Genomic DNA, 56,125 nt, shown 5'->3' on the forward strand with positions numbered 1-56,125 from the left:
TGTTTTTTTTTAAACCTCATACAGTTCGTGATTCATACATTTGCGCTATTCACCGTTTACGGTAAGGCTATTAGGTATTGACCGCAAAGTTTTCCATTCGAAGACACCACGACACCCTCAGCCTCCATGATGCTTGTCTGTAGAGGGCCACAGGTAATATAATTGCAGTGTGCCTGGCTAATTTGCTATACACTCGCCTAACAACGCCTGACGTTCTGAAACCATCATTTAGAAGTAACCGCGAAGGCACGGCGACAACTTGGCTTCATTGAATAGATGATGAAAGAGTTTCAAGATCTCTACACAATCAAATCATCTGAAATCCGTTTTACCTTACCGTAAGCGATCGTAAATTCATGACACTTGCGCTTCGCGATTTGCCATAGAATGGCCCGAACAATTTGCCGCCCTACCAGGACAGATGTTTTGTTAACTACGGCTTGAGCCGTCCTGCCCGGCTTAGCTCACCTCTTTGTTTAGTCTCTCGGGGTCGGCCTTGGGCCTTCGGGAAGGCTGTTTCGACTTTGTTTAAACACCTGTGAAACAATCAGCGGAAAACGAACACAAGAAGCTATCAGTGCATATGAACTGGCTTTGGCGATAGAGGAAAATAGAGAGGGTAGTTAGTTTTGATCTTCGGCGTCGTCGTTGTCGCACTGTGGATCACCGTTGATGCTGGGAGGAAGGAACTGGTTCTTCGGAATCTCTTTGGTCCGAGAAGCGTCGAGTGTGAACGTGGTGGTAGGTGGCCGGAGTCTCTCCGCAGGACACCCGAGAATGGTGTAACGTGATTCAGGGTCCGCTTGACGAGATCAGTAGGAGGTCTTTTCTCTCTTTACTTCTTTCACTTCACTCTACCACTCACTTTTTACTCTCACAACGCTTTTCTTTTCTTCATTTTCAAGTTTCCACAGCTTGTCTTTTAATCTCTTTACAATAAATTTTCTCCAACTTTTCCGCTTGCTTGTTCTTTCCTGGCTCCGGACTAAGCGACCGAGTCAACCCAATATCTCCTTTTAGGTCACCTACTTTCCTCTCCTCAAGTCAATCCTGACAGATGTCTCGTTTTTGTTTCATGTAATCCCATATAACTTTAGTGGCACCTATTCTAAAATACTGTTATGAGAAGAAGAAAAAATTCTCATATAGTTACCGACAATATTTTTACATCATAACTAAATAAAAATGTTAATTTTTCCCATAGAAGAGCATTTTTCAACTTGATTTCAATAATAAAAATAATAATAATTTAGGTGCTCCCGTGGCCGAGTGGTTGGCGTCACACCTAACATGCCGGGAGTTCGGGTTCAATTCCCGTTCTGGTCGGGGGAATTTTTCATCAAAGAAACTCTGACTTGCACTGTGGTCACGCGTATTCTAGAGCTTGCCACTCAGAATGCATTTAAGGCGTATTATCTGGCATAGAAATCTCAACTAAGTACTAATAAAAAATGACGCAAGTATACTACTTTGCGACGGTGAAGTTCCTCTAGGAACGTAGTGCCATTCAAGAAGAAGAAGAATCATAATGGTCGATGGATACATTTTTCGCGATAAAACCCGCAGCTGGAAACGACGTAACCGGAATAAACACTCAATGAAAACATCAACCAAAGAGCACATTTTAGCTAATGACGAGATTTGCTAATATCGCTCTAAAACATCGAGCTGGGTATTGAGCCCGTCTATGATCCTCAGCGCGCATTTCTATCTCGCTATAGCGAAACGCGAAATCTCTGAGCTGAGGTGTGTAGGCAAGGAAATTTGGTTTGAAGAAAATCTTCCAAAACGAAGCGAGCGATAGAATTGATCGAACAAAAGAGAAGCAGAAAAGAAAGCTCGAGACATGGGGTAAGGCATTCACGAGTAATGTTAAGTAACTTTATTGTAGAGTTGACTTCGGGCCAGTTCGGACGTGGACGGTTGGAAAAAAAACCTGTGGATCTTTTCGTATCGTGTTCTCATTTCTTCTGAACGTTAGCATATTGGAAAACGATATGATTTTGGACTACGACGAAAAGGCAAGGTGTGTACTCTTTGCTATGTAACACGCATAGTTCTGAACAATTTCACTCTTCATACAGCGACAAGTCCACTGCTAATAGCTGTGAATTAAATTTGAAAGTTTTGAGTGTGAGTTGTGAGGTTTTGGTGCATAACGTTGTATAAATATGCCGACTATACGAACATCGAAAACTTTTACTTTGATTTAAATGACTTATCATGAAAGAAATTGGCGCTTTTTTATATTTGGTTGGCTGTTTGAAGTTGCCACACAGGAAGAATCTCGTGAGGAGAAAAGTAACAATTGTCTGTGCGTCGTTTCTTCATTAATAAGTGTTAAAGTGTTGGGCTAAAAAAAATGGTTTCGTGGCGGATTTTTGCCTAAGTTATGCGAGCGAATGCTTATTTATTGGCGACCACAAGTTGGCTAGAGAAAGAGAAAAGCAAAAGACAATTGAAGTCTGAACAAACGTGTGTATTCATTGGGGTATCGGTATGTTTCCAGTAGTATCGGTAGTCAATTCGACCCATTAGATTTGCGGAGATTGCACTCGTGCCAAATGCATCAGTGAACACACACTTCGAAACTGGGTCTTGGAGGCAGAACTTGTTTTGAAACCAACGGAGTGCAGAGCAACCACCAGAAATATATGTTAAGTTACAGTTATTATAACACCGTAGAAAGCAAACCGCCAGTGTAACCAGGATAATCATAATGAGTCATGGAAGATGCTTTTACTGAAGTTTCTGACCTTAATGTGCTTATTGTGAATCATTTTTAGTGGAATAAAATGAATCACGGTTATATGTTGCATGAAAGATGACAAATTTCTCAAATCATCAAGCGTGAATTGATAATGGATTAATGAAAATCGAATAATTTAAAATATCACCAATGTGTATCCAATGGATAGTTCAGTTGTCGTAAACATTGCATATTGACAGCATTCATTGAAACTATCTCCCTTTTTTTCGAACCGACGCTTTCATTTACATTTCAATCAAATGCACCCTGTTAACGGTAACAATGAATCAGCGGCTCGGAGCGGCTCGAACGAAACGAAGGAAAAATTCCAAAAATTCTAATCACTGTAACCGGTCTTTCCCACACGATCCGATGAAGAAAGGGAAGTAGGTAACTATCGTTCAGGTTTGTCTCAATCTGTGGGTCAAGGTTATAAAATAACACATTTTTACAACCCAGAAGAAGTCGTTGTATGGAAATCGAAACCCAACCTATTTTTATCAAAAAGACAGGCGGCTCATAGTCAATAGGTAGTCTTATTTTGAAAAACTGCATCTGAGACATACCACGGCTGTGTTTTGTTCAAATTTGACGGTTTAGAATCAAAAATAATGTCTCTATATCACATGTGTCTACTGTAATGAAAATTGTGCCATTTCTGATTTCGCCATCGTTGTCGTGCCGTGTTGACAACGAACACAAGAAGTTGAAGAGTTAATTGTATACATGTGTAGAGCTTTCACCTGCCTGCTACTAAACAAGTTGTTGCTTCTCTCTCGATAAAATGGGAGAAAATGAGCGCTGCAAGCGTTAGTATAATAAATTGAACAAACATAATTGTGAAATTATGAAAATCGATCATTGTGAACCCTTTATGACAAATAAAAAACCGAACTTTGGATTAAAAAACCTATAGTGGTATCTATCGAAAAACGTTTGCATTCCACAAAAAATACCAGCCCAGCCTTGGAATGTAAACAGTTTTAGTTATAGTGTCATCTTTTGTGGTATATCTTGCACTTTTTCGAGAAGAATCCACTTTGTGGAAGGCCTGCTGGTGGAAGGCATGTTTGTCACTAATCGTTTGTGTCTTTCGCGATTTGTGCAACTTATGTATAACTTATGTTATGAGATTAATGAGCATCGCCATAGATTATTGTAATGCTTTGGAGCGATTCTACGACCGATTTTGATTCGATCCTCTCCGCATTGCATTGAATCGTGCTGACATGAAGGAATTGGGTCACGTAAAACGTAGTTCTCAAATCGGAACCCAAGACGAGGAAAACTTTTTGAGCGAAGGACTCTCTCAAGCCGGATTCAGACGTTGTGAGTTACTCGGTTGCGAGTAAACGTTAATCGATCCGAAGATTTACGAACGCACCCATACCACGAAATTTGACATTTGAATTGCATGCATGGAGTTTTGTTTATCAAATTAAAGCCTATCACCTGGTCTTTTTTGAAAAAATACTACATCTGCAGAGAATTCGAATTCTGTTCTCGTTATTATTGATTGTATTTATTGTTTTCATTGTCTCAGACCAAGGGCGCCATATCTTTTTATATTTTGTTCTGAAAAGCTGAGGATTTTTCACATAACATATGTCAGAGGCGTTTTTTCGTTTTTGAGTTGTGATTTTTCAAAATTAACCGATGGTTCGAAGAATCAAATTTTTACTCTTTTTTCCAACACAAAAATTCACAACTTTTGATCTACTGGACCGATTCAGTTAATCGACACATAAAACTAAAGTCAATTAGATAGTCTTTTTTGGAAGATATTAGATTTGCGAAAAAAAAAAGAATTTTGATTTCGTTTCGGGACCAAGGATGCTATATTTTTTACATTTTTTCTTGAAAGCTGAGTTTTTTTTACATAGCATATCCAAAAATCAGAGATATATTATTTTTCATTTTTAAGTTATGATTCAAAGTTCAAAGTTATCAAAGTTAACATGTTTTCAGTCTTTGTTCAATATTTCTATGCGAATTCAAGACTAGATGTATGCGATTAGAATTCAATTAATTGGCAAAAGTGTCATTTTTTTCAAAAAAGGCTAGCTAGTTGGCTTTAATTTGATATATCGATCATCTGAACCGGTCCAGTAGTTCAAAAGTAATAAATTTTTCAACAAAGTAGCTTTTGGAAAAAAAGTGAAAAATGATTTTCCATACCATCGGTGAATTTTGAAAAATAATAACTCAAAAACGAAAAAAGCCTCTCTGCTTTCGACATATGTTATGTGAAAAATCCTCAGCTATTCAGAAATTTTTTTAAACATATAGCGCCTTTGGTAATAACGAGAGCAGAATTCAGATTTTCTGCAGGTATGGAATTTTTTTAAAAAGGCCTTTAATTTGATATGTCGATCATTTGAATCGGTTTAGTAGTTCAAAAGTTATGAAACAGTTTCCAAAAAGTAATTTTCGGAAAAAAAAAAGGAAAAAGTTGATTTTTTGGACAACCCTAAAATAGAAATGGGCACCCTAATAAAAAATAAAAAATAAATAAGGGTCTAATGTTTTGCGATAAAGAACGAAATTAATACTTTTGACGAAAATCTGAGAACCACTATATCGGTTTGGCATGGAATGGCTGAAATTACACAGTAGACATTTAAGGGTATTCTAGCTGTTCCATTGTTCAGTTAGACCGGACTGCAGAGACAGTCGGTATGAACATTGTTGTATTATCAATAGCACAACAGCCCGATGTTTTTTTGTTGCAGAGTTTGTATGGATGGAGAGAGACCAGAGACCATCGAAATCAATTCTGCCAAGTCGAGCTCATGTACATCAGTGGTGTTGTTGAAGCGAACGGGCATCGATCAATTAACACGTTCGTCGCCCAACGCGACGTTTCTGAGTTTCTCGTGGAGCCCAACTTGTGGATAAATTATTGAATGAAGTTCAAATTTAGTTTGTAGTCAACTTTTACATGATTTAGCAATATTATTTTCAATTTGAAGACGAATTGATAACAATAACACATGCCAAAGTCATATTATATGGGTTTCGCAAAAAACTGCAGTACAAACCATCCGTACTATAAACTAATAAAAAATATAGTATAAACATTATAATAGCATGGTTATAATTTTATTATTTTTCTACATATCCTATAGTTACACTTAGGTGCCTATTCAATCAAATTCCTTTCAAAAATCCTATTTAATTTGAACGAGGAAAATGTCACCAATATCTGGGTGACGAGGCGACTAAAATGTTAGTAGGTATTTACAATGCAGGATGGTGATTTTCGAGACCGATTAAGAATTTAAAAGCTTCAATGACAGAACATTCTAGGATTGCAGCTACATTCACAAGCACAAAATAAATTATCCGAGAGTTAATATTCATAATTTCGATAGTTTGCCAAAAGTGTACATACTAAGTGGAAAGTTCGAATGAAGAACATCAATAGGTGAAGTGGGGGTGAGACGGACATGTTAAGAATTTAATTATATCTTTAGAAACTCATGTTTTCCAAAACTTAAAAGCAGTTTCTTACAGTTTAATATACTGGTTTTCGAAACAATTGGTCAAATGTTCTATAAAAATGTATTTTCCATGTTTTTTCTGTAATTAAAACAAACCGAAAAGTAGAACATTTTTATCGATGCGGGTATAATGGACATGTAGTTGGGGTAATATGGAAGCGTAGAGTTTTATCGATCGTTGTATTTTGGTTTGTGAGTTAACAGAGAAGCGATATTAGGTATGTACGGAAAAGTAAATTCATTTTTGGGTGGAAAAATTTAAATTATTGAAATAATTGTACTGGTGGGGTAAAACGGACAGTTGCCAGTGGGAGTGAGATCGACTGAAAAAAGTCTGTTTAATCTATTTTTAAGGAGTACCCTGCGTCTATAAACGGAAATCAAACCGCCAAATGTGGACTGTTTAGAAGCTGACTGGAACCAAAAGCAAAATTGTTGAGGGCCTGTCCGTTTATACTGCTGAATAGCACGATTGCCCTTCTAGGTGAATTAATTCGTTTTTTCATCATTTAACGGACATTCGTGATGAGTTCAGACCTTGGTTGAATAAAATTATTCCTCTTGCGATCGATAAAACTCTACGCTTCCATATTACCCCCACTACATGTTCATTATACCCGCATCGAAAAAAAAGTTGTAGTTTTCGGTCTGTTTTAATTTTAGTAAAAAACATTGAAAAACACATTTTTTTGTAAAATATTTGACCAATTAGGTTAAAAACAGTATATTGAATTGCAAGAAACTGCATCAAAGTTTTGGGAAACAAGAGTTTCCAAAGATATAATTGAAAGTCTTCTTAACATGTCCGTTTTACCCCCACCTTCCCTATCAGGTTTTGTGTGAAAAACAAAATTAAGTGCGCGAACACATTCCACCTGTGGGGGTATACCACTGTCCGTCTTACCCGCACCTCCCCTAAGATCTATGACTGGTAACCGTAACGATTATTTATTTAATTTTCTTGTCTTATGCTCCAAGCATGGTGAACCTGTTAATTTATTATCCGAATATCCGAAACTATTTACTTTGCAATATTCCAAGATTATTCAGGACACTTAATTATATCTTTTTTTCAAAGCAGAGTACACCCATACCTTGCTTTACGGCCTAGATACGTTCCACGAAACTCGGCCGCAATGCGAAAAGCCGTATAAGGCATCAATTAGTTTTCAAAAAACTATTTTTTTCGATTTACAAAAAACTCAAACTTTGACGGCTGTGCGATACAAGTAAATGAAGTCCGATTGAGCTGATATTTTGCATAGGGTAGTTTTTCGTGGGAACCAAAATGTTTTAAGAAAGTGCCGTTTGAAAATTCGAGATGTCATTTTTCATTGGCCCTCGAATATAAACCTACCTAGATATATCGACATCGAAAAGCATTTTTTTTGCCGTTATAACGAAACATTTTAAGCCGTAAATCGAAAACGTGCCTTAATTGAAGAGGGCCGTTGTAGTGAAATGCCGTATAAAAACCGGCTGTATAGCGAGGTATGGTTGTATATGAAAAATATAACCAATCTGAACAACGTACAGTTCTATCAGAAAAATGTTTGTATAATGTTCATGTAGGTGGCGCGACTAGATATTGATCAATGAATATTTGTCCATATGTATGTAAAATTTCAGACAACGCCGCATCCTAATTGGAGACCGATTCGATAAGTTTTTACATTGCACTCTACAAACAAGTTCTAAATCAACAAAGTCACCGATCCTACTTAATTTCGATGACCCTTTGATCAATTAATCCAACTAATGTCATAGAAAGGAAGCATATGTAAATTGTTCCCCTTCTTCAAAGTCTTCCAAATGTTTGTGATCGAAATTATACCTTGGATATCGATAATGTATTTATGGAGATCCAAAACCTGGATTTTACTGACTTCCCTGTAAACGAACGCAAGAATGCTCCTTTCTCTTGGAGTGAAATTTTTGAACTAAAAAGAAATGACAACAATTTTCCTTTTTAAATTTAAGAAACAAATATACCAACATTTCTGATTCTGCTGCTTTCCTCATCAACAACCGTTGAACGATTGTTTTCAGAATACAATTAAGAAATAGAACAAGAACAAAAACTATGCAAGGAATTTTAGCCTTCAAGAATTATGTAGACATGCATAAAAAACAGTCAGAATCAATCAGAAAGACACAAAATGTAGAACAAAAATGAAATGTTAAAATGTATTATCACAAACAGGAGAGGAAAATTGAAAATGCTACCTTACTTACGTATTAACGACCGGTAATCTTAGATAATTTTCATTATGAAATAATTTTTTTCGCAATAAAATTTATTCTGAAGTGATGTAATGGAGACGAAACCCCATCTAACGAGGATAAGCAACCGAGGCGGTCCCAAGTCGCCGAGGTGACGCAATCCGAGTTGGCCGCCGACCCGCCGTCGAAAGCAGCGGTCTCTGGCAGTCAAGCCTATTGCCACCGATTGCCCGGTTAGTTTGAAACATAGGAGACAATACTTCAGTTCAACAAGGTTCAACCGAGCGTTAGTAAGCGTCGGACGGCATACGTTTTCTTGGTTAATTTTTCTTTGAAATATGAATGATATATTTCGAAGCAAAAGTGAATTAAAACTAACCGGGCTATAGTTTTAAAACAGGTTTGTTTACAAGGAGTCCTCACTTCCGATTGCCAACTCGGATTGCACCACGTCGGTGGCTTGAACCGCCTCGGTTTCATATCCTCGTTAGATGAGGATTTCGCCCTCATTACCTTAGATTGACTTCATGCTAAATTTAATTACGAAAAATTAATTGATAATGAAAATTATGCTCCGGTAGCGTTAATACAGTGGCGGACAAAACATAAAGACCACTGCTCAAACATAAAAAGTGAGTGACAAAACTTTGAACAAAAATAATCCAATCCAGTGATTCAAACCATTTATAATAATTTATTTGCATTGTTCGATGAAATTTATACAATCTGTAGTTGAAACAATAGTCATTCATTAAAAAATACTTAGCATACTTAACAACTAAAATAGCGCGACAAAAATTCAGAAATGGTAAAAATGGTAAAAAAAAATAAAAACAAGAATATTCATACCGTGAAATGTTTAGAGGGTTAGTACTTGGTCTTGTAACCATTGTTAAGCATCACTTTACGCACCCGGTTCGGCATGCATTCCACCAGCTTCTGGCACATGGTGACCACAGTGGCTACTCATTCAGTTCAGTTCGTCCCGGATCTTTTTCGAAGTCTTGAAGGGATCTTTCTGAGAGGCTCGCCAGAGGCATAAGCCAGAGTCATCCTTCGAGGTCGTTTTTCTTGGGCGTCCTTTTTTGAATGGCGTTAACGTACCCTGTGCAACTCTTGCCGTCTCAACGTACGCATTAACTAGCGTCATTTATTAATACTTAGTTGAGATTTCTTAAGCCAAATAACACGCCTTGAATGTATTCCGAAGGGCAAGCTTTAGAATACGCGTGACCACAGTGCAAGTCGAAGGAAATTTCTTTGACGAAAAAATCCCCCGGCCAGAACGGGAATCGAATCCGAACACCCGGCATGATAATGTGAGACGCTAACTACTAGGCCACGGGTGCACTTCTTGGGCGTCCAGTCGTTTCGGATTGCTTGCGATCGTGGAGGGCATTGAACATGAAGGTTTTGGATCGCCCCAAGTACTCTGCGATTTCGCGTTGGCTGCTGCTATTTTGCGGATGACCATCCGCTGTGTTTTCGTCCAATTATGCGCGCTACATATTTTTCGTTGACTGCAATCAGAATTCGAGAATTAAAACCTTACATACTTCCTGTTTACATGATAAATACTTACAAGGATCCGAAAAACACAAAATACCACCGAGAAACAATCATTTTTATTCAAAAATTCAGCCGAAACGAGTAACTGGTCCTAAATTTTGTCGCCTCATATTAGGCTGTCAAAAAAGTCCTGCGGTATTTTTTTTTGAATTTTCATTTGTTCATAAAATTAGTTACAATCATCTGTTTTAAGTCAAATATGCGCCGTTTTGTTCGATGACTTGTTCCCAACGAGATGCCAACTTCATAATACCACTGTTATAGGAGCTCGCTTCCTTATTGGCAAAAAAGCTCGGATAGCCAATTTTCACAGGCCTCTTTTGTAGCTAACTTCTGACTACCTAGCTCGTTCGCCATGGACAAAAACAGGTGGTAGTCACTTGGTGCAAGGTCCGGACTATACGGTGGATGCAAAAGAACCTCCCATCCGAGCTCCCGGAGCTTCTGGCGCGTCACCAAAGAAGTGTGCGCCCTGGCGTTGTCCTGATGGAAGACAATGCGGCCTCTGTTTATCAAAGATGGCCTCTTCTTCATGAGTGCTACCTTCAAGCGGTCCAGTTTTTGGCAGTACAGGTCCGAATTGAGCGTTTGGCCATAGGGAAGCAGCTCATAATAAATTATTCCTTGACAATCCCACCAAACACACAGCAGAACCTTCCTGGCCGTTAATGAGGGCTTGGCCACCGTCTGAGTCGCTTCAGCGGGCTTCGACCACGACCGTTTGCGCTTCACGTTGTCGTAAGTGACCCACTTTTCATCGCCAGTCACCATCCGCTTCAGAAACGGGTCGATTTTGTTGCGATTCAGCAGCGATTCACATGCGTCGATACGGTCAAAGATGTTTTTTTGCGTCAACGTGTGTGGCACCCATACATCGAGCTTCTTTGTGAATCCAAGCTTCTTCAAATGGTTAATAACGGTTTGATGACTTATCCCCAGCTCTTGGCCGATGTTACGGCTGCTACTATGCCGGTTTTTCTCGGCTAATTCAGCGATTTTGTCGCAATTTTCGACGACAGGCCTTCCGGAGCGTGGCGCATCTTCGACGACCTCTACACCAGAACGAAAACGTTGAAACCATCGTTGTGCGGTGGAAATGGAAACTGTATCGGGTCCATTAACTGCACAAATTTTATTGGCAGCTTGAGATGCATTTTTGCCTTTGTCATAGTGGTACTGTAAAATATGTCGGATTTTCTCTTCATTTTGCTCCATATTAGCGACACTATAACTCACGAACGACTTAACCAAAAAAACACTGTCAATGACTATATTATAGCGGGCAAAATATTTTTCCAACAAGCTATATTATGACTCGATACAATGAATACAACTAGAACTACGCGCTTACAACGACACCTCGCGGAAATACCGCAGGACTTTGTTGACAGCCTAATATTAGTTGATAGGCATGCTCAAAACTCATTTTTAATGAACGACTATTGTTTTAATTACAAAAGTTATAAATTTTTCGAACAACGCAAATAAATTATAATAAATAGATTGAGGCACTGGATTGAATTATTTTTTCTCAATGTTTTGTCACTTTCTTTTTTTTGCTTGAGCAGTGGTCTTAATGTTTTGTCCGACACTGTATGTGAATGAAAGCTATTCAATCAGTAACCAGTAAATCAGTAATCCCTTCCACTATGGAAGAACCATAGCTACACAAAAATAGGTTACATTTTTCATCTACCTCATAAATAATATTACAATAAAACGTGTTGAATTACCGTTGATTTTCTGAGCTCTACTCACTAACACGGCACCAACTCTGGAGACAAGACAAAATAAATACGAAACTCGTAATCGGTTGTCAATCGGAAGGTTTCAACTTCTTTTCACTTCCGCTCCCACAGCTTCGAACTGGACGAGGCTCACCCTGCTTATATAGGTCATCACGACAACATCAAATTTGTTTTTGGATGAAGAATTCGCATAAATATTCGGCGTTACAAGAGGTTACAAATTCGGCTGATATAAAGTATTTATATGAGTGTCGGAGTGAAACGAGTCATCAGAAACGCACGCAGAAAAGAAACACCAATGGAGCGTTTAACACTCAGCAAGAAAACACAAACCTTTTTCTGAAATTACAGTGATTACTTTTTCGCAGCATTTAACAGTTAATAAGATACTCATATATTTTATATTTAAATATTCAAAATAATGTTAAAATTAAACTCAACTAAAACATCTGAAACAGTACAATAACTATATATTATCTATTCGTTTATCTTTCAGAAACATACTTCGCAAGTATCGGTCGCACCGTTAGTGAACTCGATTTGGCAGACAGTGAAATGAGCAATTTAGAAATAACAGCACCGTGGAAAATGGTTCAATGAAAGAGGATCATCCGGGAAACCAAACTGTTGTTCATGAAAAAAAAAACACAGAGAAAACAGTGTTAAAGCGGAGGAGTATCAGCAGAGAGAAGTTAGCATCTGTACCGGAGAGAAAATATTTGCGAAATGATGCACGTTTAACTACGCCAACCAGTATGATTGAAGAAGTCTCAGAATCAGTACCAACAAAGTGAGATTTTGTTTTACATTGACTAGTGAATATCAATGAATGTGAAGTGATTGATGTGCTAAGCTGCACAAAGAATTTTCGTTTGGTGTTGCGAAGAAGAAACAAAAGTGAAAATGTTACTCGTAAAAATTCTAACAATATCGGTTCTGGTAATTGGACAAAGTTTCGCTCAGGATGACAGTTTGGCTGGAAGTTTTTTATCAGGTAAGTTCTGATCAATAGTTGAGTGTTACTTTTAAATTTAACATAAACAGAACCGTAGGGTAGTAAGTGTGTCACATCGTAACTTTTTTCCTTACTATTACATTTAATATTTGGTGACATTTTCCTATTCTGTTAAAATGCTTAACGCATATCTTAGACAACCTCTTGTACGCGTTATCATAATACATTCATATGTTTTAACAATTTAGGGGTGTCACGGTAAAAAAAGAATGCGTGTAAATTGATTTTCCGGTTTCAACCAATGGTTCAGATAGCGAACTTTGTCAGTTTCACATGTTTGAAAATGTCTGCCACCTTCCCCATTCCGGTTGCCATATAAAACTTCTGCTTAGATTCTCGACCGTCACTGTCGCTTATACACTTGGTATAGCGTAGTTTCGATTCCCTTTCTGCAGTACGAAACGTCTAAGTCTTCGAAATATGCCTCAGTGCCACTCTGCAGACTGCCTGTTGAACTCAGGAGTGTGGTAATGGATGCACGTTTCATCCATTGTCACAAAACGTCGAAAGAAGTCCACTCGATTACGCTCCAACAACGGCAAACCGACTGTTGAATCATCAACGCGCCGCTGTTTTTGGTCAGCAAACGCGGCACCCATCGCGCGGATAGCTTTTTTATGTCCAAAATGTCGTGCAAAATGTATCCCACTCGTTTTTTGACGTAGAACTACGTCTTTCAGGAAGGGTGCCAAATCGAAAAACCAGGTCCCGTTAACGTGAACTTGAAGGTCGAAGTTATCGTTACGTTTTTGATGCGGTACCTTCAACAATGTGCAAAATGCAACATGTCAACGGACACAGTGAAGAGGAAATTGAAATTGAAACAGGATTTGCATATTCTAATAGGAGTCCTGGTATTTTTTTCGTTTGTTTTCTTTCAAAAATTAATGCTTTATTCTGCAAAAATGGTTACAAATTTAATATTCAAAGTATTGCACATCGCTAGTCACAACTTTTTCCCATCTTTCTGGCAATTCACGGATCCCTTTGCGGAAATAATAGGTCGGTTTTTCGGCTAACCACGAATTGATCCAATTTCTGACTTCATCAAAATTCGAGAAGTGCAGGTCAACCAGGCCATGCTGCATCGATCGAAAAAGGTAGTAATCGGACGGAGCAATGTCTGGAGAATACGGCGGGTGAGATATGACCGCCCATTTCAGTGTTTCCAAGTATGTTTTGACAGGTTTCGCGGCATGCGGGCGAGCATTGTCGTGCTGCAAAATAACTTTATGGTGTCTTGGCTCGTATTGTGGAAGGAAATTTCAGTGCACGGCTCATACGCATCAATTGTAGTCGGTAGAGGTCCCCGTAATTTCATTCGGGTTTCATTCGGTTTTAGCAGGTCATAGTACACCATACCCAGATGGTCCCACCGAATAGACAGCATAACCTTCTGGCCGTGAATATTCCGCGCGGCTGTCGATGTTGATGCATGGTCGGGGTATCCATACGTTGCCCGACATTTAGGATTGTCGTAATGGACCCACTTTTCATCGCCAGTAACGATCGAATAAAAAAAACCCTTTCTTTTATGCACGTGAAAAAACGGCGTTCGATGTCTCGTGGCTTCAATTCATACGACACCCAATGTCCTATCTTTCGGATCATTCCCATTACTTTTAAAACGTTCGGATATGGTTTGCTGAGCTACCCCAAGTGTATCTGCAAGTTCTCGTTGCGTTTGTGACGGATCTTCATCCAATTCTTCATCTTCAAACTTTTTTGGCGGTCCGGAACGTTCTTCGTCTTCCGAGTCAAAATCTCCACTTTTGAACCGTGCCAACCACGTCTGACACGTTCGCTCAGTTGGAGCATGATCACCATAAACTTCCACCAAAATGCGATGACTTTCCGCAGCTTTTTCTTAATATTGAAGAAATAAAGTAACACTTCCCGCAAAAACACTCTCGTTGATACGAAATTCGACGTATTCGAAGTGGCCAAAAACTATGTTGCTTACGCTTCAACTTTTTGGCATATACTGAAAAAGATGCGCAATGACAGTAGCTTTCCAACGAATGTCTGAAAATTTGATTCACTGGAATAACAATCAAGTTCGGCCATCTGTTATAAAACCGAAGAAACTTACCGATACACCTAAGGCGGCGGTGACACTGGATGCGAAAAAGTGGTCGTACGAATTGTATATAATAGTGAAAGTAAACAACCACATTGAGTTGTATTGGTGTGGTTACATTGCTTCCCCCTTGCTTCGTTCGAATTCGCCAGCTTCTATCGAACAAAATTGTTTGTTTCTCTTCGTTAGTTATCGTACAATCAAATTTTCGTGCGTACTCGGAGCCAATGTCACCTTAGCCTAATATTTCAAGGCGAATAGATGCGACCTGTTCTGGACGAACAGTACATTTTTGACAAAATAAACTGGCGCCATTTGGCTTCTTAAAGCGTTCACACATTTTTCAATAAAATGCTTGCTATGACCAACTTTAAAAGCTTGAACTTGAGCTTGGAAAGACCGTCCCTTCGTAGTTGCTGTCCATGAGTGATCTGACCAGCGAAATTGTCCAAAATACATACTGATTGACAGTAACGATCTGTTCTCATTGTAAAGTTTCGGTGATTCGAGAACCCCTCTTGACACAATTTTCTCTTATTGATTATGTATTTTGTCACTTATGAATCTGATAAATCCGAAGTCGCTACCTATCGCCGAAATCCGAGTTCAATACTTGCAACTGCAATGTTTTGACTTTTCTGTTTACTTCACTGTAGGATTTCAAAATACCATCGCTAATAATTCGGACTTGTTGGGTAAAAAAAAATCACAACTGATCCATGACATTTATGCATTACACCCACGGTTTCAATAACTCTTATAAAAGTGATGTAGGATAAACATTCATATTCCATTCTTAGTTCGCCTTCGTCTCAACCACAGATATATAACCAGCCAACTGAAGCAGAACTTGCGGCTCGAATATACAGAAGGTTTGCTCTATTTAAGTTGATTGATTTGTTTATTTTTTTCTATTATAGAGGCTTAACACTACAAAGTTCTTTTGCCTCTAGCCCTGAACAAGGTCTATTCGAAGATTGATCAATGAAGAGCCTGGGATTGAACCCACGGTCGTTTGCTTAATGAGCAGACGCGAAACCGTTATGGCTACGACGACCCTCACTATTTAAATTGTATTCAGCGATTGTATGGTAAACTAATGCCGGGTTTATACGATTTCAGTTACTATGCTAGGGATTTTGACATTTGATTTGTATGAATGGGGCTACTCGCAACCGAGCTACTTCAAAATTCTTTTTTGTTTTGAAACGGGTGAGTAGCCCCATACCTACAAATCAAATGTCAAATTTTCTGGCACGGGTACGTTCGTTCTGTTTCGGTTCGTTTGACGTTTAACTCGCACCAAGTAACTGGCAACATATAAATGCGGTTTAACCCCTTCACGTCGACCCACACTCGTGGCGATTAGACTATGCCAGAACGTACAACATCGAATCCCACTCGTCGTCTTTCGATGTGAAATGGATACATGCCTCAGGCGTGAGATGATGCGGGACTGCTACGATCGTCAGTAAGACACACACTCAGCAGAGTATCGAAACAACTGACTGTGCTCGTGTTTGGGCCCTGTTGTAGGAAATTAAATCGTACGGCAAGAGGTTAAGTAAACACCTTTTCAGCTCTCAATGGTTCAATTGAAGCGAGCATCGTCAACAGTTCCAATACTACTCGTGGATTATTGGATGCAACCATACAATAGGCTCGATTTCCCAGCTCGCTTATTACTCTATTTATGGCCGTTCGATATGTTAAGTCACGAGCGATGTGCTCACTAAGCAGAAGAACTGTAACAGTTCAAAGCTTCGAAAATAAATATTCACGTCACAGCGATTTGTGTTTCCAGCTATCTCTTTCAAGTAAAACTATTTCCCATAGTTTTGCTGTAGTCAACGCAATCAAAACGCATGACTCTTCGTGATATTTTCGTTGTCACACTATCGAATGTGAGTTACGCTGTAAATTATAATTAAAATTAAATTACAATCATTGCATAATCATTGATTATACATAAAGCGCACATTGATAATGCTTATATATGCTTATGTTTATAATTAGTTTTATTGATAGGCTGACGCATATTACGGCATTTAAGTATTCCTCGCTTGGGGATATACCCTTCATGAATACAACATTATTTACGTGTTACACTACACTCAAGAGACTTTCTAATCGATAATCATTCAAACCTTGCCTCGATTCGATAAAAACTGCATTATTTTTTGTGTTTATTTCTTCGTCAATGTAAATTATTGGTCTCAGTTTCGTCTCTTTTAGGAATAACAAAAATTTCAGCAGTTCTTATTCCAATCTACGAAGCAATTCGGAAAATCATGTTTAAGGTTAATGGGTTTCTGTATTCTCAGCATTTTCATCTTTATGCCATCAACATTTAGAATATCGCAATATCGAGCTAATTTTGTATACCATTGCATTAGTATGTATCATAATGTTGTTTTTTTTTGCACAGAAGTAAGATCAAGTTATAATATTTTCGCAGTGCAATAGGCAGTAAAAAGAACTTACAAGATCGCTTGAACCTATCGATTTTTTCGGGATTTTCTCTCGTTAGGCTTGGCGAACGGATTTTAGAAGTTCTGGATTGTTGTTGTTGCTGAATAAATCTTCGCTACAAAGCTTTTCATGTATGTATTGCACATTAAAAATCACGCTAGGCTACTGTCCGAACCTACTTTTTAACTGTTTTCACTTTACCATTATTAGCAAGCGAGCAGACGAATAGTCTATCATTCTTCACAAACACCTAAGATTTTAAAATGTTAAACAGTGAATAGTGGCACTAAACTTAGCCGTTCCATTCTGTTTGAAATAAATTAAAAATACTTTGCCATGTTATGTTTTCATTTCAATTGTTTATGTAGGGGAACCACGGGAAATACGGACAGTGGGAGTAATAAGGACAGGGGGTTGATTTGTATAGTTACATTTTGGAATTCCGATTTCTGTTAATGAGAACACCTTCTACATGTTATTCTATAATATTTAAGCCACCCTATGACAATGAATACTGATCAAAAGTGGAAAAAGGAAACAAAAATGGAAAATCATACATGATTCCGCGTGAGGATGTAATTTGAGCTGCTTCGATATTAAGCATTTTGAGTGGTTCAATATCAAAATTCAATTCGCTGATGGTTATATTTCGGTTTGTGAGTTAACAGAGAAGCGATATTAGGTATGTACGGAAAAATAAATTCATTTTTGAGTGGAAAATTTGAAATTATTGAAATAATTGTACTGGTAGGGTAAAACGGATAGTTGCCAGTGGGAGTGAAATGAACTGTTTGATCTATTCCTAAGGAATGCTGTGCGTCTATAAATGGAAATCAAATCGCCAAATCTGGACTGTTTAGAAGCTGACTGGAACCAAAAGCAAAATAGTTAAGAGTCTGTCCGTTTATACTGCTGAAAAGCACGATATCACTTCTAGGTGAATTAATTCGATTTTTTCATCATTTAACGGACATTCGTGATGAGTTCAGACTTTCGTTGAATAAAATTATTCCTCTCGCGATCGATAAACCTCTACGCTTCATATATCACAAACCTGTCCATACCACCCCCACTACATGTCCATTATACGGAAAAAATGTACTTTTCGGTCTGTTTTAATTTTAGTAAAATCATTAAAAAACACTTTTTTGTAAAATATTTGGCCAATTATGTAGAAAAACAGTATATTGAATTGCAAGAAACTGCATCAAAGTTTTGGGAAACATGAGTTTCCAAAGATATAATTGAAGTTCTTCTTAACATTTCCGTTTTACCCCCACTTTCCCTACATAACCAATATAGAGTAGAGTAGTAATGAAAAGTAGTAATTTTCAAGGGGAACTTGATTGAAAATGTTGATTCCCACTAAAAACTACCCTATGCAAAATATCAGCTCAATCGGACTTCATTTACTAGTGTCGCACATCCGTCAAAGTTTTAGTTTTTTGAAAATCGAAAAATCACCCAAGGGGAGAATAAAGGAAATCGGGGTTTCCAAAAAAAAATTTCGATCAAAATGTCTTCAAGCTGCATGAAACGTCGAGATCTACTGTTATCTCGAAAATTTTTGTCAAAAATCGACACTCTGGGACCTGGTCGTTTTTTCGGAATACGAAGCAAAACGTATGGTTTAGGGTGCTAATGGAAATCGTCATATTCTTCATACGGGACTTACTGCGAAATGTTCACGATAAAATACCCTATGCAAAATATTAGCTCATTCGGACTTCATTTACTATTGTCGCAGATCTCAAAGTTCAAGTTTTCTGAAAACCGAAAAATTCACCCTTCCCCCTTGGGTCTGGGTTCGAAAAAAAATTATTGATGCCAAACGTCGAGATTAACTGTTATCTGGAATAAAAAGTGTTGGTGAAACCGTATATCAGGCCAATCAAAACGGGACAGTTAGGGCGTTATGATAGCGCTTGACATTTTACAGTTATTCAATTGCTTCTCTCGGGAAAAATAACATTTTATTAATTGTGATAGATGCGTAGAAATATATCAATTGATGTAAACTCTATTATTCTATTAAGAAATGTTCGAGTTATAGCCATTCAAAATTGTGGTTTTGAGCTCTAATACAGGTGTCGCACGAGCTGATACAGCTTTGCGTAAATTCGTCAATTGGTTGACTATTTTTAATTTTTTTTTTATTTTTTTAATACAGAAGAGCGCGTCGAATTATGAATTGTCGACGAAAAACTCTTCGTGTCCTATCCACTGACCGATTTTTTGCATAAAAGCCGCGGATTTCGAAGCCCCGATGCTCACCTACTATATATTTAAAATATTTTCATATTGAGAACGACAATAATGGTGATATTCTCTGCTTCTAGGTCTTCTTGATTCCATAACGAGTACTGAAGATGCCAAAGGGTGTCCTGGAGTTTGCGTGCATACTCTGGCTACGCTAATTTGCTATGAGGTATTGGAAGACATACCTTGCCCGTCTCCAAGTATGAGATGCTGCGTAGAAAGTCAGACCGCGGCGGCAAACATATCCACATCTACGTCCAGGCCGAAACCTACAACTACTACAAGAACAACGACGACGACGCCAAAACCAACAACAGAAGCCAAAATAAAGGAAAAGGATAAAGATAGCAAAACCAATTGTAAGTTATAGAACATTCAAGATGGATAGTATCCATTTTCAGGGCTGATTCTTTGAATTATTCTAGCAACATGCCCAGGAGTGTGTGTCGCTGATCGGATTGCGGAATATTGCGAGGCATATTTGATGACACCAGGACTCTGTAAAAGTGGTACTAAATGTTGTGTCTCAAGAGACATTTATCCCGACAAGCCACCCGCAGACCTATACGTCCCTACGGCACATTATGATCCCAAAATGAATAAAACAACGACACCGAAACCATATTCAAAAAGCACAGAGAAAATTACCTTGACGGAAGAGCCCATCAAATCAAAGATTAACCCAGCTACTAAACCAACAAAACCAATTCCTCCAAAGCAGAAAATAGTCCAAACAGGCAACCCGCAGGGCACCGTTCATAAATCGTGTGAAGGGGAATGTGTCAATGGATTGTTTGCATTGTTTTGCGACGATGTCGACAGTGAGGCTTTTTGTCCTAACGAAGGTTCTTGTTGTGTAACGGGAGCTAACGATGATACGAAACAGGAAATAGCTACAACGACTAGAAGACCTGCAACCCCGGTAAGATCCGTGCTATAGATCTGATTTTGAATGAAATCAAATTATCTTCGCTTATTTATAGCCTCCATTACCACGATGTCCAGGATTCTGCATGTTGAATATCATGGCTGCATTTTGTGAGCGACCATCGGTCCTTATTCAACATACAGCAAATTGTAAGCGTGGATCAGTCTGTTGTGATAACACGAAAGTACCGGTTACACGACCTCCACCCAAGCGGCAACCACCTCCAGCTCCAACTACTACTCCGACCCCGACCACTACTGCAGCACCAGATCCCAGAGAAGAATGTCCAGGATCATGTATCGTGAGCCTGCTAAGCTTTACCTGCTTCCGTAATGCTGAGATGACTGATCTATTCAGATGCAAAAAATCTGGAACACAATGCTGTGCTCCGAAGTCAAGGATACAAGAAGTGCAGCTAGCAGCTGGTAAAATAAAACCTAACGACACCATGAACTATCCACCGGCACCTCAGATTGTTGGACAACATCACACACCTCAAGCGCAACAGATTCATCCTCCACCACAACCACCATCGCAGGCCGGTTACGGACCGCCAGTGCCTAATAGTTATCCAGGACCAGTGAATAACAACATATACGATTTACCACCAACGCAGCAACCTATTAATCAGCTTACACAGGCTGTTTATGAACCACTCACAACTACGACGACGTTGAGACCTCATGTTTATTCTAAATATGTATGTGGTGTGAAAGGTACCAGTCGGGCAGCCCGTTCCTTCATTAGTCGAACAGCGCTAGAAGATGTTTCCTTCGGCAGAAGTCGTACAGGACGCCATATCGAAATGGAGGACATATACAGGACAAAGAGCACCGAACGTTTAGTTCTCGGTCACAGCATTGTACCGATTCCTATCATTTATCACGACCACAACGATACCGTCCCGGAAGATTTGATTCACCATCCCAGCATCGCGAGAGCGAATTCCACTACTGCTAAATACTGGAACAGCCATCATCGGAAAGCTCGGGTGGTTGGTGGTGAAGATGGCGAAAATGGAGAGTGGTGTTGGCAGGTTGCGTTGATTAACTCCCTGAATCAATATCTCTGTGGAGCGGCCCTCATAGGTACGCAGTGGGTGTTAACGGCGGCACATTGTGTAACCAAGTGAGTAATAAGTGTAGAAGTGAAAATTGGTTTGGATTCTAATCTTGAAAAACTTAAAATTCATTCAGCATCGTCCGATCGGGTGACGCAATTTACGTTCGCGTTGGTGATTATGACTTGACGCGCAAGTATGGAAGTCCGGGTGCACAAACGCTGAGAGTGGCCACTACCTATATTCACCATAACCACAACAGTCAAACTCTGGACAATGATATCGCACTTCTCAAGCTGCATGGTCAGGCTGAACTGAGGGACGGCGTTTGCTTGGTGAGTTTCTATATTTGCTTTACAAACATTGGCTGTTAATGAGAATGAGTAGCTATGTAGGCTATATAAGCTATGAGTAACCGCCAACCGACGGTCAACAGCTTTTCGCAAGGATAAACTTAACTTTGAATTCTTCAAACTCAAGAATACAAGGTGATTTTGATAATCTAATTGGCTAATTCAAGGTTGGTTGTGAATGAACTTGAGAATTTATAGCTTCTATAAAAAATGGAAGAAAAATAAGGCAACATTGTTTCTCTGCTTCCGTGTGGATTGAAAAAAGTAATTAACGAACGAAATCAAAAAAATATTTTAGTAGTCCTACGTCAACATTGCCACCGTGCCTTGGACACCATTTACTATGATTCTACATCCCATTGAGGGATTAGATCTTATTCACAACTTTTCGCCAATAAACCCGATCCATGGCTGCACTTCTCCAACTCCCGGTTGCACCAACTCCGTTGTCCTGTACACCACCGTATATTGTTCTGAGCACTCGGCGTTCGAACACACCAAGCGCTTGTGAGTCCTCTTCAAGCATCGTCCATGCTTCGTGCCCATAGAGAACAACCGGTCGATTTAGTGATTGTACACTTCGTACGGTGTCGGAATTTGTTGGACCTCAAGGATTTGTGGAGCCCATAGTAGGCACAACTTCCATTGATTATGCGTCTTCGAATTTCAAGGCTGTTGTTTTTTTTTATCCAAAATATATATTTTTATTAAGGCTCATATGGCGTCAGCCTAACGGGGCCGGGAGTTCAATATTTTGACAATGTTTGCTTACAACTATGTTAGTAATATGTAACCGATTACTCGCGGTTGGCTCGAGGTTAGTATTACAAGTGTTCTCATAATTGGGATGTTGCAGTCTTCAGTGCTCTGTACGTGTGCCCGACATGGGATACTTCCTATTGGGATGCAGCTGACCGTTAATCAGCAACGCCCCCCTAGTCTGCACCCCATATCTAGCGTGGTGCGTCTTTCTCGACTCGAGGAATCCAGGATAGAATGATCGCTAGCCGGCGCAATCATCAGCTCGTGTAGAGTTGTCATGAGCGGTACAACCTTTGGCTCTTTGATTCAACAAGAGCCAAAGGTTGTACCGCTCATGACAACTCTGTGGACTGCACAACCTTCGGCCCGTGTATCTGTAAAGAGTGTGTGTATCTATTGCCGCGACTAAGTAAAAGTTTATAGATCGGATAGGAGGGATATGAAACGGGGACACAACGAAGGAAACATCATTAAACGTTGACATCGGCGTTTCTGAGGAACAGGTATAGATGGAGCAGAAGATCAGGATCACGGCTACCTAAGATATCCCGGACGGGGATATCCGATTGTCTGCCTTGTGCCCTCAATGCTCTGGAGAGCTGAGGGCGGGCAGCATGGAACCGGATACACGACCAGACAACATGCTCGATGTCGTGGTAGCCATCGCCACAATCACATATTAGATTGTTTGCTGCGAGCCCAATGCGATAAAGATGCGCGTTTAGGTTGTAGTGATTGGACATAAGCCGAGATATCACGCGATTGAAATCACGACCTACATTCAATCCCTTGAACCATGCACTCGTCGAGACCTTAGGGATAATCGTGTGTAACCAACGACCGAACTCATCTTCATTCCACATGCGCTGCGAACTTACGAGCGTGTGCTGACGAGGAATGTGGAAAAATTAATTATAAGTAATTTGCCTTTCAAAACGTGTGCCTTCTGAAGCGCCCACCTTAGCTAGCGAGTCCGCTTTCTCATTCCCCGGTATCGAGCAATGAGAGGAAACCCATGCTAAGGTAATCATGAATAATTTTTCGACCAAAACACTCAATAGATGTCTTATCTATTGAGCTGAGACTGTCTGAAAAAATAAAATAATGGTCGATGGGCAATGTTTCAATGATCCCTAGTGCATAGTATATCGCACCCAGTTCAGCGACATACACGGAACAAGGAATAGTTAACACAATCCAGCTTGTCACCTTTTATATATGGGGCAGATTACCCCGTCCTTCCACTCCTCCGGTAGCTGTTCTGTGTCCCAGATCCTGACAATCAACCGGTGCATACACTCTACAAGTTTTTCCGGGCCTCCATTGAAGAGCTCCGCTACGAGGCCATCCTTACCAGCTGCTTTGTGGTTTTTTAGCTAATTAATGGCATCCTTAACATCACCCATCATCGGGGGTGGTATGTCGTCGATGTTCACTGCACCGGTGTAGTCCTCCTCAACGCCGTCTTGGTCTCCTGTCTGCGCGTTGTTCAGGTGTTCATCGTAGTGCTGCCTCCACCTTTCGATCACCTCGCGTTCGTTCGTCAAGATGCCTCCTTCCTTGTTCCTGCACGTTTCGACCCGCGTCACAAAGCCTTTGTGCGAGGCGTTTAGTTTCTTGAAGAACGATAAAGCAGCTCCATCTCCTTATACTCTCTCTCTTCCACGCGGCGCCTTTTTTCCGAAAGAGATTTGTTTGCTGCCTTCGCTTCAGTCTGTATCGTTCCACGTTCTGTCGAGTCGCTCGTTGCAGCATAGCTGCGCGTGCTGCATCCTTCTCGTTCAGGAGCGCTCGGCACTCGTCGTCAAACCATTCGTTCCGTTGTCCTCGTTGTACATACCCGATGACGGTCTCTGCTGTGCTGCTAATTGCTGCTTTTAAGGTGTTCCAGCATTCATCGTGGGGAGCAGCATCCAGCTCGGTGTCCAGCAATTTCTGGATAACACTGTGGCTAGACTCAATACCCTGGTCTAATCGAAAAGATTATTTGGTGGCTCTGACCATTGATTGGCATGACAGATCCTTCGACTGAAGACCTTCGATGCTGATAGCTCAGAAAATGGATAAATCTGGTACATTAATCTGGCCGTTTGAATACAATTTGCACTGGAGAAATAAAACACTTTGGGAAAACAGAACACACAGGAGTATTAACTAATTTCGCGATGCTTCACATACATAAGTTGGATGTGGAACGAATAATAGTATGGGGACTGATTCGTATACACATATTTGTTCATATGCGTGGGACTTCCAAGACACGCTTCCAAATCTTAATGTTAGTTAGTGCTGCGGTTGATAATATCAAACTCAATGTTGGCATTAATATAGTCCTCTTCCGGGGGAACATAACGATCGAGAAAGCAGCACAGGACATCTACGTGTCCGATAACATCCGTTTTCGACCCGAATATAGCGAGCAAAGACTTGTGATCGGTTTCGAACACAAAATACCGTCCGACTATCATTCGGTGGAATTTTATAATGACAAATGTTGCAGCCAAGTCCTCCTTCTCGATCCAGCTGTAGTTAAAGCCGGCTTATGTTAAATGTCCACGCTTCGCACAGTTTTTTCATAAGGACCATGAAGCCAAATACCTACAGTCGTTGCTAAATAGGTTGAGCAGATGTGCTTTCCCATCCGACCACTCACTCGGGAGCCCGGCAAACATCGTTTCCATGAGCTGTTTTGCACCCGGGATAGATTAGATACCGGGTATCAAACGGGTAGATGGAAAATGGTCTTTGTGGGTGTTTATGATGAGCAGTGGTTGACTTTCCAGATCGATCTCGACCTGTAAGTAGGCATCAGAAGGCCAATGTGGCTTAACACTCGACTTGTAATACCATACATTTTGACGAATATATCAACGATAGTGGGTTCTGATTCGAATCGGCACGCTTGCCAGACCGGCCGAGGAATCCGCACAAACTCGGGCACCGTGGATTTCCGGAGCATTACGAGTGGGGGTTGCCCATTCAACGCAATCTACCATTTTCGAAATACCTAGGTTCTCGGAGGGACAAATATCATCGTCTACTACATCTCTCATTCAGTACGCAACCGGACACTTTGGTTTGAAGAATGGTTCTGGATCGTCCTTGAGCTTGACGGGAACCTTTTTTCGCGCCAGGAATACGTTCGAGAACTGGGTTTGGAATGTAACCAGCAACTTACTTGTTTGAGGGCTGATCTGGTTGCCGAACGATATAACTGGCTGGCTCGACAACCCAAAAAAAAATCTATTCAGTCGAATCGAATATCAAGACTGACGATAGAAGCGGAGACGAACCATTTACCGTGGAGGACATGCTGTATCATATCTCGACAACCAGATTAAGTGGTTCTCCGGAACCCGTTCGCGTTATGTAAACCGTAGGTTTCGTCTGGGGCGGACCTATTTTGATCAAAATATCGAACTTCCGGACCCTGTGTCGAACTGTAGGTGAGAGGGTACGTAGGTAACGTAGGAGCTTGACGATTTTCCGATCTTGGCTGACGTTTTGGATCGTCATAATCATCGTCGACAGTTGCTTCTTCTTAGGTGTCGTGTCTTCCGATGCGATGGATGGACATCTCAATTGGAAGCCCAGTTACACATTCGATGCCCATCCTTGCCGCACTCGTTGCATTTTTTGGCCTTGGAATCAGCAGTCCTTGTGGTAGTGCATCCACCCGTATGACCAGCATGGTGTCTAGGGTTGATCACGTTTTTTGCACGTATGCGATGCTGCTAACTGATGCTTCCACTTCTACCGCGTGTCTTAAACAACAGCATTCACCACAGATGACAGATGACGGACTTGCTGTACCGATAAATTGACGTTCTCGTTCAACTTGTCGATGAGTTGCAAGTTCGACATCCTGATTTAACTTCGGACCACATACATAAATAAGGCTGTTTACCTTTCAACGAGTATGCCAGATAATCCCATCGCTCTTCTTATTCGTGAACTGGAGACAGTTGAATCGTCGGTGGACTCGCCGCCGGCTGTGGCTCTGAATAACGACTTCAACCTATCCACGGACTCTCCGACGTAATCCCACGAGCGAGTCTCGACAGAATGAATTTATTGTAGCGCTCGTGACCGGGCAGGCGGACAGAAGCAATCGCATTTTCGCTGCGTCATCGAGCTTCCGGGGGTCCTTATAAAAAGAGGGGTAAGTAATGTCGGGGACATAACCGAAGAAACGTAGGACTTCTTTTGGTCGGAACCATTTGAAGACAAATTTGAACTAATCAAAACGAGGCACATAGTGCGTTTGGACAATGCTTGACATTTCATAATTATTCGATTGTTTATCTCAAGAAAAGTTAATTGTTATTCATCGTTATAGATGCCTAGAAATATTTCCTATCAATTGATGAAAACATCTATGCGATCTATTAAGAAATGCTCGAATGCTTGGAAGCGTTCGAAATCATTAATTTTTCCCACATGTTTGGAGCCTAGAGTTTCATTTTAACGTTTGCATTAAAAAAGGACTTTTTTCGGATGGTGATAAAGAAAACTAAGACAGATAAATTTCCCATCCAGAGTGAGATAGGTCTCGGCGTTCATCACCACCGCCACGTCGCGATGCGCCGAGAAAATCGAGTTGACCATCTTATTAAGTCGCTGCCGCTGCGTCATTGCCTGCAACTCCGAATACATGTCAGGGACTTCCGCTTCCTGACATGTATGTCCATTCACTGTTTACTGTTTGGCCGGTTGCACCTACCTCCCGACCAAGCGCACGCAACGATGTAGCCACTTTTCCCTCGATCTTCCTCTTCAGCATCCTTTGGAACTTCTTGTCGCTCATGGTCCTCGTTCGTCCGAAACCAGGCTTTCTTTCGATGCTCTGACTGTTGTCCAATAGTGTCAAGATGTTGTAGATGCCGGAACAAGCGTATCCAGCATCCACAATGTGCCACACGATTTTCGTTTTCGATGCGGCGGGGTACCGTTCTTTGAACGCGCATACTTCTGAACGGAGTAGCTTCACTGCCGTCACGGTTAGAGTTCGACTGATAGAGCTGTCAATTTTTCTCTGACTCATGGGTTACCATGATTGATGCTACATGAATAGTTTCATCAGTGCGTGTTAAGGTAAACCCATAAAAATCGGCAATTTTTGTCCCTTTTTTAATGCAAACGTTACCCCCTATATCCTCCGGTTAGAAGTAGTCCTACATCAAAAAACGACATTCTTGGCAAACCATACGTCGAACGTATAATTTAATTATCCGTTGTCCTCGTCGTAGATGAACTACGCCATGTTGTTCGAAAAGCAGTCCAACACCGTTTTGTTATTGAAAAAAAAAACAAATTACAAGTTCTCCGACATCGCGGAGTCCTCCAGACCTCCGACTGTCTTGCAATATTTTTTCGGCGAAAACATCCACCTCCTCATTGTCAACTGTTGGGTTATGTCGTGCGTGACCTACGGGCTAGAATTTTTTTTAAAACTGATTACAATAAAAGTGTGTCTAAATCGCGCTATCATAAACTAATATTTAATCATAATCAGTCAAGCCTAACTGCTGTCAGTTGACGAGCCCTTCTGGTATGTGGTATCGGTGGGGTCTACCCAACATTCTGATTTTATTTATTTTCATTGATGCGTAGACATAAGAACTGTATCGAAAAGTAATAAGCAACTTTTATTCCTACTCAAAAATGAGTGAACTTGTTTTAGTGTGCATGCAAGCAAAAATTTGAATTCCTTCCTGTTAAACGTTAAACTTTGAAAACGTGGCTCAACTGGTCCCAACATTTCAAATCACTAATATAACACATCACACAATCCCATTTCTCCATTTCAGGTTTGCCTGCCGGCACGAGGCGTGAATCACGCGGCTGGAAAACGTTGTACCGTTACCGGTTACGGCTACATGGGAGAAGCTGGTCCAATTCCATTGCGAGTCCGGGAGGCAGAAATTCCAATCGTCAGCGACGCGGAATGTATCAGGAAGGTGAACGCTGTCACGGAGAAGATCTTCATTCTACCGGCATCTAGTTTCTGTGCGGGCGGCGAGGAAGGAAACGATGCATGCCAGGGTGACGGTGGAGGGCCGCTGGTCTGCCAAGATGACGGATTCTTCGAGCTAGCTGGACTCGTGTCATGGGGCTTCGGATGCGGCCGAGTTGATGTACCGGGAGTGTATGTTAAGGTGTCTTCGTTCATTGGCTGGATTAACCAAATCATTAGTGTCAATAATTTATGATCGACATAAGAGTAAAACCCTTTTGTCCGTACCGTACTCTTTGTAAATTAAACTAGAATGATGTTAGATTGTAAAGAATACAAGATAAGTTAATTTATTGGTTTGTAGTCAGTAGGCATTAAAAATTTCAAGCTAAATCTAGGATTTCATCATCATTCTGTCAAAGGTACAGAATCTACTATTTATAAACATTCTATTATTTATTAATACTTAACCCTGGACCACGCAATGTGAAATTCACATTATAGAAAAAATCTATTTAAATAAGTGTTCTTGACAGTTGTCAAGGCTTTCACCTACTGTACTAGCTGTTGCTGAAATTCCGAAAATTAAGTACAGTAATTCAGTGTTATCATTCTGTCATCTAAATTATTTCTTCGCACCATTGTATACTGAAGTTGGTTTTGAATTCTTTTAAGATCAATAAAGTCATTGTAATTAGCCATGTAAGTGTTTTGTTATTAAATATTGAACATGGAACGAATTTGAATAGGTAACAAATTGTGTCCCGCCGTATATTTTATTTCCTTTCCTTTCATATTTTGTTTGTGTCCTTACCTTATAATTGTCAGTCCCAGTGATCAATGCACTCCCAACAATATGTTCAAGATCGGTCGGCGGGGTTCAACGTGTTAGCCATGTTTTTTTATCTGTTCTTCAATTGAGAAATCGTCAACAAACACTTGTTAGTTTTTTAATGCTACATTATATTGATGTATGGATCTGAATGTGGTATGATTATAACTTTCCCGGTCAACAATAAAGGATCTATTTTGAAAATGTATTCCTACTGTGGAAACGAAGCTGGGGCTGAATTGTTATATGGGAGGGAACGTAAAATACCGAAAAAAAAAAAAAATCATCAGGTGTAATATACCCAAATCAATAATTTATCCCTACTAACGTTCTACACTAAATAGTAAAAGTTATTTCTTTTGAATTGAATGATATATTTGAACGTTATAAGTCAGCCATTCCATGCCTAACCCATATAATGGTTCTTAGATTTTCTTGAAAATTGACTGCCCCGAAACCCGCAGTTCAATTTCAAAAACACTTGATTCTGCCATTGATAAAATTGACCATCAGATCATGATCGTTAAATTGCATCGCGTTCTCTGAGAACTTTATATCCTCACCTACCGACGATCTGGTGTTCCACAAGAAAGTCATCTAGGGCTATCAATTTTTCTGCTGTACCGCAACAACGTCAATATGAGTCTGGTCTGGTTCTAATAATGATGAAACTATTCATGTGCATGGAAAACTACGAAGATGCCTCATTTACTCAAAGACAGTAGACAATTTTTTTCCGATTGGAGCAAAGCCTGTAATGTGTCACTCAACGCTTTGAATTGCTCTGTTATCTCCTTACCACGGTAACGATCCACAATGGAATTCGAAAACGAGCTTGTCAGATCTGTGCTAAACAGAAGCACTATGGTAAAAGACCTCAAAGTTAATGCTCCGAGAACATACCTCCAAAGCATCCAAAGCTTTCGGTTTTATCTTAGATATCACTAAATATTGGCAGTGTCTCAAAACTATATACTGTTTTCAGATTCGTTCGATCTTGGTGTATCCTTCCGTATTTTGGACTCCATATTACGATTACAGCATCCAAAGAATTGAGTCCGTTAAGTGCAAATTTGTACACTACGCTTTACAGGAGTTATCCTGGAGTGATCCTCCGAGCCCAAGGCAACGAAGATCATAGCAAGATAACTTGACTATTGCTGCCTTGCGAACGACTCTGTTTTCGATCTAATCTTTGCTCCATTGCTCAGAATTGTTTTAACAAATAAAATTCAACGTCGAAAGAATAAATGTGTGTCGAACACTTCGACTTAAATGTAAAAGGCTGGTAACGAAAAGTCGCCTTCTCCGTAACCTACCACAAGCTAGATTAAGATAATAGTTAAAGTTTTGTACCATTAGGGTTTCAATTCAACCTGTTGATTACTCTTAATAAATCGTTCCACTCAGAAGGAGGTTTACGCACCAAACCTTCAAGCAACCTTGGTGGAATGTTGAGATTCGCCATTTACGCAACCGTTTTCGAAAGGCTCGAAAAAAATACGTCAATTGCAAATCAGACGAAAACAAAAGCATCCTACTTGAGATGGAAAGTCATTACGAGGAATGTCAAATGTCATGCTTCCGTGAGTATGTAAATGACCGGGTTTCTGGTCTTTTATGGAAAACCGGAAGAAAGAGGGATCGATTCCGTTAAATGTTCAGTACAACGACTGCACTGCATATACAGCTATCGAAGCAACAGACCTATTTGCTGAGTCTCTGCAAAACGTGTATTCTACGGAACATTCTGTTAACTCTCCTGAAAGTGCATTGAAATGCATTTGTCACCAATGACAGTTGCTCGGCATGACGTTCTCGACGTGCTAAAAGGTCTCGATGCTAGCAAAAAGGGCTAGTGCTAATGGTCTGCCGTCGTCCTTCCTCAAAAATATGCTGATTCTCTAGCTTTTCCTATCGTTATGCTATTCAACCGATCACTACATAGCAACATTCTCCCTGATGCGTGGAAAGTTGCTGCTATAGTTCCGATACACAAATCCGGGTGCATCAACAAAGTTGAGAGCTATCGCGGTATTTCCATTTTGTGCTGCATTGAGAAAATTTTTGAGAGGATTATCCATGGAGTACTGCTGAGAAATTCGCAGATACTTATAAGCGAATACCAGCACGGATTTATCAAGAAGCGCTCCACGACATGTAACCTGATGAGTTATACATATGAAGTGAACAAAGTCATAGAAAAAAGCGGCCAAGTCGATTCCATCTACGTCGACTTCGCTAAAGTCTTCGATAGAGTTCCACATGAACTGATGGTCGTCAAAATGTCTCGAATGGGCTTCCCTTCATGGGTGACTAAATGGTACCGATTATATCTTACTGATCGTAAGGCTTACATTAAACTCGGTTCAACCCATTCGAAGGAATTTGCGATTTCTTCCGGTGTGCCAAAAGGAAATATATTGGGCCTTTTCTCTTTGTTCTGTTCGTGAATGGCTTGTGTCTACGACTGCGATCAAAATTGCTGCTGTTTGCGGATGATCTGAAGATATACCGGACCATCACTTCAGCTCTTGATTGTTGCGCCCTCTAAGCCGACATCAATGAACTACTGCGCTGCTGTTCTGATAATGGCATGGAGATAAATATTGCGAAGACGAAAATAATCTCCTTCACACGTAGACAGTCGTTCATTCGCTTCGACTATAATACAAACTCGGTGTCCCTTGAGCGTGTAAACTCTATTCGTGATCTTAGTGTGATAATCGATAGCAAGCTGCAGTTCAACGAGTACATAGCACGGACCACGGCCAAAGCGTTACAGCAGGGTTTCTCAAAGTGGTGGATATCGATATCGATGTTTTGCGATAAAGGTCAAAATTAGTGCTTTTGACGAAAATCTGAGAACCACTACATCAATTTGGCATGGAATGGCTGTATATGGAGATTGATACCAGAGGAGAATTGATCTTTCAGGCCGTGGAACGGTTTTTTCTTACCGACAAAGCTATTCCATGGTGACTGATGGTGCACCATCCATGGTTGGTCGTCATCGTGGTTTTACAGCTTACTCAAAGTTACAACTGCGTGAGATACTGGTCATTCACTACGTGCTTCAAGGACAGCCCTAAATCGCATCAATCTTTACTATATGTTATAAGTAATCAATAAGCTTCGAAGCAATTCTTTAAACACTCGATTATTTGCTCAGCTATATGGGTAAAACGACGAAATCTTTGCTCGGTTACATCTACACGCTGGAGTTCGTTGACCACCAAGACGCTCTTGATTAACAAGAATTTAGCTTTTTATGAATTTGAGTTTCAGCTGCAGGGTGACGACTTCAACTGGATTCAAACAATATCAAGAATATCTTTCTGACAAATCTTTCAATGACAAATCTGACAAACAAAATTAAAGTAGAAAAGAATATTCACAGTTTTTGCATTTGTCAAAATTATCACAAAAGCTTCAAGACCATATTATACACTGCGTTTCACAACTATAGAACCACCTATTTTTTCAGAGATATGTAAGAAGTCGGTTGAATTGAAATATATAGTGTAGGATATAACAACAGTCTTCATTCAAAAGACTGGGCATTTGAACATTATTGTTGTGTTCAGGCGCGAAACATTCAAAAAAACACAAACATCCAAAGTTTCATAACTATAGAACCAGATGTTAAAACTCTCACTCCTTTCCAAAATTAACGTCAATTCCACATGCATTACAATAAGTTTCTAATTCGTAGGTCATCTTTAGTTCTCAATCAACCCAAATCGGGGATGTTTTGACCAATCTGTGCCATATTGTAGTGTGTATCGCAGAGGATACCGCTCGTTGAGGCTCTTCAAATCACTTATACTGCTTGTGAGCTGCATCTACTATTCGTACGATCACTCCTCATAAGTTCTTGATAAGGTTTTGATCTGACAAACAAGTTGACCAGTCCAGAATCTGAAGCCTGTACTCAATAAACCATGCCTCGACTTTCCGGATGTTACAAATCAATACCAAATTACCCAATTATCACGCATCAAAAACATGCAGAAACAGAAATAAATGATTCTGAAATACTTCATTGCACTTCTGACTGTACATTGGTGTTGATGAAAAGCCACCTGAAAAAGGCCGTTTTGAAAATATTTTCCTCAAACCATCAAACTGCCGCCTGCAAAGTTACGAGTTGAAAAATTACATCACACGTTCCGTAAGTTCTTCCAGCATGAAGAAATTCTATTCATTCTATTTTTTATCAGAGAAGTTCTCCTGAAATAGTAAAACTAATGGGATTAGCTTCCACATTAGTTTTTGGACCCGCAGCTTTGGAGATGAGATTCTTTTGATTTGGGGAGAATTTTATCAAAAAGGCCTGGTTTAGGTAGCTTACCATCAACACGAATGGACAGTCAAAAGTGCAACGAAGTACTTCAGAATCATTTACTGCTGTTTTTGCATCAAAAACAATGTAATAATTGGGTAATTTGACATCAATTAATACAACCCGGAAGGTCATGGCATGGTTTAATGAATAGGGGCTCCATATTCTGAAATGGTCAGTTTGTTTACCAGATCAAAACCCTATCAAGAACTTATGAGGAGTGATCGTACGAATAGTAGATGCAGCTTACAAGCAGTATGAGTGATTTGAAAAGCTTAAACGAGCGGTATTCTCTGCGTAGATCGAGATACGCCCCACAATATGGCGCAGATTAGTCAAAACATCCCCAAATGATTGAGGACTGAAGATGACCTACGAAATAGAAACTTATTGTAATTCATGTGAAATTGACGTTAATTTTGTAAAGTAGTGAGAGTTTTTCTATCTGGTTCTATAGTTATGAAACACTGTATTTTGTTGTTTTTTGAATGTTTCGCGCCTGAACACAACAATAATGTTCAAATGCCCAATCTTTTAAATGAAGGTAGTTGTTATATTCTACACTATATATTTCAATTCAACCGATTTCTTACATATCTCTGCAAACTCAGAAAAATGAGTAGTTCTATAGTTGTGAAACGCAGTATATTATCATATATCACTCACTTGGACTCATATCACAAGGATTTTACTAATATGTTTTAGTGTCTTCAAAATTTTCAAATTCCTCAATGGATAATAAATCCGTACTATATCATAGCCATGGAATGAGCCAAGGTTATCATACAAGAAAAGTTGATTATCATCAGCACAGATGAGGAGCTCAAACAGGAGTACAACCAAGGTTGTCATATGTCTTAGTTACCACGCAATATTGAAACACAGTATCCTGTGTTATGGAACATTGCTGAAAAATATCTTCTAGTCTTTTGATTTTTTTTTGTAGTTGCGGATAGATAAAGAATAAGAGAAAATATGTTTTGCTGTTTTATAGTGACTTTCAATACTTTTGGCTGGTTTGTCACATTACTTTCATTTCTTGGAAGAATGTTGGGAATGAGAATTAAGCTCGTGACCTTTTGCGTGAGAGGTACGCCACTACGCCAGATCGCCTCCATGAGAAAGTTATGTGAAGTTTACTCATTTAACTAACTGCAATATTTCAAATTGATAATTATTCAGTAAGAAGCAAAAACTAAAGGATTCTCAAAGAAATTTGGCTATAGGGGTCAGAGGTATGACTTCATTCTGGAAAAGGGGTCGCTCGCCCAAAATAGTTTGAGAACCCCTGGTTTACAGCATTTACAGATTTTTAAAACGTAGTACGTAGTTCTTCACCGATGTGTATGCTCTAAAGGCCTTGTACTGTTCACTTGTGCGAAGTATACTAGAATATGCTGTCCCGGTGTGGGCTCCGTACCATGCTGCACAGTGTATGAAAATTGAAAGAGTCCGAAAATATTTCCTGCGCTACGCTCTACGCCAGCTACCGTGGAGGGCCGGTTCCAGACTTCCGGAGTATACCGATCGCTGTAAATCGACCTTGAAATACTTGCATCCAGACGGACTAAATTGCTATGACTGTTCGTGTTATCTGCTGACAGCTAACATAGACTGTTCGTCTCTACTTCATAATGTCAACATAACTGTACCCCATCGTCGATTACGTAACCAGCTTTTTCTTCCACACCCTACGATTAGAACGTCGTATGGATACTACAAACCTTTGTATGAATGTTTGAGAGATTTAGTGTTAGTGCCGTGTTCTACTCTAATATATGCTAAGCTGTTTTAAACTTAGACTTAATAATATAGGTTAAGATGTAGTTTGTGTAAAAAAAAATCGAAGACGAAATGAATAAATAAATAATGAAAAAATAGAAGAAAAAAATTGGTCAACACACAAAGATGAGCAATTTAGGGTACCGAGATTTTAATTCTTGATAATTCACATCATTCTAAGCGAATGGCCAGCTTTTCTGTTAAATATATCCTCTTCTTCTTGGATAGCACTCGAAACGTTACCCAAAGGAACTTTTGTCATCTCTACATAGGTATTCATTGCGCTATTTTCATTAGTAATACTTAGTTGAGCTCTCTTATGCCAAATAATTCGGAAAAAAATCTTTGAAGAAAAATCCCCCGACCAGAACGAGAATCGAACTCGAACTCTCGGCATGATAAAACCTGTCCACGTTAAATTTCGGACACTTTTCTTTCAGTGTAGATTGTTATTGAGAAACAATCCAACCTTTCAGTTAGAAATGTGACTCGAAAGGTTGGAAAATCAAAATCATATGTACAAAAAGTGAAGCAGAGGCATGGACTGAAGGCGTAGAAAGTGTAAAAGGTACCCAATCGTGATGATAAGCAAAATTTTACTGCAAAAAGCCGTGCTAAGGTGCTCTAGTTTTTGCAAAAATGTTCATGCACCATAGTGGACGATGAAACTTATGTTCTCGAAGATTTCAAACAGATTCCGGGTCTCGCTTTTTATACTGCAATGCGAAGCAATGCCGTAGCCGAGTGTTTTCGGACCAAGAAGCAGTCTAAATTCTCCAAAAAGTACTTGTTTTGGCAAGCCATATGCAGTTGTGACCGAAAATTCAAATCTTTCGTCTCTACCGGCACTATCAACAAAGATGTCTACGAGAAGGAATGTCTCCAGAAGCGGTTGCTACCATTCATAAGAAGCCACGACTCTCCAGCGTTGTTTTGGCCAGATTTGGCCTCTTGTCACTATGCAAAATCCATCCTGGAATGGTATAATATAAATATGTGCCAAAAACGGCAAATCCACCGAACTGTCCAGAACTTCACCTATTGGAAAAGTACTGGGCTTTGATTAAGCGAAAACTATTCGAAACTAAGAAGAAAGCGAATGGCATTAATGATTTCAAGAGGATGGAAAAGCGCTGCCGCCAGCATATCTGAGGATACTGTACGGAACCTAATGGCAGATGTTACCAAGAAAGTTAGTGAATTTTACAGACAACGTAATTAACATCGAAGTAAGCTTTACTTGTTTTAGATATAAATCTATTTTACTGAAATAAACAATCGGTTTTGTTGTATTACGTGAATTTTTGTTTTACTGGCATCATCTTGGTGTCCGAAATTTAACGTGGACAGGCTTTATTGTGTGACGCTAACCACTCGGACTAGGAAGCACGTGTTACAAATACCCCTTTACTTTGAAAATGGAACACTTTTCCTTCTCTCACATTTTTTCATTTAGTAGAGCACTTCCCAACACCTGCATGTCCTCTTCATGAGAACAGATTAATAATCGAATGAAGACGCATGCAAAAATACTACATGGGCTGAATGGACCGAGTATTTTCCAGGGGTTAGACATCAATTGAATATAGGCTACCCAAAATCAAAATCAATATGGCGTCATTTGTTTATCAACATATCATTTACGAGGATTGAAATCGAAAAATGCGCTGCTTTATTCTAACTGCATGTGCGATTTTCATATTTCGGTTTCACATGGAGGTGTTCACATTTAACATGGAGTTTGAAGTTAACCACTATTCGACTATATAACCGGACCGAGTTGTAAACAACAGTAATTGATAGAACCAAAATGTCAGTGAACCGCAGCAATATTGGGTACACTGGCAATATGAGACATTTGACGTTTTAGTTGTACCCCTGGTATTTTCAACAGATGGCACCACTAAAAATGAACAAGATTCATTTCGAGAGGTTCATCTGTCACTAGCTTAAGTGTGTAAAGTTTCATGACGTTTCATTTATTTGTTCGCAAGTTGTTTGAGTGTCACTATCTGAGCATTCGTATAGAAAATGGAAAAAGCGGAATATCTTATTTCGATCAAACATTGTTTTTTGACGTGAAAAACTCCTGAACAATCAATGAAGTGGTTGACGAGAAGTAATTCCACTCCTGCTCCTTTGAGAACAACAGTTTATCGGTGGTTTTGTGAATTTAAAATGAGCCGTACAAGCACCGCAGATGCACCTTACTCTGGAAGAGGCTACGAATTCAAAGATCGTAAAACAAGTGCATCGACTCGTTTTGAACGATCGTAAAATGATGTTAGCTGAATTAGCTGAGGCCGTAGACATTTCAAAAAAACGAATGAGATACATTTTGCACTACATTTTGGACATGAAAAAGCTATTCGCGCGATGGATGCCACGTTTGCTGACCGTCGACCAAAAGAAGCGGTGCGTTAATGATTTAACAGCCGGTTTAGCATTGCTGAAGCGTAATCGAGTGGACTTCTTTCGACGGTTTGTGACAATGGATGAAACGTTGATCCATTATCACACTCCAGAGTCCAATAGACAGTCTGCTGAGTGGCTTGGTCGACGGTTGACGGTTGGCCGGAAAGGTTTAACCTCCGTTTTGTGGGATGCACTTGGCATAATCTTCATCGATTAACTGCAGAAGAGAGAAACAATTACCGGAGGATATTATGCAACGTTATTAGACAAACCGAACGACGAAATAAAGAAAAAAAAGACGGGTGGTAATGTCAGGGACATAACCGGAGTGACGTAGGACTATACAAAGGGGACAGCTTTTGTTAAATATATATTTTAAATATATTGTTTTATTTTCTTCGCCTACGTAAATACCTACCTATCTACCTGAAAAATGGGTTAGTTCACTGTTTACTCTTTATGAATATGTTGATGGTTCTGAAAAGAACCTTTGTGTTTTTGTTATCACTCGATATTCCCATCTTGTTCGGTTAAACCTTCCTGTTTGGCTATTGCGTTTGCCACTCGCCACAGCTTTCACGGTTGGAAAATTTCTTCCCATCCAGCTTGTGACATGTTGTTCAGTAAATTACAATTTAATGCGACGTGCCGGAGAAACACTTTGCCACTCACTGAAACTAATTGTTGCCTTGATGAGCGCCGAACCGAAGCTGCTCTGTTCTTGATGCGGGTTTTCTGCTTGTCGTGAGCAGCTTTGCAAGCCAACTCGAGCACTCCGAAGGCCGAAACTCTATAATCGCTATTAGGTATACTGGTGCTCCGGCACCAATCCGTTCGGCCTAGTTACCCTTGCGGAGCAATCAGTGAATGCGACCAACAGGAAACTGGAGACCTGCACGGTTCGAGTGAGACTTTGCCTTTCCCTTAACTTGTCCTCCTTTGTTACGTCCACGATGCCGATGCCGTACAACCACACGGGTTTACGGTTTGAAAGAAAATAAGATATTTTTTTGGGGTCCGCGTTTTTTATACTCTAGCGGTACACACTCACAGGATAGAGACAAATCGGCAGACTCAGCCAGAGGGGAGAGTCCAACGAGACGAACGAATGAGCGTTAAAAGGGAGCGATGGCAAAAAAATACATTCTGGTTAGAGGCGAATGAACTGAAAAGTTTAAACCCTCTTAAAGCCAAAAAGAAGAAGAAGAAGAAAATACATTCATTACGATTTGTTCGCTCGTTGGATACACATGCAGGCTAAAAAGGGTCCTTTTCAGGATCACAAAATTATCTTCAATCTAAAGAGTTTATTGTTTTGTTATCACTCGATATCCCCATCTTGTTCGGCTAAACCTTTCTGTTTAGCTATTGCATTTGCCACTCGCCACAGCTTTCACAGTTGGAAAAATTCTTCCCATCCAGCTTGTGACATATTTTACAGTAAATTACATTCAATGACATGTCGCATTACCACCACTCAGTATCGGATTGGAGGTTATTTTAACCTGTAATTGAACATTTGCGATGACAGTGGTACAGTGTCGACTTTCAATGTGGGGTCATAATTTGGACCCCGAACTCTATGTTTACAAAAATGTCCAACTAAATATGTCGCATTACAGGTCCGTCCAATTAGCTAACTGTCGAGATAAGTGTAAATTACTGTACTTTCAATCTAGAAGCAATTTAAGAATTGGTGAAAATCAATAAGCTCAGAACAAGTGCCAAATTCACATACTCATCATATCCTGGCAAACAAATTATGAAAAAATCAATTTGTGTTTTATTATTATTTTGGGTATTGTTTTAGAAAGCATTGAACTGTATTTCCTAAACTCTTTTTTGGAAGGTTTAATGGCCCTGAAAAGCGCCTTGTTTTATGGAATGGTTCCAATTTAGAAAACTTAGTACTCGTGGTTTTGAAAAAAACCATTTCGAACGCCCTCGATGCCGCCTTGTTCTGGATTTGCCGTTGAAGCAGTTTGAATAAAGAACAAACTTTTTTCTTCTGCTACCTGCTGCCGTTTTGCGATTGCGTTTGTGTCTGCCTGTTGTTGGTGTACGGTTTGAACGAGAATGATCGTTACGGCAGCGGAGCGGGGATTTTTAAGCTGACTGGCTGGCTCGAGAATTACGCATGTGTGAGACTGCGACCAATGTTTCGTTCTTTTTTTTCTTTTTCCTTTCCAATCGTGCTTCATTCTATTTCGCTGCTGCTCTGGTTGCCCGTTTTGGTCGGTACGATTTGAGGAGCACAAAACGGACCAATCAAAAATGGGCACATAGTGCATTTTGACAATGCTTGATATTTCACAATTATTCAATTATTTATCTCAAGAAAAATGAAATGTTATTCGTTATGATAGATGCGTAGATATATTTCCTATCAATTGATGCAAAAACCTTTGCGATCTATTGAGAAATGCTCGAGTTATAAGCGTTCCAAATCTTGCATTTTTTCCTACTTGTTCAGTGCCTAGATTTCCATTTCACCCCCTATATCTTCCGGTTAGACGTAGTCCTACGTCAAAACATAAATCATCTCCAGCGATGTGGCTCATTTCTGAATGCTGAATGGCTTCATCAATAAGCAAAATATGCGTTATTGGTCAGGCAGCAATCCACACGTACTCCATGAGTCACCATTGTATCCCGAAAAAAATACGGTTTGATGCGGTTTATGGTCCGGCGGCGGCATTGGGCCGTAATTTCTCCGTAATTATCAAGACCGGTACGTTACTGTGAATGGGAATCGCTACCGCTCAATGATAACCGGAAATTTTTGGCCCGAATTGGATTATATGGACTTGGACAATATGTGGCTTCAATAGGACGGCACCACAAGCCACACAGCGAATTATTGAAACCCAAATTTGGTGAGCGCGTTATCTCACGAAATGGCCCAGGCAACTGGCCGCCTCGGTCGTGCGATTTGACGCCGTTATACTATTTCCTGTGGGGCTACGTCAAGTATATGGTCTATTCCAACAAGCTAGCGTCGATTGATGAACTTTGTACGAATGTCGAACGTGAAATTGCAGCAATATCGGCCGATTTATGCTTGAAAACCGTCTAAAATTGGGTTCAGCTTCTTGACTTCTGCAAGCGTGCCCGTGGTGACTGTGTAAAAGAAATCGAGTTCCATACATAATGGCATCAAATGTACTTTCACGTGAATACAGAATTTCATTGATATCCTAAACCGTTTTCGTTTTATTTAAAAAATACTTTTTAGAATGTTGGTCTGAGAGAATAGCCAGCCGCCATTGCCCCAATTCGAATACCTCCCACCTCGCCACCGCATTAATAAAAACAACATTCCATTGCAGTTCATTGCGATCGTGCCATGGGTGTCTCCGTAGCCAAATGAGTTGTGTGTCCGCTTACTACGTTTACATCATCGATTCGACACCAGTGTCTTCCATTAACAATCTTCTAAATGGCCTTTTTCAATGCTGGCGACTGAACTTGAAGGTTTAAAGCCTCTATAATATGAAAGAATAAAAAAAGAAGAAGATCGTGCCATGTTGTTTTCATCATTAACGCAGTCTCTAAGCAAGTGAACTTCAGCACATAAAGCTGATCAAAAGTGTACACCGAGTGTATTCATTCCCTCGCGAAACACCATCAGCAACAAACAAAGAGCCGCAAATAGGTCAGCTTTCTTGTTCACATCACTCGCTTTTTACTGTTCGGTATATTTCGCACAACCACACAGAAGATGTCCTCTGCTAACCCGCTTATGACAGTCTGTCGAAGTCTACAAGAACTTTGACATCCTGGCGGAATACAAATCTCGCTTCCGAGAAAAGCTCCGCTTCGTTGAGATCATCATGCCCTGCCAGCAATGCAAAAATACGGCCGAGGTCACAGATCACCTCGGGTGTCGCGGTATGTTCTTTCCTTGATTTGCGACAAATATATCGATCTTAATGAGAACCAGTTTCCATAAACCAGTCTATACAGGTTAACATCGCTAAGCTTAGCAATGTTGTGGCCACGCCAAGACGCCTCCAGCTACCTCAACATAGTCAAAGTGGGAAGCAGTATTGCCACATTTTAATCTGTACCAGAGAGGTTAAAAATCTTTCTCGTCTATACTTTTTTTTTCCAAAAATCTGTACCATAGAAAATATTCGTTGTAGAGAAAAAAAAACTAATTTATTGGCATGACAAAAATACTCATTTATTTACTACTAATACTTCATTTACATTTGCAAGTAATTCGAGTGTTTCATTATGCTCATACATAGTTTTTTCTGAATCTAGATTGCATACTATCATTTATTAAAATTTTCGTGCTGCCGCCACGATATTTAATCAAATCTTTTAAACCCAAAATAGCGTTCATCGTATCGGCTGAGCCGATTTCGTACCTCATAAATGATCTTCAAAATAACAGCATTGGACATTGAAACAACGCAAGATTAACTCGCTGATATTAGGAAGAACCATCAAATAAAAATCCTTCAGCTCTTCATGTAGCATCATGAATTCAGGTTTTTCAACCTGGAACAAAAGATTCAAACTGTTAATCTGGGGCAAAACATACATCGCACCGTCCGACGCGAATCCTTTCAGGCGCTTCTTGTAAGAAGTTCCGTCCTTATGAAATTGATCAATAATTGCATTGTAAATGCAATTCTTGTAAGGAGTTCCGTCCTTATGAAATTGATCAATAATTGCATTGTAAAAGCATTTATGATCAGCTGCACCAAGCGATACTGCGGCGTAAAAGCCGTCATGTACCTGAATGTTGCCTTGTTGAAATGTAAGAAAATTCACACGTGGAAAAAATCAGTACCAATCTGTACTTTTTGACGCAAATCTGTACTCTGTACCGTACAGAATATGAAAATAACGAGGAAATCTGTACCTTTCCAGATAAATGCCGACTCAAATTCTTGACCAATCCAGCGTCCTAGCAACCGTGGCTTTCGGTCGTCACAAGAGTGCTATCAGTTGTCTCGAGCACTCTGCCGGTGGACAAGTATTGGATTTGGTTGGGCCACTCCTCACCTATAGTCTCTCAGGACAATATCTGCGCGACGGTAAAGAAAGCATTCCATGCGAGGGACAAGACACGGTCGAAGCAATGGGGCTTCACATTCAAGATGGAAAAAGATAAGAAGTATCGAGATGCTTGACTGAACGAGAAAAACTTGCATGTACAGAGTTTTCCATTTCGGGCTTCCGAAAGTATACAGCCCTGCGCTGACAACCGTTTGACATAGCTGTCAACCAAAGCGTCATATCGTTAGTTGAATGTCTGCCATTTTACAATATGGATCGTTTTAGCATCGCACAACGTGTTAATTTTGTTAAATTATACTATAAAAATGATGAAAAACCGGCAAATGTTTTTTGAGCATTACGGGCGGATTTTGGTCGTCATGGACGGCCTACAGAGCACACAATCGCTAATGTAGTGCGTAAATTCGAACAAACTGGATCCGTAGCGGATATTGTGAAACCTGTGCATCATCGTAATGTGCGTTCGGCCGAAAATATTGCTGCTGTTGCTGCCAGTGTGGAAGATGACCCGAATGTTTCGATTCCACGGCGTGCTCAGCAATTGGGCTTGTCAAACACATCATTGTGGCGAATTTAGCATTTGGACTTGCACCTACTGGTACAAAAATTAGAGCGTGGTGACCATGGAATGCGTCGGGCATACGTCGATTGGGTGAACGAACAACAGCAGCAAAATGCTGAATTTTCGCATCAAATTTTCTTCAGTGATGAGGCACATTTCGAGCTCGGTGGCTATGTGAACACCCAAAATTTCCGTATATGGGGCTCAGAAAATCCATACGTGATTGTTTAGAGGCCATTGCACCCGCCAAAAGTCACTGTTTGGTGCGCATTATGGTCTGGTGGAGTCATCGGGCCGTATTTCTTTGAAAATGAGGACGGCGAGACGGTAACTGTGAATGGTGAGCGCTATGGCCGCATGTTAACCGATTTTTTTTTGCCATAAATTGAAGATATGAAAACGGATGACATGTGGTTTCAGCAGGACGGCGCCACGTGCCACACAAAACGACCGAACATGGCCATATTGCGAACGAAATTTGAGGGGCGCATAATTTCGCGTTTTGGTGATGCCAATTGGCCGTCCTGATCATGCACTTCGTTTACCTGTTCGGTTGTTTGTACCCCGAGTAATGAAATGCAACTCGGTCACACGGCCGCCTATTGTTGCAACAAAAAACGTTGCGCAGATTGTGGAGAGAGCCATGATGAGAATCCTTGCCCGAAAGAGCGCAAGTGTCTTCATTGCGGCGGGACTCCTCATGATCTTACTCAATGCCCGGTGTACATACAACGAGGGGAAAAAATCAAGCGTTCCTTAAAAGAACGTTCCAAGCGGACTTATGCAGAAATGCTTAAGAGTCCCGTTCCAACGACTCAGGACAATCCCTACTCCATTCTGCAGAACGACGAGCCTGTTGCTGACGCTCCCAATGCAGGAAGTTCCGGTACATCGCAGGGTGCCATCAGGAAAAGAAAAATTACTTCTTTTCCATCACTCCCCAGAAAGAAAACCGAAACTTCCCAAGTTGGAATGAAAACTCGAATCGAACGTGCTGAGAATAGACCGAAGCAAGTACCTCCTGGTTTAAGCGGTTCTTCTACGCACCAGGGGTCCTCAGCACTTCCCGGAGCAGCACCCAACACGTCTGCTCCTTTTTCGCTGTCGAGGCAACAGCCACAATCTGGCTTGCTTGCACTTTCTGACCTGGTGGACAACATTTTAAATGCTTTAAATATAAACGACCCTCTTAAAAGCATAGTATTATGTTTGCTTCCGTTTGTGAGAACATTTTTGAAAGAAAAATGTGGTTATTTGGCAGCGTTCATTTCCCTCGATGCCTGATTCAGTGCAAGAGGTCAAGGATTTGACCACTGTAATACAGTGGAATTGCAGAAGCATTATTCCCAAACTAGATCAGTTTAAATTTTTAGTTCACAGCTCTAACTGTGATGTATTTTCTCTCTGTGAAACATGGCTTTCTTCAGCCGATGAGCTGAATTTCCACGATTTCAACATTATTCGCCTCGATCGAAATGACTCGTTTGGTGGCGTACTATTGGGGATTAAAAAATGTCACTCCTTCTATAGAGTCACTCTCCCATCGATGACAGGCATTTTTTTTTTTTTATTAAATCGTTTATTTTTACAGGCTCAGTTACATAAGTTTAAAGGAGCCAAACTCCTATCTGTATTGTTACAAGTATATATAATCATTTTTCATTAATTCTAGTGTTATTGAAGTAGAGAACCGATTACTCGCGGTTTGCTCGAGTTTAGAAGGGTGACATTTTTTTCAGGAAAAGGAAGGGATATAAGGATATGTTGACAATGTTCACACTCACATTCGCACTCACATTCATCATACTCAATTCTTAAGCCTATCTTATATCTAACATGTATTTACATTTCACCTTATTCTATTGTTAGTAAGAAGGGATTTAATTTCTCGCGAAGGAAAAGGAAAAGGAAAATATAAGGATATAAGGACAATCACACACGAAGATCGATAACTTTTAAGAAGACGTATATTTGGGACATGTAATCAAGGTCTAACCGAGCCAACACATCTCTCACCGGCACATTGGGTTGTCTTCCTCTGGCCCGAAGAGAGTTTTCTAAATTCGATCTGGCAACAAGATACACCTCGCACGACCAAACAACGTGTTCGATGTCGTGGTAACCTTGGCCACAAGCACAGATATTGCCATCGGCAAGATTAAAACGAAAGAGTAGCGCGTCTAACGAACAGTGATTGGACATGAGTCGAGAGAAGGTGCGAATAAAGTCCCGACTCAAGTCCAGACTTTTGAACCATGGTTTGAGGCTAACCTTAGGGATAATCGAATGAAGCCACCGACCCAATTCATCTTCGTTCCACTTACGTTGCCATTTAACGATGGTATTTTTACGGACTAAAGAATAAAATTCATTGAAGGCGATTTGACGCTGATAAATATCGCCTTCAGTTGCACCTACCTTTGCCAATGAGTCAGCCCTCTCATTACCCGGAATTGAGCAATGTGAAGGGACCCAGACAAAGGTAATGACATAACAGCGTCTGGATAAAGCACTCAAAATTTCTCGTATTCTCTCAAGGAAGTACGGCGAGTGCTTTTCCGGCCTCACTGAACGGATAGCTTCGACAGAGCTAAGACTATCCGTTACAATGTAATAGTGTTCAACAGGTCGTGAGGCGACGCTGTCCAGCGCCCAGTGAATTGCTGCCAATTCAGCAATATACACTGAGCAAGGATTCTGAAGACTGTGGGAGGTGCTAAAAAATTCGTTGAACACTCCAAATCCTGTGGACTCATTCATAGAGGACCCATCAGTAAAGTACATATTATCACAATTGACACGCCCATACTTTGCATTGAAGATCGTAGGAACGATCCCCGATCGATGATAATCTGGAATTCCATGGATTTTCTCCTTCATGAACAGATCAAAATGTACAGAGGAATTGATGTAGTCAGGAAAACAAACACGGTTGGGAATATACGAAGAAGGATCAACCTGCATGGAGATGAATTCATGATATGAAGTCATGAATCCAGAATGAAAATTTAGCCCGATCAGCTGCTCAAAATTTCCGATCACTAATGGGTTCATGACCTTACACCGGATGAAGAACCGAAGAGATAATAAATTGAAGCGATCTTTTAGTGGGAGTAGGCCTGCCAAAACCTCGAGACTCATGGTATGCGTTGAGGGCATACATCCCAACGCGATACGGAGACAAAGATACTGAATTCGCTCGAGTTTAATGAGGTGTGTTTTGGCAGCTGATTGAAAACAGAAACTGCCATACTCCATCACTGAGAGAATAGTTGTTCGATACAACATTATAAGATCTTCTGGATGGGCTCCCCACCAGGTGCCGGTAATTGTACGGAGAAAGTTTATTCTTTGTTGGCATTTTTTACTCAGATACCTAATATGGGCCCCCCAAGTACATTTGGAGTCGAACCAGACCCCAAGATACTTGAATGACATAGCATGAGTGATTGGTTTACCCAAAAGTTGAAGCTTTGGTTTTGCTGGTCTATGCTTCCTAGAAAAAACCACCATCTCTGTTTTCTCCGTGGAGAATTCGATCCCTAGCCCAATGGCCCAGGTTGAAAAATTGTTCAATGTATCTTGTAAGGGTTCTTGCAGCTCGGATTCTTTTGATCCTACGACAGACACTACTCCATCATCTGCAAGTTGTCTTAAGCTGCAATTTTGTGTAAGGCAATTGTCAATGTCGCTTACATAGAAGTTGTACAAAAGGGGGCTTAAACATGAGCCCTGAGGGAGGCCCATGTAAGAGACCCGACTTACTGCCGAATCTCCATGAGAAAAATTCAAATGTTTCTCACAAAGCAAGTTATATAACATATTATTCAATAGAGGCGGTAGACCCCGAGAGTGTAATTTGTCTGACAAAACCTCTATTGAAACAGTATCAAAGGCCCCCTTTATGTCCAAGAATACTGAAGCCATTTGTTTTTTTTCGGCGTAAGCCATTTGAATTTCTGAAGAAAGCAACGCAAGACAATCATTCGTCCCCTTGCCCCTGCGGAACCCATATTGTGTATCTGAGAGTAAGCCATTCGTTTCAACCCAACGATCAAGGCGAAACAAGATCATTTTCTCCAACAATTTCCGTATACAAGACAGCATTGCTATTGGGCGGTACGAATTGAAGTCGGACGCGGGTTTTCCGGGTTTTTGAATAGCTATAATTCGCACTTGTCTCCAATCATCTGGAACAACATTATGCTCCAGAAACTGATTGAATAAATTCAACAAGCGATGTTTCGCCACATCAGGGAGATTTTTCAGCAAGTTGAACTTAATTCTATCTGTTCCTGGAGCCGAATTGTTGCAAGAAAGGAGAGCAAGAGAGAATTCTACCATCGAAAACTCGGAATCAAGATCGCACCTATCTTGTAGTATATCTCGAACAATTTTTTGCACAGGAACGGAATCGGGACAAACTTTCCGTGCAAATTTAAAAATCCATCGATGTGAATATTCTTCGCTTTCATTCGATGAAGAGCGATTTCTCATGTTTCGAGCCACTTTCCATAATTTTTTCATTGACGTTTCTCGTGACAAACCTCCCACGAAAGTTCGCCAATAAGCACGCTTTTTCCCTTTGATCAAGTTTTTAAATTGATTTTCAAGGTCCAAATACGTTTGAAAATTCTCAATGGTTCCACGTTTTCGAAAAGCTTTAAATGCGTTCGATTTATCCTGATAAAGCTTGGAACATTGGCTATCCCACCATGGATTGGGAGGCCTTCGACGAATAGTGTAGCCTGGGATGGGTTCCGTTTGAGCGCGAACCGCGCTGTCATAGATCAAACGAGAAATGAAGTTATACTCCTCCAATGGAGGCAAACCATCTCTGGAATTGATGGCTAGAGCAATCGCGTCCGCATATTTTTTCCAGTTAATGTGTCTTGTGAGGTCATATGCCATGTTTATAGATTCAGAAGAATTCGACCCAATGGTGATGGAAATTTTGATTGGCAAGTGATCACTACCGTTGGGGTCCTGGATTACATTCCACTTGCAATCTAACGATAGTGAATTCGAGCAAAGCGAGAGGTCAAGAGCACTTGGGTTAGCAGGAGGTTTAGGTACACGTGTTGTTTCCCCAGTATTCAAAACGGTCATATTGAAGCTGTTACAAAGGTCATATATCAACGATGAACGATTGTCGTCGTACTGTTCCCCCCAGGCAGTTCCGTGAGAGTTGAAGTCTCCCAAGATCAATCGTGGCTCAGGAAGGAGTGAGCACATGTCAACAAGTTGCTTGCGGCTAACCGCAGCTCTCGGAGGCCAATACAAACTGACAATACAGAGGTCTTTGCCTCTGATGTTTGCATGACAAGCAACAGCTTCGATCCCTCCAATAGGTGGAAGTTCAATTCTAAAAAATGGGTGGCACTTATTAATCCCCAATAGTACCCTTCCGTATCTGTCATCGCGGTCCAAGCGTATTATATTAAAATCGTGGAAAGAGAGATCATTTTGAGAAGAGAGCCAGGTTTCGGACAGAGCAAAAACATCACAATTGAATTTATGAATTAGAAATTTGAAAGTATCCAATTTAGGGATAAGACTACGACAATTCCACTGTAAAACAGTGATATCTCCGACCTCTCTATTTAAATTAGACATCAAGAGAGATAATCATTGCAAGAAGGGGCCATGTTTGCATCAATTGTTGCAAAATTGTCTTTAACACTGGAAGCATTGAGATGACAATGGTTCTGATGGAGTCGGAAACGTTAAAACACGTGAAGATTTGATCCACAAGGTCAGTCAACTTTATAAATCCCGATTGGGAAGTTGAACTAGACGGAAAAACAGGGACAGTTGGGGTTTTTGATGTCCCCTCGAGTGCTGGGCCGTTCAAAGGTGAACCATTCCCACGGAAACCAGCAGGAACCTGATTTTGCTTGTCCGCTGCACTCGATTTTTTAGACATGCTAACAGGGGGTATAACCGGTGGGGCTTGTCCTTGAACTTTGGGAGTGGTCACATTTTTGCGCCGGGGATTCCCTTGGAAAATGAACGGTGTGCCCCCGTTAGCTGTGTCCGCTTCCATTTCGTCAACGGGCAACGTGGCGAAGACATTTTGAGTGTTGATTGATTGTTGTTGGGCAAGTGGAGAAGCGCCCTTTAAAATATCCGCAAAAGTGCGTTTTGAGCGTTCCTTCAAAGAGCGCTTCTGTTTCTCCCAGCGACTCTTGTAAGTTTCACAAGCTGAGAGCACGTGTGGGGATCCCCCGCAATATGGACACTTATGCTCAGTCGCACTGCAGGATTCCCCCACATGTTGCTCTCCGCAAGTTGCACAGCGCTCCTTGTTGGCACAATAATCTGAAGTGTGACCAACTGACTTGCATTTGTTGAAAGTCATGGGCTTTGGCACGAAGAGTCGCACAGGCAGTCTCAATTTGTCCACCATGACGTAGTCAGGGAGGGCTGAACCAGCAAAAGTTACTCGAAACGAGTCTGACGGCGTGAATTTCGTTTTTCCCTCTTCTTGGGATACTTTACCTAGTTGGCGACTGTCCAAAATTTTAACGCCCACCAAAGGGAGTCTTTTGAATTTACCAACTCCTTCTTTTATCAATTGGCACGTCAGACCCGTTTCAGTTACCACCCCCGAGATTTCTACGTCATGGGAGGGCACGTAGACACGATACTCTAGGGTGAACCTCTCGTCGATCACAATTGCATTTGCGTGTTTCCGATCACTCACGACAACACGCAGTTTGTTCGGCCTAACCTTAGAGATTTCGACCACGGAGGAATAAAATCTTGCCAGATCTTTCGAAACCTGAATGACATTAATAGATTTTCCTTTAGGTTTGGGCCGGAAAAAAACAACCCATGGACCAGCTCCAGGTGCATCGTCTGGATAGACCTTGACACGAGGAGAGGAAACAACTGAGGGGGAGGACGAGGTCGATTGTTGAGCGGGAGTGGGATCAGTAGGACTGGGAGGCAAGTTCGGGAGTTGAACGGAAGCGGGAGATGGAGGGGGCGAAGAGGAAAAGTTTGCCAATTTTCTTGAGGGGGGCTTGTTGAGGTTAATTAACTCTTTCTCTGAAGAGACATCTTCTGAGGGGGGAACGCGTTTGAGCGACTTCCCAGCCCCCGTTGTAGCTAGTGAGGAGGAAACAGTAGTTTCAATCTCCATTTCAACTTGACCTTCTGCCATTACGGCAGATATGAAATAATATAATTTTGAATTCTTCTATCTTCCTAAACCTAATATATATATTATACCTAAATCGCACACCAATGCGAATGAAATGAAACGGTGTCCCAATCGAACCGCGTGGCAATCGCTCGGTACAGCTGCAACGGTAAATCGCACCACCACACGATGATGGAATCGATGACGATGATAAAGCACACACAGCGATGATACGGCACACGCACCGCGCCCGCGGTGGAGAACTTCTTCCTCACGCTGGTTGTGATTGCTGCTCTTCTCACTCGCGCAATAAAGAGAATCCCGTTAGGGCGAAATAACTTCACCAGCCACTGATAACGGTATAATCTCCACTATATGATAGACGCGAACAAATTTGCGACCGATGTATTCGGACTGCGCGAGCTGAATGATGACAGGCATTGAAGTTGTTGCTTGTCAGACACAAATCAATGGCAAAGACCTCTGCATTGCTTCGATATATATCCCTCCCAGAACTACGGTAGGCCGCCATCAGTTCTTTGATACTATCGAGGCAATGCCGGAGCCGCGGGTAATCTTAGGTGATTTTAATTCCCATGGAACAGCATGGGGATCACTCTACGATGACAACCGTGCCACTTTGATTTATGATCTGTGCGACAACTTCAAATTGACAGTTTTGAATACTGGGGAAGCAACCAGAATAGCCAACCCTCCTGCACGGGCAAGTATGCTAGACATATCATTTTGCTCTTCTTCGTTATCCCTGGATTGCATGTGGAAGGTAATCCAAGATCCCCATGGTAGTGATCACCTACCAATAATTTTATCGATCGCTAATGAATCAAGCTCTCGTGAGTCAGTCAATATTTCGTATGACCTCACGAAGAATATTGACTGGAGAACATTTGCGGAAATAATATCTGAAGCAATTGTTTCAATGCATGAACTTCCTCCACTCGAAGAGTATAACTTTATATCGAGTTTGATTTATGAAAGCGCACTTCAAGCTCAAAAGAAACGTGTACCGGCTACCACTTTCCGACGTCGTCCTCCATCACTTTGGTGGGACAAGGAGTGTTCAAAGGTCTACCTTGAAAAATCATCCGCTTTCAAAAAATTCAGGAAAACTGGATTAGTGGAATGGTTTCTAAAGTACCAAGCTCTAGAAGCCAAACTAAAAGGTTTGATTAAAGCAAAAAAGCGTGGATATTGGCGGAAGTTCGTCAATGGTTTGTCAAGGGAGACCGCTATGAGCACTCTTTGGAATACGGCTAGGAAAATGCGTGGCTGGAACCATACAAACGAAAGTGAGGAATACTCTGACCGTTGGATTTTTAACTTTGCAAGGAAGGTTTGCCCCGACACCGTTCCTGCACAAAACGTCGTACGCGACATTCCACTTCAAAACGATTTTGAGAATTTTTCGATGGTGGAATTCTCAATTGCCCTTCTCTCATGTAACAATTCAGCTCCGGGGTCGGACAAGATTAAATTCAACTTGTTGAAGAATCTTCCCGACTTGGCAAAACAGCGTTTGCTGAACTTGTTCAACAAGTTTCTGGAGCTGAATATTGTCCCGCATGACTGGAGACAAGTGAGAGTGATAGCCATACGGAAACCCAACAAGCCGGCTTGCGATCACAACTCGTATAGGCCGATTGCAATGTTATCCTGTATTCGTAAATTGTTAGAGAAAATGATTCTACTTCGTTTGGACAAGTGGGTCGAAACGAACAATTTGCTGTCAAATACGCAGTTTGGCTTCCGCCGAGGTAGAGGGACAAATGATTGTCTCGCTCTGCTATCTTCTGAAATCCAAATCGCATTTGCTCGCAAAGAACAAATGGCTTCCGTTTTTCTCGATATCAAAGGGGCATTTGGCATCAGTTTCCATGGAAATTCTCTCAGAGAAGCTTCATAATCGTGGACTTTCACCAATTCTTAACAATTTCCTGTACAATTTACTGTCAGAAAAACACATGATTTTCTCTCATGGCAGCTCGAAATCTTCTCGTTACAGTTTTATGGGCCTACCACAAGGCTCCTGCCTAAGCCCCCTCTTGTACAGTTTTTACGTCAATGATATGGATGATTGTCTAACTAGAGACTGCACGCTGAGACAACTTGCAGACGATGGAGTTATTTCCATCACGGGTACTAATCCTGTCGTTCTGCAAAAGTCGTTGCAAGATACCCTGAACAATCTGTTCACGTGGGTCCTCAAGCTGGGTATCGAATTCTCTACGGAGAAAACTGAAATGGTCGTTTTTTCTAGGAAGCACGAACCCGCCCAATTCCAGCTTCACCTATCCGGCAGAACGATCCAACACTCTATGTTTTTCAAATACCTGGGTGTATATTTTGATTCTAAGTGTACCTGGGGGAGACACATTGCGTATTTGAAACAGAAATGCCAGCAAAGAATCAATTTTCTCCAAACAATTACCGGAACATGGTGGGGCACCCATCCAGGAGACCTCATTCAGTTGTACAAAACAACGATATTATCAGTGTTAGAATATGGCAGTTTTTGCTTCCGATCAGCTGCCAGGATTCATATTCTCAAGCTGGAGAGAATACAATATCGTTGCTTGCGTATAGCCATGGGGTGTTTGCATTCGACACATACGATGAGTCTCGAAATTTTGGCAGGAGTACCCCCGCTTACTCTTCGGTTCACAGAATTATCCTACAGATTTCTCATCCGTTGCAAGATCATGAATCCATTGGTAATTGATAACTTCGAAAATCTACTCCAACTGACTCCTCAGTCAAGTTTTATGCCTTTATACCATGAGTACCTTACTCACGACGTGCACCCTTCACCAGGCATCTCCAACCAAGTTTGCTTCCCATACTTCTGCAATTCCTCTGTCATTTTTGATCTGTCCATGCGACAAAAAATCCATGGAATCCCAGATCACCTACGCTCCGATTCTATTCCGCCGATATTTTCGGCAGAATATGGGAAAGTTAGATCTGATAAAATGTTCTTTACTGACGGTTCATTCATAAACGGGTCCACTGGCTTCGGCATCTTCAATGAAAATTCCAGTGCCTCTTTCAAACTCAAAGATCCTTGTTCCGTGTATGTCGCTGAACTGGGTGCGATATATTACGCATTAGGGATCATTGAAACATTGCCCATCGACCACTATTTTATTATTTCAGACAGTCTCAGCTCAATAGAGGCAATCCGCTCAATGAAAGTTGATAAACGCTCATCTTATTTCCTAACAAGAATAAGACAACTATTGAGTGTTTTGGTCGAAAAATTATTCAAGATTACCTTAGCATGGGTTCCTTCTCATTGCTCGATTCCGGGGAATGAGAAAGCGGACTCGCTAGCTAAGGTGGGCGCTTTAGAAGGCACTCTTTTTGAAAGGCAAATTGCTTATAATGAATTTTTACACATTCCTCGTCAGTATACGCTCGTAAGTTGGCAGCGCATGTGGAGTGGTGATGAGTTCGGTCGTTGGTTACACACGATTATCCCTAAGGTCTCGACGAGTGCATGGTTCAAGGGATTGAATGTAGGTCGTGATTTCATTCGCGTGATATCTCGGCTTATGTCCAATCACTACAACCTAAACGCGCATCTCTATCGCATTGGGCTCGCAGCAAACAATCTTTGTGATTGTGGCGATGGCTACCACGACATCGAGCATGTTGTCTGGTCGTGTATCCGGTTCCATGCTGCTCGCTCTCAGCTCTCTAGAGCACTGAGAGCACAAGGCAGACAATCTGATATCCCCGTCCGGGATATCTTAGGTAGCCGGGATCCTGATCTTCTGCTTCATCTATACCTGTTCCTCAGAAACGCCGATGTCAACGTTTAATGATGTTTCCTTCGTTGTGTCCCCGTTTCATATCCCTCCTATCCGATCGATAAACTTTTACTTAGTCGCGGCAATACATACACACACTCTTTACAGATGCACGGGCCGAAGGTTGTGCAGTCCACTGATTATTCAACAAGAGCCAAAGGTTGTACCGCTCATGACAACTCTACACGAGCTGATGATTGCGCCGGCTAGTGACCATTCTATCCTGGATTCCTCGAGTCGAGAAAGACGCACCACGCTAGATATGGGGTACAGACAAGGGGGGCGTTGCTGATTAATGGTCAGCTGCATCCCAATAGGAAGTATCCCGTGTCGGGCACACGTACAGAACATCGAAGACAATCCAATTATGAGAACACTTGTAATACTAACCTCGAGTCAACCGCGAGTAATTGGTTACATATTACTAACATAGTCTAAGCAAACATTGTCAAAATATTGAACTCCCGGCCCCGTTAGGCTGACGCCTTACGAGCCTTAAGGGGGTATTCTAGTGTAGAGACACGAATTTCGGACGTTTTTTCGAACTCCGTAAAAATAAAACAAAGAATATTTTTACTATCCATTATATCATTATTCGTTTATCTATCTTTCAACAATAAAACAAAAATAGGACGGAAAAAAAATATTCATAATTAGAATAGTTACATGCTGGTGAAGTGAGGGTGTTCAAAAAAAAGTTGTGCCATGGCGTACACGATTCCAGTCCTTCTGGTTATCTGAAACAAAAAAATCGAACAGATTCTGAATCAGTAAAGATGTCGCTATGGCATGAACCTCGGACAAGTCAAAAACATGGGTTTTAACAAAATGGCGGCCGTTTGAAATCAAAAATGCTGTTTAAAACGTTTTTTTTTGCGTTTACCGATTTTTTAAAAATAGTAAAATTAAAAAGTTATAATTTTTTATTGGTTCATGCGATAGAGAGATGTATGCAGATTATTTTCATATAAATTTGACATAAATCGGTTCAGTAGAACTTGAGATATCGTGTACGTCAGTTAGAAAAAAACTAGTTCCGAGAGAAACGCGTTTGAAGTTCATTGTGATGGCCGTAACAGGTTAGATACCACATCACTAAGATGGCTCTAACTAGGTAAATAATAGGATTTTCGATAAGTCCTTTCTAGAGTATATTCTTGAATGCCTAAACTACAGAAATATGGTAAAAAAAAATTTCGATTTTTTCAGATTTCTAGACTAGAATACCCCCTTTATAAAATATATATTTTGGATATAAAAAAAAAACCCTGTAGATGTGTTCTTCATTGCTCAACTCATTGACTCCGAAAAGTTTAGTTCTTTTGGTGAATCCGGATCGGGATTTTCTAAAACACTACGCTCGATTTCTCCTATTACGTAACCCCTCAAGCGTCGTTGGATTGCTCTACGCCAGGAAGAAATAAGTAAGGCGCCCTAGTCCCTGCCACAGCAGAACTCATAGCCGTCTTGAAGTTTGTTACCGGCTGGAAATGTGTCAATG

General features: G+C 40.7%; 1 protein-coding gene across 1 annotated transcript; it reads left to right on the forward strand.

The window, feature by feature from the left end:
- Positions 1-1,871: 1,871 nt before the first annotated feature.
- Positions 1,872-29,713, forward strand: LOC129779387 (protein masquerade). Its single transcript, XM_055786826.1, has 7 exons — positions 1,872-2,026; positions 12,289-12,786; positions 19,699-19,977; positions 20,044-20,540; positions 20,602-21,674; positions 21,743-21,941; positions 28,532-29,713. Exons 2-7 carry the CDS (start codon positions 12,696-12,698, stop codon positions 28,931-28,933), a joined length of 2,541 nt encoding a protein of 846 aa, XP_055642801.1. The 5' UTR covers positions 1,872-2,026; positions 12,289-12,695; the 3' UTR covers positions 28,934-29,713.
- The last annotated feature ends 26,412 nt before the right edge of the window (positions 29,714-56,125 follow it).

This window comes from Toxorhynchites rutilus, chromosome 3 (assembly GCF_029784135.1).
Source record: "Toxorhynchites rutilus septentrionalis strain SRP chromosome 3, ASM2978413v1, whole genome shotgun sequence".
NCBI classification, from domain to species: domain Eukaryota; kingdom Metazoa; phylum Arthropoda; class Insecta; order Diptera; family Culicidae; genus Toxorhynchites; species Toxorhynchites rutilus.

Bases quoted from the DNA above. Each gene is read 5' to 3' on its own strand.
- LOC129779387 (XM_055786826.1), top strand. From the start codon at position 12,696: ATGTTACTCGTAAAAATTCTAACAATATCGGTTCTGGTAATTGGACAA. The intron at 19,978-20,043 runs GTAAGTTATAGA...GAATTATTCTAG, and splicing joins TAAAGATAGCAAAACCAATT to CAACATGCCCAGGAGTGTGT. The intron at 20,541-20,601 runs GTAAGATCCGTG...GCTTATTTATAG, and splicing joins CTAGAAGACCTGCAACCCCG to CCTCCATTACCACGATGTCC.